This window comes from Sitophilus oryzae, unplaced genomic scaffold, assembly GCF_002938485.1.
Source record: "Sitophilus oryzae breed Bouriz unplaced genomic scaffold, Soryzae_2.0 scaffold_573_pilon_pilon, whole genome shotgun sequence".
Taxonomy (NCBI): Eukaryota; Metazoa; Arthropoda; class Insecta; order Coleoptera; family Curculionidae; genus Sitophilus; species Sitophilus oryzae.
In genome coordinates this window covers 467,238-539,326 of record NW_022147166.1, presented here as the reverse complement: position 1 = coordinate 539,326, position 72,089 = coordinate 467,238, and the positions used below count along the sequence as shown (strand labels likewise).

Genomic DNA, 72,089 nt, shown 5'->3' with positions numbered 1-72,089 from the left:
TGTGGATGTAAGCTAAATGTTTTAACACTTCAAACTCTCTTAAACGCCTTATAACTCTTTCGATATGAATTCTTACACTTTTGATATAGCTTTTACGATGCCTATCCTATAAAAGATTTCTTGTTTTATGGGTAAATCAGATTTTGAAGTACTGGCTTCACACAAAACATCTTAAATAATACTTTGTCTTGCCCCCTCATAGCACCCATCGTACAGTTAGAGGATAAGTCTGTTTTGTATTTTGGTGACAAGCAAAAAATTATGGGGAACTACATCTTTTTCATTCGTTTTTGAACATACACCATTTTCCATTCCATATAATTTGCCATATTTTGCTCCAACTAGAAAAAAAAGTGCTATTTATAAACTCCATAAATTGGTATTGACTCAGCTGAAGTGGATGCGGATCTTTCTGCCTTCAGGTCCTTCTTTTCAACGGAAAAACTTCAACAGCTTCAGAGAATTAGAGAAAGTCATATCAAGTATTTCTCCAATGGCTCTCCAAATAAAAATAAAGATTTTTAGACGAAATGACGCGAACAGAGGATCAAGCACCCTCTGAAAAACTAGACGATAGCAAGCTTAGTGTTTTTTAAATTAATACTCAGTCCTTAAGACATAAAACGGATGAATTATATCTTTTATTAGAAGAGCTCAATTTTCCAGAAATTGTTGCCATAACTGAACATTGGTTAAATATGGATGAGCCTGTATTTGTCAAAAATTACAGTACAAGTAACTCATCTCATGGAGGTACTATGATAATGTCTACTAACAACGACTTTTCGGCAGTAACTAAGTTCGATACTCTAATATCCGAAAAATTTTTTGAATTTTCCGTCGTTTATCATAATGCTTTTGATCTTTATATTATTTGTATTTACAGAACACCTGACGCTGACGTGCATATTTTCAGTCAAAAATTGCTAAGCTTGCTTGAATCCCTACCTACAAAAAGTAAATTAATTTTGTGTAGCGACCTAAATATTGACTTTTCCAGTGAGCGGCTTTTCAGTCACAGAAAAGCTCATGAAAGAAAACGCCTTGCGTGACCATCTTCTGATGCGTGTCAAATACTCGTCAGCGAGTAATGGCGGTATGTATGTATATGACTTTTCCAGTGTGTGAGCAGCTAGTGAAAAATATGGGTTGTCCTCTCGGCTGATGTCGATTCTGAATTTTCTAGATTTATAAATGCCTCGTCTAATCTGGCGTACAAGGAGTTTCCTCTTAGGCCTATCAAAATTAAACAAGGTATACCCTGGTCTGTAGGTAAACAAGGTATACCTTGGCCTACAGGCTTGCGTATATCTGCAAAGAACATACGCTCATTACTCACCTTAAGAAATTCACGGATAGCGTCTTCTTTCATAATTACGTGAAACTTTATAGAACGGTTTATCGTAAGACTATGAAAGCTGCCAAGGACATTTATTATAATGCGAGGCTAGCCAAAGCCGGTAATGTTGCTAAGGATACTTGGGCTATTGTAAATGACTTAAGGAATAAGACTTCTTCGTCTGGCACAGTCTTTAATTCACCTGAAGATTTAAACACTTACATTATAAATGTGGCTAAAAATTTAGTGAACACCATAACTCCTTCTCATGATTCACTTTCATATCTCTCTAAAACAAATGAGAATTTACACAGTTTCTTCTTCACGCCCGTAGCATTAGATGAGCTCCGTAGTACAATTAATAGTGTTAAAAACAAATCCTCATCTGGGATTGATGGGCTTACTCTCAAAATGTTCTCTGAACTTCCTGAATGCACATTAATCCATCTTACTACTTTAATTAACGAGTCATTCCAAAAGGAGTTTTTCCAAACTGCCTTAAGACAGCAATAATTATTCCGCTGCATAAAGGAGGAGATAAAGATGAAGCTTCGAACTTCGCCCAATTGCACTCCTGCCCACTATCTAAGATCATTGAAAGATTGGTTAAAAATAGGTTTCTATCTTTTCTCCTTAAATTTAAAATACTTACTACCCATCAATTTGGAATTTCTAAGTAACAGTTGCACAAATGATGCTATGTTCGACCTTTTTAATAATGTATACTCTAGCCTGAATAACCATCACTCTACAGCTACAATTTTCTGTGATTTCTCTAAGGCTTTCGACTGTGTAAATCATAATATCTTAATTAACAAATTGCAATACTATGGATTCAGGGGAGTGCCGCTCGAATGGCTCAAGTCATATCTTGGCAACAGAAGGCAGCTTGTGAGGATTGATACGTCTATGTCTTCTTGTAAGTCTATAGAATGTGGTGTCCCTCAGGGTTCAGGCTTGGCCCTATTTTCTTTCTGGTGTTTATCAACGACATTGCAAATCTAGACATTAGCGGTAAAATCTGCCTCTTCGCGGACGATATTAGTTTCACTTGGAGCGGCCCAGATGTTGCGGCACTATATGATACTATATCCAGTGACTTACGCACCGTTAAATCTTGGTGCGATTCTAATCTCCTATGCCTCAACCTATCAAAAACTAAAGTTTTGTCATATAAAAGTACTATACAATCTTTTGTAGTTAATAACACCACTATTGACGTCGTGGACTCTGTGAAATTCTTAGGACTTGTTGTAGACAACTCGTTAAAATGGGACTTTCACATCGAAGCTCTATCAAAGAAACTAAGCGCTGCCTGTTTTGCGCTAAGATCAATTTCTAAGGAATTTAACTTCTCAACCTCTAGAATAGCCTATTATGCCCTTTTTGAGTCACATCTTCATTATGTCCTTCCGTTCTGGGGTACTTGCTGCGCAACAAAATTTGATCGTATTTTCAGACTTCAAAAGAGAGCAGTTCGATATTTATTGGGACTGAACAGTAGAATTCAGTGCCAGAATTTCTTTAAAAATTTCAAAATACTGACTCTTCCTTCTTTTTTCATTTTTGAATCCGTTTGCTTAATCCGCAAGCACATATCTGCTATTCCCGAAAGGCCATCTCATAACTATCCACTTAAGAATGCGGAGCACGATCTTTATCTGTCAACCCCGAGCTCAGAACTAGTTAAAGGTTCAATACTGTACAATGCCAAAATAATGTACAATCATCTGCCTTTGAATATCAAGCCGCTTTCATACTTTCCCGCATTTCGCAAAGCTCCGAAATCATACTTACTGGAGAGAGTCCTATATGCGGTAAACGACTTTTTTGTTGATGTTTAATCATGACCAATTTTGAGGTTTAAAATTTTGATCATCTCACACACTGGTCAAAGGTCAAGTATTTAAAAAATTTAAAATTTTATAACTCTTAAAATTATATCTATTTACTGCTTACTATTCTGCAATTGTCCATGTATGTACTTTTTGTAATTATGACTTAAATTTTTTTGAATTGTATGATTTGTATAGTGTATTTTTTGTTGTTTGTATATATTTTTTTGTACTTTTGTTTGTTTTGTGATGGCTTTGTCGATGAAGCTGTTTTGGCTTTTTGCACAATAAAGCGTTGTTTGTTTGTTGTTGTTGTTAAAAATAAAAGTGAGGTTAGTTCAACACTTATTCCTTATTTTCCTATTGTTTTATATTTGTATTTCTCAACTAACTTAAAAAATAAATTTGCAATTTAACTATGCTTTTCAAATTTAAATAAATACTTACATTAAATGGTTTTCAAAGGTAGATATGGATTTTTGAAGAACTTAAGGCTACTATTACTGGAGAGACTGGAGAGGATTCTTATTTTCTAGAGCCAGATTTTTCTTTTTTTGTTTCTTTTCGATATGCTAATGTTAAATGTTTTTCCCGGAGTGGAAAGTGTGGTACTTTTGCAACCTGGTACCATACACTATCGATAAATCATTTTGCATTCGAAAATTAGTAAAAAAACCTCGTCGAAAATCATAACCCTTGTTTATATATTAATAGTTAGTCAATGTGCCTGTATAAGTCGATGCTGCCAACTGGTGGCAGAAATTAAAACGTAAAAAGGGGCGGAGACTATTGAATTTGGCAAAGAAGTAGGGACTAGGAATTCTTCGAATTTAATTCTCGGTAAAGAATAAAATATCTTATCTGATTCGAAACTATACCTACCTACGTCTTAACTTTGTAAAAAGTGTGGCGAATTTAACATAATGTTTTTTTTACATGTAACATCCTATTTTATTTTAGATTCTGCGTAAAATTCTATTACTTTTTTTACGTATATTTCTTGAATAATGGTGTAACCTAAAACTAGTTTTGTAATATTTCAATTTGTTGATGAAGAAAAAATATTAGATATTTATATGTAGATATTTAAGGTAGAGCTACAGGGTGTTTAATATATGTTTTTGAAATTCGACTACGTATTTAAAATAGAAAAATATCTGCAGATTCTTTCAATGACGCAGCCTATACTGAGTGTTTTTTCAAAAGCGATTCACCTCCTATAACTTTTTATTTTTTCAGATAAAAAAATTAAATTCAGGGTTTACCAAATTCGGAATGTTAGTAGGTAAGTATATGACATAAATCGAGATTGATTCGTATTCCGTTAGTTTCGGTCACTTCCTGTTTCACCGGAAATGTATACGAGTACAACATTTGATTTTTAAATGGTACCCTCGGTATTTTTTATACTTTATTTGATAGAAAATGACATTCTGAATAGAATGACATATATCATATGTCAACTTTTGACATTTTCAATTAAAAAAAATAGCATTTTAAAATTCAATCTAGTGTCATGGCTGTGTTAAAACCATTAATTTTTAATCAAGGAGCTTCGGAAAAATTGATTTGATCGTCTAATATTTTTTGTCTTTTCCTTTTTGGTACCTGGTAAATAGGTAATTTGGTACCACACACTTCGTATATCGAGTCAAACTGTCGTTACCTTTACGACCGGTTACATGTTGTTTTTTATCATGGCACTCTAGATTGTAATTTAAAATACAATTTTTTAAGTAAATATGTCAAAAGTTGACATTAAATTATTCTATTCACAATGCCATATTCTGTCAAATAAAGTAAAAAAATACCGACGGTACCATTTAAAAACCAAGTTGTAGTCATTTCCGGTGAAACAAGAAATAACCGAAACTAATTGAATACGTCAATCAAGCCACTTTTGAAAAACACCCGGTATATTATATTTTTTTCTGATAGATTTTACAAAATTCTTCAATTTCTATTAATAATGTCATATAACTATATAAATTACTTTAATGCTTAATAATAAATAATTTTTGTTTTGTCATGGCAAAACTTGTTATAGTGTAAATGAAGTAAAAGAAGGATAAAAATTGAAAAATTCAGAACAGATTGCAAGCTGTATAGAGTATAGATGTACTTAATATACTTTCTTAACAAATGTTGAAAGGTTTTGTAAAATCACTAGAAAAAATAATAATATATAGGATCAGCCAAAAAAAAACTGTTTGAACACAGTGTAGCATCTAACTCCAAGTATTTTTACATATATCTTTTTCTTCACCTCTGTAAAACACTCCTACCAAATTTGTGTAGCCCAACTTTTAGCCAGAATCGAAAATAAGTTATAAATAAGAGTTTTGCATTAAAAAACATGTTACATTATATCCGCCACATTTTTTGAAGCACCCATTATACTCAAAAATAATATTTGAACTGTGTCTCTTAAGATTCTCTATACCCTTTTTTTTGAATTCCCAAAACAAACGAGATAATTAACTTTATTTATTTCCTGATATCTCATTTTATAATATTTCGGAAGAATCAATCATGTATCTTATTTTTATAATTATTAGAAATAAATCGGATTTAAAGGATAAGGGATATATGTAAGTGTATACCATACGACAAAAAAAACGGCGTCAGAGGTGGCTTGGAAATGAATATCGATATCATATATTTGTACGTAAACAAATAGACGCCGTTTTTTTTCGCTCATACCGTATAAGAAAACAAATTTAATAAAACAAACGCATTTATTAATATATGTATATAGATTTACATAGTATGAAAAATTCGCATATAATCTCTGAAGGTCCTACCATGGTCCCACCAATGGTTGGTTAAAGTGGCGAGTACGACCACTTAGCAGTCACACCTATAATAATTTAATAAAATATGAATATAATAAACAAACTTATTTCTTTTAGATTTTTTAAAAGCGAGTTATATGTGTTAAGTGGTTTTTGATTATTTTAGACTAAATTTTTTAGACATATGATTATTTTAGACCAAATTGTCTGCCCACTCAAACGTCTTTCAAAATTATAATGTAGGAAATTCTTAATATGTTTTAATTGGGAATACTTTTAGAAAGTTTCATTTTCACCAAACAAAACTACGTATGTATAATAAATTGCAGTATAATGAACTATAATGCATGATATATACTGGTGGCGTCAAAACTAGATGTTGGGTTTTTCTCGATTATTTCAAAGAGAACTCCACATTTTATGACATAAACGTAGTTTTTTCCAACTTTGTTTTGAAAAATAATTTTTAAATCCAAATAATCGATATTTATACAGTAATGTCCTGTTTTGAATACATAATTATTTTCAGCTGCAGCGATAAAATAAATAATATTTACTGATACGCTAAGTAAAAAAATAATTAGGAAATTATTTTAGACATCTAATTCTTAATTTTTGTCGCTGATAAATATGTAGATACATCACTTTTAACGACAAACCTACTAATAAAAATTGCGAAAAACAAATCATGTTTATTCTCAAAGAGACAATTATTGAGAACAATCCAATAACTATTAATCTGGGATATAGATCTTAACAAAACAAAAGTTGGATAAAAGATTTGTTGATTTATGATATAAAATACAGTGTTCCATTTGAAATAGCAAAGAAAAATATAATATATAGTTTTGACTCATCCTGTATATAATACAAAAAAAATAATATAAAGAAAATTTAATCATATAAATAATTTAGGAATTTAGCATATTTTTATATAATTATATGAAGAGAACATTACCTTAAATTAGTTCCAGTAAAAAACTTCCATATTACTTATTTTTAACTTAGAAAGGGCTTTAAATATATATTTTATTATATAAACAAAAAAATTTAATCCAAAAATGGTCAAAATGAACTCTATACGATTACGACATTATAGTATTTTCTGGAATGACAATTTTTTGACAAATTCACCAAGAAAAAATAAAAAATATAGCCTTTCTTTTGACAAACTATACAACTCTAAAGTAAATATGTATTTAAATCTATGAATCATCCTGTATATCTATAAAAATACCTCCCTGTCAAATTTACGCTACTTTTGCATGCAAGCATACCTATTTTACAAAAATATGATTTGAGTGAAAATATAAAATAGAAAATCTGATATGAAGCTTTATCTAAACACAGGGTTGACTGTAGATAAACAATATTTTACGTTATTAATTAAGAAAAATTATAAAATACACAATATATCTGACAGTTCCAAAAAAGCAAAGTAAGAAATGATTATATATCATAATTTATAGCATAAAATCAGTATTTTTTATATAGAGTAACTAATATATAATAACAGAGATTGAGGAAGATGTAAATAGAAAAATCGAAATTTTAAGAGAAGAAATAGCGAAGTCAAATTCACCAAAATGTCAAGAAACATCGGAGGGGCCGAAACTAGTCGAAAATAAGTATATCTCAAAGTCAGTTTTATTAAGCCTCCACAGTTTGACGGAAAAACCGATTGGGCCAATTATTTTTGCCAGTTTGAGGCCGCTGCGAGAGCGAACGGGTGGACAATCGCTGAAAAGGCTACCGCTTTGACTGTCGCACTGCGAGGAGATGCGACTGACATCCTGCAGACACTGTCACCATCGGAACAGGGAGATTATCAGCAATTGGTACGACATTTAGAAATGAGGTACGGCCAGGCTCATTTGGAACATGTCTATCATTCCCAGCTAAAAAATCGCATTCAAAGTCAAATGAGTCTCTGCAGGAGTTTGAAGCCGACGTAGCCCGCCTCGTTCGCCTTGCGTACCCTGCTATGCCCGAAAATGTTATGGAGCGCTTAAAAGTACAGGCTTTTATTGATGGTTTACGTGACAACGAGACAAGGCAAACACTTCTTTTAGCTCATCCAACGCATTTGGGAGATGCCCTAGCACGTGCCCTGGAATTTGAGGCCGCGAAAGAATGCTCTAGGTCTCTAGGATTTGTACGGGCTGTTGAGGAGTGTTCCGACGATTCCAAAGTGGAAAGGATTGTGCGGAAAGTACTGGATCAGTATATGAGCAAGAAGGGGGGACCGATTCGCTGTTGGAATTGCGGACAGATGGGAAATCGTTGCAAAGAAGAGAAAGAAGTGAAAGTCTTAAGGACGACCGTGGTTGGTGATACTTGGCAAACCGAAGATCTTGCAAATGACCAAATCAGCGATCCAGAGTTGGGCTTGGTGATTAACTGGAAAAACGCGGACCAGAGACCAACGTGGGGGGAAGTTTGCAGATATTCGCCGAACGTGAAGTCGTACTGGGCCCAGTGGAATTCCTTGGTAATAGATAACGGACTACTTCGCCGTGTGATCGAGAGACCGGAGGGACAAGAAGAGAGAGGCAGATCGTCATTCCAAGAAGAGGGTCCCAGAAGTCTTGGAGGAAGTTCACAATGGAACCAGCGGAGACATCTTGGTGTTACCAAGACACTTGGCAAGCTGCGTGAACGGTTCTACTGGGTGAACTGCAAAGAAGATGTGAGGGCCTGGTGTAAGAAATGTGACATTTGCGCAGCCATTAATGGGCCACAAAAGCGTGGTAAAGCCCCTATGCGCCAGTACAATGTTGGTAGTCCCTTCGAACGAATAGCGATCGACGTGGCTGGTCCTTTCCCGGAGACGAACGATGGCAACAAATACATTGTGGTAGTAATGGATTACTTCAGCAAATGGGTCGAGGCCTACGCGTTGCCAAATCAAGAAGCGTCCACGATTGCTGATGCCCTTGTTAAAGAATGGATCTGCAGGTTTGGTGTTCCCATGGAGCTTCATTCAGATCAGGGAAGAAACTTTGAGTCCAATCTGTTCCAAGGCGTCTGTGAAGTCCTGAACATCCGCAAGACCAGGACGACTGCTCTACATCCACAATCCGATGGGATGGTTGAACGCATGAACAGAACTATCAACCGTTATCTGGCCAAAGTAGTCTCTGACCACCAAAGAGACTGGGACAAATTTCTTCACCTGTTCCTGTTGGCCTACCGTTCATCCGTCCAAGAATCTACAGGGCAAACTCCAGCCAGCATCGTTATGGGACGGGAAGTGCGCCTACCCTGTGATCTGAAATTTGGTTGCCGACCGGGAGAAGAAGTCGCCGGAGAAGATTATGTCCACACACTACGTCAAAGGATGGACGACATTCATCAGAGAGTCCGCCTAAATATTCAAAGTGCTAGTGACCGAATGAAGGAACACTACGACATTCAAGCTGAGCATGGAGGATACCAACCAGGGAAGTTGGTGTGGCTATATAACCCGCAGAGACGTCGTGGGTTATCTCCGAAGCTACAATCCTCGTGGGAAGGGCCATACGAAGTCATGGATAGAATTAATGACGTCGTATACCGTATCAGAAAATTGCCAAAAGGAAAACCGAGGGTAGTCCATTTCAACCGTTTGAGCCCCTACCAAGGCGAAATAGAAGATCGTGCTGGGACCGTGAGAACCTGCAGCTTTGATCCCCCTGATTCGGAGATGTCCTTTGACGATTTCATGGCCCGATACAACAGCAGTGAGAAGGCTCGCTATGGTGTAACCAAAGAAGATCAACGAGACCTCTTTTCCGTGCCTCCTGATTATTCGCTCGCTCATTGTGTGGCTCGAGATTTGCGGATGTCCAGAGGAATCGCTGCGACGTTCAATGAGAAGTTTGGGCGTGTCGGAGAACTACGCCGACAGGATCCAGAGGTTGGAAGCGTCTTGAGGCTAACCGACAATGCACATGGTCAAGCAAGGCACATCTTCTACCTGGTCACCAAGGAATGGTCCCCGAGTAAGCCGACTTATCTCAATCTATGGAAGACCCTGATTGAACTGAGAGAAGCCCTGCTAAACAACAACATTGCACGATTAGCCATTCCGAAGCTGGCGTGTGGACTCGATGGTTTGAGTTGGCGTACAATCCGGAACATGATTGAAGTCTTGTTCAGATTTACGGGAATCGAGATCCTCGTTTGCTGCTACAACCCAAAGCTGAGATCGGGAGAGAAAACTGTAGACTGCTATTTCTACCAGACTTCGCAATGTACCAGGGGCCAGCTTTGCAAATACCTTCATTCACCGTGTACATCTCGGGACGAGCATGTACCTAAGAAGGGGGCAGTGTTGCGGACCCGTGTGGACTCGACCTAACCTAACTATATGTCCCGCCCTCAGATGACCTTAACATCGCATTAAAGAATAGACACAGTAATGATTCATTCGTTCGAGAAAAATCGAGTCCCACTCCCACTGGAATGGACTAGTACATACGAGAACATTCGAAAACCTTCTCTACGCACCTAACGATCTATGGACTATTCTAGAGTTCTTTACCTGTCGGTATAAAAGCCGGCGGCTGTGGCCTACAGGGGGCAGTTATAAATATACCAGTGCAGTTGACGCGCAAAAATTCAAAATAAATTCTTAGTTATAAATCGTTTGTAAATAGTTCTATAAGTCTTTTATCGTTATTGTTTTTCTTAATTAGTATTAAATAAATAGTGTTTAAATAAATTGTGACTTTCTATCCACACGGAACCGACGAAAAACGTAACAATACAATAAAGAAATTATCTACTAATAGTAAAATAAATTATCTACCCTTATCTACTGATAGTTCCGTTTTGGTTCCGTCAACTAATTTTGTCTAAATAAGTGCATAAAACACATCACTACTGCAAAGTATTTTGTCTGGGGAACTGCCCTTTGCCAATGCTGTAGCAAGTTAGGATGTCTTTCTTCTTTGTCGATGTTAGGATCCTAGTCATCCTAGTAAAAGAGATATACCTAATTATTAAATAAATTAAAAAAAATATTTTTTCACTATTCGAGGTAGCTGTTATTTTGAAAATACATTTTTGAAGTGTAAATAATGTTTAATATTCATTTTCTATAATATTCAAATAATATTTAATAGCAATGGTTGTTAATATATATTATTAATACCTACTTATTTAATAACAGGTAATTTAAACACCTAGTAGCACATATACAGGGTTGTTCACCACATACGACACGGAGTATTGTAACTAAACGATTAGATTTTTATAAATTGTACGTTTTGGGTTCGTTGAAGGACTATTAGAGCTACAATTTAAAAATATTTTTACAAGATACAGAGTGTCTCAAATGTGTAAAAAATATTATAGTTGTATTTTTTTAAATGGAACTCCCTGTATATTATTCTATTTTTAGATTCTACAATTAAAATAAAGGTAAACTTGATTAAGGTTTATCACACTTAAACCTTACCGTTTTTGAAATATTTTCAATTTTATAAAATTGCAGTAAAAATGTTAAGGCTTCATTTCTCCAAGGGTATCAAAGTTTTTAATCTAAATATTTACTGAAGATAATTTATTGATCAGATATTGTGTTGCAATAATACAAATTTTACTACCTTATACAGAGTGTCCAAAAATTTATATTAAATAATTACTAGCTTTAAACGGCAACAACTTGTTTAATTTAAATGGAACACCCTATATATTTTACGTGAATCAGATGCACAATGTAATTGTCTATCAAATTGTATTGTTCCATTTTTTACCCATCTACTCAAGTTTTCATAGAAAATGCATTTTCTTATAATTTAGACTTCATTTATCACTATACCCATGGAATATTGACATTTTAGCTTATTTTTAAAGATGTAACAAATTTTCAAAGGGTACAGATACTAATATTGTCGATATAGTTCGCTTATTTAATTAAAAAAAAATAAAAAAACTGTTTAAATATTTTTTGTTACAGAGGACCAATTAATATGACCCCAGTATTTAAACTACATTAATTGACTGTTTACGTTGTAGTAATAATTGCTCCAAATACTAAAAAACTGAATTTTGTGTGTGTATTAGACAGTGTGGTAAAAAGTAACACCTTATAAATTTTATTTCATTTATTGACGAATGCTTATTTATAAAAAAAGACCCATTCATTTTCATAACTTATTATTATATTGATTTCTGAGTCAAATCCACATTTATTTAGAATAATTTATTAATTAAAACAATTTAAGTTTTGGTGTTTTTGGTAGGAAATAATGGTGGGATATTTAATTGGTATACTCTTTTACAAAGATTTAAATAGTTTTTTTTATGCCAATGGGCTTGCAATATTTTCCACCTGTACATTTTGTACATATTATGGTGCTATAAAAAAATCTGAAATGTCAATATTCCATGGGTATAGTGATAAATGAGGTCTAAATTATAAGAAAATGCATTTTCTACGAAAACTTGAAGAGATGGGCAAATAATGGTATAATACAATTTGATAGACAATTACATTGTGCATCTGATTCACGTAAAATATATAGGGTGTTCCATTTAAATTAAACAAGTTATTGCCGTTTAAAGCTAGTAATTATTTAATATAAATTTTTGGACACTCTGTATAAGGTAGTAAAATTTGTATTATTGCAACACAATATCTGATCAATAAATTATCTTCAGTAAATATTTAGATTAAAAACTTTGATACCCTTGGAGAAATGAAGCCTTAACATTTTTACTGCAATTTTATAAAATTGAAAATATTTCAAAAACGGTAAGGTTTAAGTGTGATAAACCTTAATCAAGTTTACCTTTATTTTAATTGTAGAATCTAAAAATAGAATAATATACAGGGTGTTCCATTTAAAAAAATACAACTATAATATTTTTTACTTATTTGGGACACTCTGTATCTTGTAAAAATATTTTTAAATTGTAGCTCTAATAGACCTTCAACGCACCCAAAACTTACAATTTGTAAAAAGCTAATCGTTTAGTTACAATACTCCGTGTCGTATGTGGTGAACAACCCTGTATAATAACATGTTAGTAGGTATAAAGTATTAAAAATTATTATTGTTTTAGGCTCTCTAGGTTATGTCATGCAGATGTTCGATTTTGGGCTATATTCTCTATTAATATGATTTTTAAATAAATCTGTGCACTGATTATATATAATTTTAATGTTTTTCTTAACATCTATCATAATTTTTTTAAAATAAATAATCATATTACTTACATTAGGAGCTTTGAAAAGTTTTGGGTTACTTTTCTTTCTTCGCTTTTTTTTCATTGAAATATCCACGTCTACAGCCAGATACCGAGCTATTTCTACTGTATAGTTTTTTTTTCACAATGCTCATTGTTATACTGCTAAAAATTCAACAAATTAACTATAATTTTAGCAAAAACAAACTTAAACCATATAATAACAATGAAAATATAGTATCCCTATCGATCGCAGTGCCTCTACTGTCAAACCGAGGAACCTGCTTAAAAGTGGGGACAGATATTTCAAATATGCCCATTGCCGATAAACCTCCTTTTTTAAGCCCTCCATACTATTCATACATAATCAAGGTCATAACTGAATAGAATGTCAAAACAAAATAGTACCTCGTGACGTCACTATCGTAAGCGAGGTCAAAGCCGACGTTTTAGCGGGCTTCTCATCTATTTGAATTTTAACCATTTATTACGGCATTAATACACCAGATATTTTAAAAATATTTTACAGAGGTGCTTTTGGGGTCTAAATGATCATTTTAAGACAAAAAAATACACGCAAGGGGCCTATTGTACTTTATATGATTACGAGCTTGATTTGGATCCATTATCCAAAGATGCAAAAGTTGGGTTGAATAAAATTAAAGACTTCTCTAGAAATTTAGGATTCAGTCAGTCCAGTAAGCTCAAAACCGGCATTACTTTAAAAATACCTGTACCACTACCAGTTTCAATGAATTTGAAGAGGAAACGGAATTCACTTTAAATATACCTTTTTTAATTACCTTACCTATTTGCTGTTATATATTATGTGTATATGTTGGAGGCAGATGCCGAATTCGGCCTATGTCCGAAATAATTAGACATATGGCGATTTGTCCATACTAAACTTGAAAGATGCGTGCAACTTCGTGGTTATAAATAGTCTTTATATAACTTCTTTGCGGAGGGGGTTAATCTTTTTTTGGTACAATATAACAACAAAAGATTAACACCCTCCGCATAGAAGTTGAAACCAATGCAATCAAAACTCATCCGCGTAACTTTGTGGTTATAGGTAGGTATATTTAATTATTTCGAACATAGGCCGAATTCGGCATCTGCCTCCAACATATATACTATATTATACTGTTATTATATTATGTGTTATACATACGTAAAAATAAAAATCTTCTTTTGTAGTTTGTTTTGATGACATCTTAAATAATAATTCAGTTATGTAAGATTTAGTTTATTTAACAAATAAAATAATTGCACCGTTATGAAAGACACCTTTGAGGCACCTATATACAACATTAATAACAAACTAAGACTAGATTTTAATCTTTCTCTGAAATTAATTATGTTAACAGAATATAAAGGCGCATTCTCACGACTCGTCTACTTGGCAAGTACCTACTTTTTTATTAGCATACAGGATCTGGCGAGAATGCGGCGTAGTTCCTATAACTTAGAAATTCTATATAGATGCCCGACGCACCATGTATACCCTGTATACCAATTACAAATGTTTGTCAAGTACACGAGTCGTGAGAATGCGCCATAATAGAAAAACTATGTATTAAAACAAAGTAATGCTATAAGTACATTTAAAAAATATCAGTTTTATACAGCGGTAATACTAAAATAAGATTGTCACAGACTAATTTACGCAGATGCGGCAACCAATGCAAATGTGAAAATTGTAGAAATTATATTTTGACGAATTCGCCGGGCTCAATTTTTCAGTTAATATGTTACGGTTAAGGTCCGATGTCCGGTTAATGTTGACATTACCCGGTTAATCTCGAGAATAACACACAACAAAACAACCAAAAACATAAGCTAACCCAAACATTAACCTGTTAATGTCGACATTAACTGGACATCGGACTTTAACAGTAACAAATACATATTATAGGCGAATTTTGAAGGGACCAGAAAAATATCCTGCCTTCGATTGCTATCTACCTACAGTCACAAATTACCTATAACAGATGCGAAAGAAAGCGACTGCATCGGAAACCGCTCGGCAAGCCCGACACGCCTATTGAGTGGTGTAAATACACCAGTCGTTTAGTCCGGAAACCTATGCTGTGTCGTATTCGCTTGCTGGAATGACATAGTGCGTGGTTATATGTTTCTTTTTAAAAACGCGTGTAGGATTTTTGTTGAACTTTTGAACTGTTATTTCTAAGTTTTGGTAATTTGTATATCTTATTTAAAATGGGATGCAAATGTGTTTATTTATAAGGAAAAAAAAGATATTTATAGTATAAAAAATTAATTTATTTAACAAAATTTAATTAAAAATGTTACAAAATAGTTACCTTTCTATTGGTTCTATCGGACTTTTTTCGACTATATAAATCTTTATTTGTAAACTTTAATACATCAAATATTTTCAATCTAATTAATCATTTAATGATGTAAATAAGAGGAAATTTCTCACATGGGTGGTCAAATTTTATAGTTTTCATTATATCAAACAGCCTCTGAGAAATGTTTTCAACTCAAAATGCCTTTAATTATGTTTGACTACATCATTAAAAAGGGTGTTCAAATACATCAATGTGATATTTGTCTAAAATTTGCAAAAAAATCCGAATCTCTGGATAACTCGAAATTATTTACCCATTTAAAAGCCTTTGATCATGAAAGTGGAAAAATTTGTTCATTTTATTTACAGGCTGGAAAAATTATTTAAATTAAATTTTGATGAGTTTTGCACTGAAGAAAACGTTCAGAGGCTGTTTGATATAATGAAAACTATAGAATTTGACCACCCATGTGAGAAATTTCCTCTTATTTACATCATTAAATTATTTATTAGATTGAAAATATTTTATTCATTAAAGTTTACAAAAAATAAAGATTTATATAGTTGAAAAAAGTCCGATAGAACCAATAGAAATGTAACTATTTTGTCACATCTTTAATTAAATTTTGTTAAATAAATTAATTTTTTATACTATAAATATCTTTTTTTTCCTAATCACCTACGAGCTGATATAATATGACGAACAATCTATTAAATTACTGCGAGATTATACAGAAAAGTCCACAGACTTCGAGACATAGGAAAATCAAGTCCATTTAGCGTGTGTCCAAATTTTGACAAGTTTTCAAAAATGACAGTTTTGTTTAGACTGACGTTTAATTTCACCTGACTTCTCGGTGAATGATTTTTTTTATGGGGGTACATAAAATCTAAAATTTACGGCCATGAAGAAATTCAAAACTTGGAGCAGTTAAGGCAGAAAATATTTAATGCCTTTGACACTGTCACCCCTGATATGTTATCCAATGTGAGGAGGGGATTTTATGATCGTTTGGGTTATTGTTTAATGCAAGAGGGAGGCACTTTTGAACAATTTTTGTAATTTTTTAAATTTCATTATCCTGTTTTTTTTACCGCTTACCCATTACCTACCTTGACGAACATGGGAAAACGAAGGTCCTTTTCAGGACCACAAATATTTTGATTGAGAAAATTGGTAACTTTTTTTGGATTAAAAAACAAAAGTTGTTAATATAATACCAATTTAAAAGTGTTTTAGTAGTTTTAATACACGCTATGATATAAAATTTATTATTATTATAATGTACATTATTAATACTATTGTTCATTCGAAATGGCATTAAGGCCCAATTGCAACAATGATTTAAATTTTTCTTAAAGATAAGTAGAGCTTCGAATGAGCTGTATTTATATTTACTTTAATATTCACCTTAAATGAGGGAATTTGACTGATACAATTTTTGAATTTGAATTGTTTTTAATGATACTAACAATTTTAGTTCAATTTTTAATAAAAGTTATTTAATATTAATAGAAATCCAAGAGATTTGAAACCTTTTTTAGCGATTTATAACATTCTCAAATGAATTACAGGTGCCCTTTTTTCTATGAAAATCACACAGCTTTTTTCATAGTCGCTGCAGTTGCTATAGCTATAAAAAACTAATTTTTTAAGGTGTGAAAATTGCGACACACGCTAAATGGACTTGATTTTTCGTATGTCTCGAAGTCTGTGGACCTTTTTGTATGCCTCGATAACATATTGGTGCAGATTATTTTCACCCAAACAAATAATAACCCAAACTATACATTGATGCGGATTGTCTGTGAACTCTTTCTGAAGGTCACAGAAACCTGAACGCGTAATTCGGTGTTCTTTCGCATCTGTTGTAGTTAATTTGTGCTACAGTAGCCACGCCTCTCCTTTGTTAAGAAATTAAAAAGAGAAGATTTCAGAATCAAATAATTATTTTAATTTTATTTGTTTTTTTTAAGTTTTTAACATTAACAATAATTAATGACAAATAATAATTAGAAAAACATACTAATACCATTTTTAAAATGTATAATTATTTATTTATTTGATATTTTTTGTAATTTTTTAATGAGCATTACAAATAATTTCTTCAGAAACATTTTCTGGGTATTTCGCCATTAGAAGAAAATCTGCGAAATAAAATAGTTATTTTTGGTAAATAGCGCTGCGTTGGTCCAACGGACACCAATTTGTCAGCGGTTATATTACTAATAACAAATTTGTCTAGCGGACAAAAAAATGCTTAACATTTCAGGAGGTATCTTTTCGTGGTTTAAGCGTCGATATAGATCACTAAGACGTAATTTTTGGAAATTTACCACCTGACGGGATAAAATTAGCGGTAAAATTTGTATAGGAGTATAAAATTTTGCATATATAAAGGTTTCTTAAGTGACGTAATTAAGCACTAGCCATTTTTGGAAATTCATACCCTAAGGGCGCATAAAGTTACCTGTGTTAAGGGATTTTAGTTAGGTGTGAAAATTTGTATAAAAGTCGTTATTATCTGGTCTAAAAATATGAAATTTTTCACAAAAAGTTTTTTAAATGACGAAATGAGCAGTAAAAAGCGATTTTTGGAAATGCTCTCTTCGGGTGGTGATACAAAAAGTGAAAACATTACGAAAATATCTTACTATCTAGAAATATAAAAGTTTACCCTAAGTACCCTTAAGTGAAGTAACTGAACACTAAGAAGCTTTTTTGGAAATACATTTCCTAAGGGGTAATAATTAGGATTGAGAGTTTGCATTCTTCGTAACAAACTGTTATAACTAGTTTTAGAAGCACAGAAATTTGCACATAAATGTAACATAATTTGATATTGGGAGTGTCCACCGTCTTGGATTTTGTCTATTTTTTTCGAGATTTGCGCGGTCGTTTTGCATTTTAAAAATCTTTTTTAAAGGTCGCATTAGAAAAAATATTTTCGGAAAATAGTTTTCACATACCTACGTATTTATTTTTTAGCGGTGAATAATTTAGCAAGAGAGTTGTATTTCCAGAATTAAACATCCACACATTTTATTGGGGCTAGGGCGTGTAGCTAGTGACACTGTAGTTTAACCTAACCAAACCAAACTAGTCTGTTCATATTACATATATCATTATAAAGGTTCGTTTAAACCTTTGAATAAAATGTTCAGTGGTCTGGACTGAAATGTTCAATAGAACAAACCAATGAATATTTATTTCTATGGTATTTAAAGAGTGACTGTAGATATTTTATTCCAAATTTTTAAGCAACTGTTTACAGAATTGAGCATCCGCGCGTTTTATTGTTTTAACGAACATCCCATGATCCATAGAAATCTCGCGAACATTCGTCTAGTCGTTACACATGTCTCTATCGTCTGAGAGGAACTACGCAATTTTAGTGATGAGTTCGGCTCTTTGAACACTCCATTAATACACAATATTCAAAGAAAAACACAAACAAAGGGAATTTATTCAAAGAAAACACACAGTCAGTGATAAATACACGCGGAATGCGCGCGGTATCTTCACCGGCCGTCCCCATTGAACAATGAACATAGAAAGCGGAGCGTCGAAAAACCGACTGGAGATGGTTCGCGGCAAGCGGTTTTTTGTACATATTTCACCACCTCGGTTTCACAGAATGCAGAATACAGTTGGCTCGTCCTTATAACTGTTTGTTAAACAAAAAATCGATATTTGGTATGTTAGTATATGACATAAATCAGGATTGACTTACGTATTCAATTACTTTCTGTCGCTTTCTCTTTCACCGGAAATGGCTACTTTTGGTTTTTAAATAGTCTCGGTATTTTTTACTTTATTTATTAGAAAATGACACTCTGAATAGAATGACATATTATATGTCAACTTTTGACATTACCAATTAAAAAAAATAGTATACAGTATGTCCCGGTACGTTTTTTATTTTCTTTAAAACGGTGTGAAATCATAAACGGGATTTTAGAACGAATTTTGATTTGAGAAGAATTTTGAGAAGAATTTTGTTTCCATATATTTGTTCGCGGTAGCTAGGGGGCGCTGTTTGAAATTATAACAAATATTGCGCTTTTGCATAAAAAATTAAATAGCAGGTTATGTCTCTTTTTGCACATTTATATAGAGCACACAATTTTCAAAATATCAGCGCAAACCTCGAACTGTCTTCTTTATAACTGGAGATATTAAGAGAACAAATTAATCATGTTAGACTGCCGCCTACGATTATAAGGTCTAAAACAATTAGGTAACAAAAAGAGGTAAATTGGTTATGTCAAAATATCAAAATGTATAAATTTAGTTTTCATGAATTCGAATTTCGGACGTTTTCTGAGAAAAAATGAGGTAATAATTTTTTTTACGAATTTCTTGGTTAATTTTATGTAGATAGTTGTCAGATTAAAATGTCCGAAAGTCAGACAATCAATCATTTTATTTAAATTTATACATTTTGTGCCGCCATATTGCTTTTAACAGGAAACGCCCGAATTTCTATGGTCGAAAACTACTGTTTATTTTCATGCTAACGTCATTTAGTTATTAATCCTAAGTTCTTTGATTGCATTTGTTTTCGTGTTTTACTTGTTGTTTGTGCTATTTATTATTTTAAGTTTATGTTGTTCGGATCACTTTTCATATAGGAACGAAGGTGCGAATCTTAATAATATGCACTCCTGGTCCAAATCTACATTTGATACAAGTAGCTCGAGACCGGTCGGTAAATGTTTGTTTGGACAGAAATTCTAAGTGGGATGATTGAATTGACTTTTTTAATTATCTGAATGGAATGAACTATCTACAATTTCTAAGAGAGGAGTTGCAGATTTTGTTAGAGGATCCGTCATGATGAAATTGTATTTGTTGCGATTTCAGCATAATTGTTCAATTGGTGCAGTTGTACTGCTTATTTTGCTATGTGTGGGCCATCTTGGATACCACTTACTAGTAGATAGAGACGCTGGAACGGCATATTTCCATGGCCAGTTAGGTCACTGGATTTAACATGCTTAGGTTTTTATTTTTATGAGGTCGAATCAAGAACGAACATGGATAAATAACTATTAAATGGTATTAAAATGAAACTAAAATATATGTCTTGATATTTTGACGTAACCATTTTACCTCTTCTTGTTTCCTAGCCTACTACTATAATTTTTAGACCTTATAATTCTAGGCGGCATTCCAACATGATAATACCTCCCGTTAGAGAGAAGATAGAACGTTGCGATTGCGCTGATATGTTTTGGAAATTTTGTGCTCTATTTAATTGTTCAAAAAGAAACATAATCTGCTATTTCATTTTTTTATTCAAAAGCGTAATATCTGTTATGATTTACGATGTCAAAGAGCGCCCTCTTGCTGCCGCGAAAAAATCTATGGAAACAAAATTTATACTGGAGAGAACTTATTAAGAAAGAAAAACTCTTTTAACGACCCTAAACGAGCCCTAGTTTGTTTAAATCGGTTAATCTAAATCAGAGTTATCCTTATTAAAAAAAAAACAAGTTTAACCTTCCCCCATCACTTTATTTTATGAGAGGGAGCAAAATACGCTTTATCAAAAAAATTACAAATTTTGCATAGATTGCAATAGCAATGTTTAAAATGTCTCTTCACCTGCATATTTTTGAGAAAAATCCTGTTTTCTGATTGCCCATCACACATGCGCCCCCTAGTCAGGAGAGCCGGGTGCAAAAACATGCAGAGTTTTTGAAGGTTCATATTTTCAGAATCGATTGCATTTTAGTGTTAAAAAGCAAAGGTACAGTCAGCAGTTCCAGTTAACTTTGAAAATAATTTCTAGCGATTTCCCTTGGCCGATTTACTTATTAGAATTTTTTTTCCAAAGTTATACGATAAGTAGTTTCTAAGATACAATCGGCGTCCATTCTTAGTTTGCCACCCGGTACAAGAGTACCATGGCTATAAATGTAACGATAATTTGACTCGAAATACAATTTATGAGGATCAAATCTATTTTTCCAAAGCTCCTTGATTAAAAACATACAGCCATGGCTCAAATTAACAGCAGTCACACACTCTGGATTGAAACTGAAAGTAACTGAATATGTCATTCATCCTCGATTCATATCATTGAGAACATACAACATTTCGTTTTGTTACCTGAAATACTAAAAAAAGTTATAGGGTGGAAAATAAACAGGGGGCGGGGGATAGAAACGTTCAGGGAGGAGTGCGGTGACGATTTGACGTCACCGCCCACTATTTAGTTGGTAAAAAGCTATTTCTAGTTCATCTATTATATAACCCTTAAGAATATAGGCCTTTTTAATAATAAAAATTCACATTGTCACACACAGGTGTCGTATCTGTATAAGTTAGCCTGTGATTTAGTACATTATTTTCGATTGTATGTAAATAAGAGCTCATATATACAGCGTGTCCCAGGCTGAGCGTGCATTAGAAGTTTCTAGAGAACTTATAAGATCTAGATCGGATATTTTTTGCACATCATTTTTTCACAATGAGCTCTATCAATTAAAAATATTTTCAATATGGCGGCATTTCCGGAAATACCGGAAGTTGACAGCAACTTTCTTATTTTAAATGGACACCCCCATTTTTTATTACATACTTAAGTTCTGTGTAAAATTTTATGAATTTAGATATCATTTTTTTTATTTATTTATTTTTTCAACGATTTACATTTTTATACCTTACCGTTATTAACATTAACCGTTTTTGAGAAAAAAAAAATATTTAAAATTTTTGGAAGAAAAAAACTGTCTGTCAAAAAAATATGTATAGCCTATACGTCAAATTTAGTGATTACCACAGCCACTGTGACATAAAGAAAGGGCCTGTGTCTATCTATTTCAAAAATTAAATTGTTTGAATGTCATATAATATTGCCCGTAGCTGTCATGAAATTGAGAGATAAAAATTGAGAGAAAAAAATAATTTATGATAATTTTTTTCAAAAGGTAACCCACTTTTTTTATTTCACTAGTGAAAAGGTTTTTCGATTCGTTACTTTTTGATTATACATATTCCTATACCTAAAATAAATAGTTTTTAAGTTATTTAAGATTTAGTTAGTAATTTTTTCTTGATTTCATCTAGCTTCCTTTGACATTAAGTGTCAGACCATCAGACAGTTTATTTCCTTCTGTCAAAAAATTAATTGTTTGAATTTCCTATATTATAAATAGTGCTGCTAAAACTTAAAGTGTATTTAAAAAAATATATCTCGTATTTTAGTGATATCTAGTGGCACTATGACATGGTTGATGAAGTTGCTGTCAACTTCCGGTATTTCCGGAAGTTCCGCCATATTGAAAATATTTTTAATTGATAGAGCTCATTGTGAAAAAATGATGTGCAAAAAATCTCCGATCTAGATATTGCAGTTCTCTAGAAACTTCTAATGCACGCTCAGCCTGGGACACCCTGTATATAAAATTATAATACATTTCATATCTATTATAAAGGAAGAACATCTTATAATAGTTTATATAATATTATAAAATGATCTCTACTGAATAAGTACCTAGGAATAATACAAATACTTAAATATTAAATAAAATGTTTAGCAGTCTTTTAGTACAATTAAAATTAATCTCATAATTAAATAACTTAATCAAAAATTAACGTAAAAACGGAATGTAATAGGTATACAGGGGGTCCAGAAATCAGTGCATGTATTTGAAGGGGTGGTAGATCTGGTCAAAAGAAACATATTTTCTCTTTACCATTTTTAAAATAAATTGAAAATAATCGAGTTATTTAACTTTGAAAATTTTAAAAAATAATGGCAACATTTTGAGAACGCTGGCGATAACCTAAGGCGATATTAAGGACTTTTCAACTGATTCGACACTTTGTGTTGCCAGATGGTCAAATGAAGTATATGTAGAAACAAATCGCAAGACTCCACAGAATCCGGAGGGTTGTTACTTTTCTAAATTTGTGTTTTCACACAAAAAGGAAATCGCAATACTAACACTTAACTAAAATACACTTTACTTCAATGCACTGCTTGACTGCATGTTATTATAATAACTGCTACAGCAACAGTCTCCATTTCTAACAAATTACCCTCATGAAGTTGCATCATATCGTTGCCTTCTACACAAAATTTCGTAACTAATATATTGAACATTTTTGCAGCAGAGCGAAAAAACATCTTTTATTGTGATCTAACAGTCCCCACGATGTCGTAACTCTAACAGCAAAGGCTCCCATTGTGGTGATTTAGTGTTTTTATATTGCTAAAATCTTAAGTCAAATCTAAGTCTTAATATTAGTTTTAGATCATAAAATATGTTATTATCATCAGTATACAAGAGAAAGTGACCAAGTCCAAACTGTTTTTAATCATTTTATAATCATCTGCTGATGATGCTAACATGGTTAGAGAAACGCGCGTCCAGTGTAAAAGTAAAAGTGTTTGGGTGTATTGTGGCGATTTAGTGTTTTTATTTTTTTTAGTAATAGACACTTATTAAAATATTAATATTCCTAATTTGTGTATAAGTAAAATTACACTGAATACAAATAATGTTGAATATGGATAATGTAGGAGGTGGCAACACTGTAAGGTTGAGATATACCGAAAAGAAATTTCAGGTGAATAAACACTAAACTAAAGTGGCACTAAATTTTTTTTAATTTTCCGAAAAATATAAAAATTTCAACAATTTTTTTTTGCAAAAAAACTCATAGACGTGTTTCTGGGGTTAACATATAATACCAGTTAAAATACTTGCACTTATTTCTGAGATACCCTGTATAATATTAGCTAGATACATAGCAAGAAAAGTAGGTAAACTTAAGCCCGCCATTGATTAGCGGACCGGCCCATCCTGATTCGTCCGCCAACCGATCTGTTAATGAATGGTAACAAGCAGGGGCAGATACAGGAATTCATTTTAGGGGAGGAAGGGGCCGAATAAAAAGTAATGTAGAATATGTCTTTTAGGGCGCTATTTTTAACCCAAAAGCCTAATATTTAACTCAATTTATAGATTTTAGGGGGGGGGTCTTGGCCCCATGCCCCCCTCTGTATCCACCACTGGTAACAAGCATGGAAAGAGCGACAGCGCACACACTGGTTGTGTCTGGGTCGTGATTGCGCCAGTCTGGCTACCTAACCTACGACACGACCGCGACTTGTCGTGTAATAGCGGGGTTGGAAAAAATCATGATTTAAAAAAAAATCAGATTTTTTTGATTTAATCAGATTTTTGAGATTTTAATAGAAAACATTATTTAAATCGGATTTCCAAATAATTAGGACTTAATTCCAATTAAAGTCCTATCCTAAATGGCTAAATCTTCATAGCTCTGCCCAATACTGACAACATTAACAATTCTACGTCGCGTGTCATTTTCCCTCATCGGTCAACAATATATTCCGCAAAAAAAGTGGCTCGCATCAGATCAAAAGGATTTTTTTTGAAATGCCACAAGAGTATTAATTTTTGTCATTTCAACGTCTAGGCTTAAAAGTAAAGCACTTTTAGGCCTAAGCACAAAAGTACAAAAATATATTATTAAACTGATATTAAGCGTCAATTTCAACGAGTGTACAAATTGTTACTCGATTACTTACAAGGCATTACTTTTTATATTATTTGCGACGTTTGAAATTGATCAAAAAATTATTTGTAATGTTTAATTTGTAAAAATAGAGTATATTCTACTCAGAGTAAAAATGTACTTTTGTGCCTCCCTGTTTACGCTGGTTCGTCAAACGTACAACCTCGTCAAAAAAAGTATAATTTTTACTCCTTACACAATACACTATTGTTCGGAAATAGTCTAAAGTCGAGAATGAAATTAGTATTATCTATTGTCAAAGTGAAAAATAAAGAGATATAAAACAGCATATTTTCTGACAACGGTTTGAAGATATAGTCTAACATCAAAAGAACCGTTTTCTGCACTAGAGGTTGCGAATGAAATGTATTCGAAGAGCATTTTTTTTGTCACTTGTACATATATTTCAAAATAAATCTCTGCCCTTTAGAAGTTAGAAGTCTAATGGATTCACACGAAATTACTTCAAAAAAACATTTTAATTGATGAATAGATATGTAGTAGGTATATGTGTTATACAAATCATTTTTTATATAGTTTTATAACATTTACAATTTTTTTTTCGATTTATTAAACGTATTTAAACGTTACAATAGCAAGTGTAACATTTTATTTAACGAATAGATATAGGGTATATGTTATAGAAATATTTTTTATAGTTTTCTAGGACACATTTTTATAACTTTTACAGTTATTTTTCGATTTATTGTAAAGTTTTAAAAAAGTTGATTTTTTTATTTAAATCACCTGATTAAAATTAAAAAAATCATTTGATTTAAATCATGCCAACCCTGTAATAGGTTGGAGACAGTTGGCACGGTTCGTGTAATGTGTGCGCGGCCTCGATCATATATACGTACGTGGATAAGTAAATCACTGTGGAAACTGTCACAAACATATCAACGACTTCCATTTATCTTCTTTTTTGTTGCACACGCGGTGCTTCTACTCTATATATCCTTGGCGAGTGTATATATTTGAACAATAAATTGAACGTTTACTGCCACAAAAATTAAATTATATAAAAATTAAATTATATAAAAATTAAATTTAGCCACTCCGTACGAATATCAATATTCTTAGGAAATCTAACCAGAAAGTATGCGTGTGGTTTAATATAAATAAAAGAACAACTTAATACTTTACTTGCCTATGAAAAGATCATTTGGGGACCTTTAAATTAGAACTTCCACACACCAAACACTTTCTAGTCATTTTTAAGAGTATTTAGAAAGTTCAACGAAAAAAAATACAAATATAATTGCACAAACTTAAAATTAACTTCTCACTGAACACACTTGGCATCTTTGGCTATATAAAAGCGGTCGATAAAAGAGAATACAATTTTTAATATAAAAAACGCAAAAAAACAAGTGGCGTTACACAATAGAAATAAGATTATGACCAAATTATGACAATATGATGATAATGAAAAGTTGGTTTCCATGTATAATTTGTACTTTCTAAACCGTATAAAATTGTGATTAGTATGGAAATAGGTGCAACTTTTAATGCGCATGGCGCAAAGTAAGGTCCTCGGAAAAGACAAATCTATTGAACGTTTCATAAGTGCAATAAAGAAGGTTTGAAAATGGCATGTCGTGATGGTGGAAACATATTTTTTAATGCTAAACTTATGGCGTTGATTTATCCACGTAAGTATATATGATCCAGGGTGCGCGGGTACGGATAGGGCACATATCAGGATAGTGAATGGCGGGCTTTATAGTTTGTATATTTGTGCAAACAAGTGAGTGATTTTAGTTTCAGTAATTGAGTTAGTGATTTTTATGAAACTATACATTCCCCGATAGAGCAAATAAAGATAATATATTTTGTTATATAATACATTTTTAAGAACATTGGTGAACAGTTTTCCTTGAAATTTGGTATTCTTACGCACATTTGCAAATGGATATAGTGTAAAAATCCGAGTTCTGAAACGGTACTTTCCATTAGGATATTGGGTAGTACTGGTGATACTTTTTTGTCCCAATGGATACAGAAATTTCAACAAATGGCATAAAAAGCTAGGACTTTTTTACGTAAGAGAGGTGCTCTTCGTTTAGTTGGAAACGATGAACGGTATTCAAGATATTTGCGTTTAAAGGTTATGATACGTCGATATTAGAATTAGCGATTAAAACAATTAACGATGTAGTTACCTACCAGATATGATCTAAAAAATTGCAAGATATGTTACAAGTTTCAAAATGAGGGAAGTAAAGACTTTCTACAGGGTGTCCCTATTGGGAATATTTTCCATGGACATAGAACTACTATGCATATTTAGAATTAAAATAAGTTTATTGGACATAATTTACCTCCATACAAAAGAGCTTCGTTCGTCCTTTAGAGAGCATCAACCTTTAAAAAAATCCCTTCCTGTAGTTTTTCTTGACTTTTGCGAAAGTCAATTGTTAAAGTACTTAATAAAACATAGGCACCCCAAATTTCATTCAAATCGAAATAGCGATTCTTAAAATATCTTAAAAAAATGTGTTTAAATTTTTAAAGTTTGATGCCCTCTAACGGACAAACGAAGTACTTTTGTATAGAGGTAAGTACGACTTCGAAAAATACGTAGCAGTTCTATTTCCACGGAATATTGGGACACCCTGTATAAAGGCTGTAAATAAAATATTATACCAAACTTCAGTGTGTGATACTACAGATAAAAATAAAAGGCAAAGTTCCTAAGAACATATGCCCTAAAATGTCTCCTCAAGAAGTTACAACCCTTGATATTATTTACAGCCCTTACAAAACATGTTACTTACTTGAAACATGTTATTTTAGATTCAAGTTTCTACTAACTACCTGTCAAATATTTCCTTACATCTCATGATTTCGCTAATACTCAAATACCTTTCACCGTTTCGAACTAAGCGAAGAGCACCTTTCTTACATAAAAAGTCCTACGGTTCATATCAAATAAAAAAAAGTGGAATTAAATTTCACGCTGGGGATTCAGGTGGCAGCTCTGCTGTAAAAAATGTCAAGTTGCCGCATTTAATTATTTATTTCCTGAAATTGTCATTCGTTGTGACATTTTAGTTTTTTTATTATCAGTTTTTAGTTTAAATAAATAGCGTTTTGCTTAAAAATGTTTACTAGCAGACATTGCAGTCGAACATTGTTCTTTTTAGAACCTCTTACCTCTTTTAGTGCGCAGTGTACAGGATATCTTAATAGCCATAAAAAAGTCATCGCAACTTTATTAGAATATTTTGAACGGCCCTTTATGTCCCTTAAGTGCTCTTAAGAAGGTGAGTTTTGTTAAGGTAAATAATAACTGTTTATATATTTAAATAATATAATTAATAATTAACTTATTTTTGTTTCCTAAAATATTTTCATTAAAAGAAAATATATAAAAGTGGGCAATTTTAAGTGGGCGGCCTGTCAAGCTTAATCACGTCAAGTTTATTTGGTATGAACTTTAGCTTTTTATGTCATTTGTTGAAATTACTGTATTCATTAGAATAAAAAAAAACTGTCCTATATGCTAATGGAAAGTACCCTTTCAGAATTGTTACAGATTTTTAAACTAACGCCATTTGTTTTGGCAATAAAATAAGTACCATAGAACCAATTAAGTAAGAATACCAAATTTCAAGGAAAAGGTTTTACCAAAGTTCTTAAAAATAAACAAACTACATCGTTTTTTACCCTTTCGAGGTAAACTTCCTCGGGAAGCATCTTAGGGTATAGCACCTTTCTGTTTTATTTTTATCTGACGAATCACCCACTGAAGTCTGGTACACTATTTTTTTGACACCCTGTATATCCTCGCTTTTTCGAATAATATAATCAGACCTACTTATTAAAGCTTTATTGTTCGTTTTCTTTCTTTTTACTGTGCTTCTACCTCAGCTTCCGTCGTTTTGTTGGATGTCTTATGTCATTCGTCCAACTCGTCCATCCTACATCTGACTGCCATCTCTACCACTTCCAGACTAGGATAATCCAGTTCTTTAACAAGGCACAACACGGCAGAAAGTATATTCGAATTCTGAAAGGAATCAAATAATACTGTAAAGAAATAAGGCCGATTAATGCGACGGCGACGTCACTTAATATGCAATAATATGTATATGCGGAATCCTAACGAATCTCAAAAATGTATGTATTCATCATGTAATTATCCCTTATGTATTCTTTATGGCAATGGGTTGGGTTGGTTTGGCGTTGTAATTGGTATTGTAATTGTTTTGGTATTTTAAACTACGCCGACGACACAAGTGTATTGGTGTCAGCTAAAACTTATCAGGAATTAACTGAGGCGAGCGAATTCTGTACAAAACTGGTTTGGAAAAACCAGATTAGTTTTGAACATGCAAAAGAACACGGAAAAAATACAAAAAAATATTAACCTGAAATATTAGAACTGAATAGGTTGGCTATACCTCTCGTATCGGGACTAAAATGTCTGGGCATTTTTGTAGATAACTTAAAATTGTATAAAGAACACTTAAACACAGTTTTTTAAAAAATAGTAATAATCTAAGATCCGGCGGCAGAATTACGTTTTATCATGCAGTTAATCAAAATCTAATTTTTACATATGTATATCTATGAATGGGGGAATACACTTTTAACCAGGTGCCAATCAAAAATTGTCCGCCAATATGTTTAAGAAATTATTTTACTAAGCAAACTTATTTAAATTATTGAATTTGTTTGTTAAATATTTTTATTTAACAAAAATAAGTTTATACAGGGTCCGGCAATAGTGCGTCGGGCATCTGTAGCTCCTAAAATAAAAAAAACTTGTGAATTTTGTTTAAGTGCAAACCTAAAGTATGTGAATGTATTACAGGAAAATATTTTAGCTTCTACAGGATGGTTAATTATTCTAAAATATAACTTTTTTATTTTTAGGTTATTTTTTAGGTTAGTTCTCCATATGAGTCGTACCATGCAGAACGGTTCTGGTCCAGTTAGTAGTGTTCGCTCCTTTTCTAGCTATAGATCGTTTGCTTTTTTATTCTCTTCTATCCCTTGGTGGGCTGGGACCCAAAGTAGGAGGACTTTATTTTCTTTAACTTATTTATTCAGCTTTTCTAGCCATTTTTTCACCAACTTCGAATTGATGGTTACTCAAGTTCATCGCTCTTAAGGCTGCTTGACTATCAAATATAATGGCTATTTCTTGTCTCCGATAGTTTCTATATAATAAGTTGTACGCATCTTTTGATAGCGTAGATATTAGCCTGAAGGATGCTGGGGTTATAGTTAGGAGAATTGAGTTTTTAGCTCATCCGATGCCTCCAAATAAGTTTTACCACAAAATATTTTTGGCTATGAATTTTCATATAAATTACTCCCCTTTCAATGATAAAAACTAATAATGATTTAGTTTCTACAGTGAGTGGATCGGGATTATTCTTTTTTAAATGAAACACCCTGAATACTGATTACATTACATAAACCTAATATATTAAATATGTTTTGATAGTTACAGAAATATTAATAAATCAACAAAAAATATAGTTTTTCGCCTTTAAAAAAAATATTAAAAATGGAAGAAAATATCCTGAAGTCCAAACTATACTAGGTATTTACTATAGTTGGTCTGTACCGGGTGTCCCACTAAGAATAGCTCTCGGCTGTATCTCGGAAAGTATTAGCCGTATAGCTTACGAAAGAAAATATTTATAACTAAACGGGCTAAGAGAAATTGCTGGAAATTATTGTCAAGTTTGTAAAACGGCCGCTAGGTGGCGCAGCTGCTATGGAAAATAAGAAAATAGATTTTTACAGAATTTTGCCTAGATAATGGGTACTATAAATAATAGCATCATAATCTTCAGTAAATTTTGGATTTTTTTTGTTAGAACCATTTTCCCCTATCTACTAAAATAAAGTGGTGGGGGAAGGTTAGATCTATCTTTATTTAAATGTTAATAACTCCAGATTGGATGATCAGAATCCAACAAACGAGGGTTCGTTTAAAAGAACGTTTCTTACTCTATATTATACTATAAAAATAATAATAATAAGGTTTTAAACGTCGACACTAGGAGGCGCTTTCTTACAATTTAACTAACAGCGCGTTTTTTCAAAAAAAATAAATACGATAGTATGTGTTATTTTAGCTGATAGTAAAGAGTAGTAAAAGCTTAAAAAGTCCGCGAAACCCGCATCTTGATATCTTCTTTCAAACCGAAGATATTAGCAAAATTATAATAAATACCAAAAAATAAGCCCTTAATTACCTTATTTTTACAATACAGTATCAGTAGCCCTCTTGATTAGGCCCATTCTAACAAAAAAATAAGATAGAAACAGTTAGTTTATTTTAAAATCGACGAAATACCAGAATACTATAATACCAGATGTATTAATATCTAATAATTAAGATATTAATAATAGTGAACAAGAAACGATGATTCGGTGAAGTCAAGGTAGGCTTTGGAAAAAAGTTGCTTTTCGCGTAATAGTATAAACGTCAAATTGTTATTAGATCAACATTTTGATAGTCTTAGCAGCGTTTTTTTATATTTCAAATGCTTTTTCAAAATGCCTTTATTATTTGAAGTAGTTGAAGTTGTTGGCATTTTGTAAAACCAATTAAAAGATAAAAAACGCTGCTAAGACTATCAAAATGTTGATCTAATGACGTCAAAAACAACTTTTTTCCAAAGTCTACCATGACTTCAGTGAATCATCGTTTCTTGTTCACTATTATTAATATCTTAATTATTAAACATTAATACATCTGATATTATGATATTCTGGTATATCGTCAATTTTAAAATAAACTAACTGTTTCTATCTTATTTTTAGGTTAGAATAAGCATAATCAAGAGGGCTACTGATACCGTGTTGTAAAAATAAGGTAATTAAGGGCTTATTTTTTGGTATTTATTATAATTTTGCTAATATCTTCGGTTTGAAAGAAGACATCAATATGCGGTTTTCGCTGACTTTTTAAGCTTTTACTACTCTTTACTATCAGCTAAAATTACATATACTATTGCATTTAATTTTTTTGAAAAAACGCGCAATGTTTGTTGAATTAAAGTCCCTAGATATATAAAGTACCGCAATTACCGCCATATTGGCGCCAAAACTAGCGGCAAATTTAAAAAGGAGGCCAACATTTCGCTGTTTCGGCTTTTTAAGCATGTTTTAAGCAGCTGGCAGCTGGTCGGTCCGGCGCCAATATGGCCGACCAACATTGACAGGCAAACCGTAAAATAAAATATTTATTAATTGTAATAGAATTACGTTTATTATCTACAGTTTACCTTCATTTTAACGTAATATCAGGTGGTATATTAATATTCAATTTCATAAATTTAATTTTTTAGGCCTATATATGTTAGAGGTTATAAACGAATGGTTTCCGTACAAGTGTTTTTCATTTGTATTAGCATTTATTTTATGTTACCTTTTAGCGCAAAGTACGCCAACAGAAGTAAGTTAATAGGTAAGAAGAAATAAAGTTGGAATAACATTTAGAATTTTAGTACTTAATTCAGTCGAAACAATTGGAAAAACTTTGTTTGTTGATGAGAACGGGATACCTATACCATAAGTAAACTTTTCTTATTATACCAGTTATGCTGCAGTTAGTTTTGACAAATCAGCATGATTTAACGAAAGTCTTTGGAACTATGAATAAGCTACAAACTTAAATTTGAATTGCTTTTATGCAAGAAAATTTTGAACCATGGTTGAAACAAATAAATGTAATAATTAAATTGATGATACATACCTGCTATTTTTGAAATATATTAATATATTGATAGAAAGATTGTTTCAATTAGTATTACTTCAGGTAGTTTCGGCATTTTAGGTATGTAATTGTGCACTTAATTTAAAAATAACTTAGAAAGAAGCTTGAAACGCATAGGAGCTTTTTATGTATGCTGTATAATTAAGGTTTGTATGTTATGGAGGGATTTTTATACAACAAATTTATTATTAGTTGAATAAAAGCAAGTTAATACCACATAATACAATTAAAATATATTTTACTCTGCAATTTAATGTTATATTTTTAAAACAACAAGTGTCATAATGTTTAAGTATCATTATAATAAAAAAGTTATACTGCTATAAATTTAACATTGAAATAACTGTAATTATTGTTATACATAAATTAAGTAGGAATAATTTTACCTCGACAATATGTAAAACTTCAAATGAATCTTAACAATTTTATGTCATGTATAAAAATCAAATTTAAATCACACACTTTTATTTATAACTGACAGTATAAGACCAAATTTTTAAATATAACTTTACATGCTTACATTATATTGTTTACTTTCTATTAGTAATTACAATATGAACCAAAAAATATTAATTACTATCAATAAATACATAAAAACTAATCTATTTAAGTCCATGAAAATAACTATATAGTTAGCATATGCATAAACAACATTCTTGTTATTAGGATCAAATTTATTTGAGCTTTTTTTCATTGTTTTGATTAATATCCCTGTTAGTCCTGACTGGTAAAACCACCTGAAGCGATGTCATCCAAATCTATATATGTATCATAACATAACTTATTCTTTTAAATAATTATCCTTCGTTTGGTCTGATGATAATATATTGTAGATTTATCTAAACTTCTTGCTGCAAAATGTTGAAAACTAAACTACACTAAACGTTTTAGGGAATGATTACGTAGAGATTTCACTTACACTTAGCATCCTTTTTAAAAGATATGTATGGTAGTTTGCAAGTAAGGTCTTTGTCTTGTTCTAGATTAGATTTCTAGAGGTTGATTTCGGCCTGACTCACTGCGACCTTCTCAGATCTATTGTGATCTTGTCTTGTTCTATAATGAAGTTTTATGTACCAGTAGGTTATACTACAAATAAGATTGTTAAAAATATTCACTGGAGCATAAATAAATTCAATCCACTACCTAACGTGTATTGAATATCGACGATGTTAGAAACCACATCAAATGGCGGCCTTTTCGTGTAATACAATTTCTTCACTAAAGATATCGACTCCTATACATTATTAACTAATAAATTTGTAGCATTTTAGTGGCTTTATAATTATTTTAAAATATGTGGATAAATATTTTTATCCTGAAATTGACAGCTTCTCAACATTTGACATGACAAATTCAGCCAAATGTGACATTTAAACAGTCCTACCACTACAGTTTTTCCAGAAATACCCCAAAAATCCGCCATTTTGGCGCCAATAACATTGAACAAACCAATTGCGGTACTTTATATATCTAGGGACTTTATGTTGAATTGTAAGACAACGCCCCCTAGCGTCTACGTTCAAAAGCTTATTATTATTGTTTATATGGTACAATATAGAGTAAGAAACGATCTTTTAAATGAGCCCTCGCTTGTTGAATTCCGATCATCCAGTCCAGAGTTATTAATATTCAAATAAAAACAGATCTAACCTTCCCTAAAATGGTTCTAACAAAAAATATTTAAAATTTACAGAAGATTATGAAGCTGTTACTTATAGTACACCTTATCTAGGCAAAATTGTGTAAAAACTTCATTTTCTTATTTTTTGTTGCAGTTGCGCCCCCTAGCGGTCGTTCTACAAACTTGAAAATAATTTCCAGCAATTTCCCATAGCCTCTTTAGTTATAAATATTTTTTTCCACAGCCGCTACGGCTAATACTTTCCGAGATACAGCCGACAGCTATTCTTGGTGGGACACCCTGTACTTTGCTATAAATATCGCTATCTTAAACCATATACGGTGTTCCAAATCCTATGCCAAACTTTCTAAAATATAAAATAGTTTTTCTTCGTTTTTTAATGGAACCGCTAAAAATTGTGTAATGCTTTAAATAAAAAATGTTTATTTTGTAATTCTCCATCTAACAAAGAAATAATATATAGGGTGTCAAGATTAACACCGGTGACGTAGATCAACACCGGTGTTTGGGGGCCACGTTATAGATCAACACGGGTGTCAACAACGACTGAAAAACCAGTTGTCATTCCTAAAACAGTCATTCAAATCTCAACTCCGAAAAAGTCTATTTTGGAATCTTCTGAGTGATGTTCAAGGTTTGAGATAAACAAAATACTAATATCCCTGGGCAATTCAGCACTTACTGCTTCTTGAACTTTACCATTTTTGACATGTAGTACTCGACATTCATGTAATCCAAACTCCATCTTAGGATCTTTACCATTCTGGTGTATTTTTGCACTATTTCTAACTGTTTTTGGAGTTCATCAGAGTTTGAAGCATATAGTTTGATATCCGTAATTGGCAGATGTCAGCATACTCTACTCAGATGTTGTTTCTACTCAGTGAGTTTAAAGCCATATAAAACCAAAGAGGGTCTAAACTTTCTCCTTGGAACATTCCACTTCTTATGGGGATATTGCTGATAGTAAACGACAGATTATTTCCTGTAACCTTCAAGCCGCTTTTCCAGTACTTCATAGATTGAATTAAAATTTTTGTTAGGGCTCACCTTATTTATCTGCAATATTTTTGTTAGCCATGAGTGAGGCACTGTATCATACGCCTTCTTCTAATCAATTCGTGGTACTGATATGTTCCTCTTCAATAATAGATGTTAAAATTTTATAGATTGTAGGTAGACAAGTTATAGGTCCTTTGTTTTTTTGGATCTTCCAAATCAATAGACTTAGGTATCATATACGTAATGCCCGATGTACTTCTATTTTTGGGAGCTCCTCAGGGTTGTCCAATACTTTTTGAGGTAATGTAGCTTAGTTCATGTGGTAAGTTTTAAAATTTTGCTACTAATATCTCCGAATATCATCCGCCGCAGGTGCATTCCAGTTTTTAAAAGCGTTTTTTCAAGGTCTGCATTACCGATCTGAATGTTCACCATGTCTTCTGTGGTTGTAGGATCTTATTCTATTTTTTTGGGTCCACTCTGCGTTCCTGTTATGTTCCTTGGATCTGCTCCAGATCCAAGGATTGTTTGTAGTAGGTTTTCATGCGATCTTAAACGAATGGATTTCCTGGTGAATCGATGTTCTCTTCTAATTGTCGGTAGAATTTCTCTGCATCCGAGACAAACTGTTGGTTTTGCCGATACCTTTTCGTTCTAGTATTGTATCTCCGGATCTCTAGCATCTAACGCAGCTATTTTTTTGTTTAGCGTGCGGCCCCACACAGGCGTACAGCGGAGCGGAGAGTAGAGCGTAGAGGACCGGGGAAGCGTTCAAATGCATTAAAGTTAACTGATGCGGCCCTACATACAGCGCAGCGTAGGATATTGCGGATTGACGCGTACTTGCTTGCTGGTAGCGTATTTTCACGCATACTGCTTATTTCGTATTGAAACTGTTAAAATCCGCCTGTAAGAGCGCTTGCATAAACAGCGGAAAAATCGGTCGGAGTCGGCGTTGGCTTTGCACCTGCTCCAACAGTGTATTTAATTCAATTGTATTTGCTGGTCCTCGACTATTTTACCGGATCGCAGTATATGTGAATGTGAGTAATTTATTTATATTGTAATCGATTTAAGCTCCAGCACCGGCACCGATTTTGCCGGCGTGTGTGAAAGCGCTCTTAACCCGCTACATGTGGGTTCACTGTATGCATTCCGCTCCGCTATACATTACGCTACCAGCTTTATGTGTGGCCACCCACTTAGGGTCTCTTGAATTCGATGAATTGATTCCTTGTAGTAAAAAACCTACAGTACCTAAAAATTCCTACGAATTTTTCTCATGATACGAATTTCATCATGGTACGAATTCATCATGGTACGAATTTGTAGCACAACAACAAACATTTTTTTGGAAATAAATCGAAATGCGACAAAGTTGGGCGACGAAATGCGACCTTGACCTGTTTCGAAGAGTTCTCCGTACAGTGTAGAGGCTGTTTTATATTATTAGCAATATTACTATTGAACTGCAATGGTATCTCGGTAACCGTAAACCGTAATAGATACGAAGATGGTTAAATTGGGGCAAAGTTGCGCTTTGGAATGTCCACCAAGATGCTAACAAAAAAAGTATAAAGTGTCGCATATCATTGTACTCGGGAGACCAAGTTCTTTCAAAACCCGAAATAAAAAATGCAGGTCCGTATTTAAAAAAATTAAGTTGGCCTCTTATCTCACAAATTATCAGCTAATTTGAAAATCTAAAAATACTATCAGATAACCCTAATAAAGTGGTTATGGGAATGTACAATTAGTTTTTTGATTTTCCAAAAAGTAACTACAGGAAAAAATATAATCGATTCTCAAAAAAAATCCGTTTTTTTTTCAAAAAACTCAGCAATCCTTGAAATTTTTGAAACTTTTTTATGGCATCTTGGTGAACATCCCACGCGCAACTTTGCCCTAATTTAACCATCTTCGTATCTATTACGGTTTCCGAGATACCAATGCTCGTACCCCGAATTTGTAGCACCCTATAAATAGAGCCGATTGGGAACATTATTGATAATCCTATGTCAATAAAAGACAGTGGCGGACTAAGTCTATCGGAGGCCCGGGGCGGCAAAGCTAAATGTGGCCCCCGGTCTGCACATTTTGTAAAGATTGAATGACGTATGAATAATGGTTGACAAATTTCAAGTATTTATATACTGTACTAATTGTAATAAAAATCATATATATATATATATATATATATATATATATATATATATATATATATATATATATATATATATATATATATATATATATATATATATATATATATATATATATATATATATATATATATATACAGGGTGTCACAGAAATAAGTGCAAGTATTTTAAGGGGTGGTAGATAAAAGAAACATATTTTTTCATCGTTTTTCAAATAAGTCCAAAATAACGGAGTTATTTTACTTCGAAAATTTGCTAAAATTTTGAGAACCACTAAATCTTTTCTGGATTTTCTTTCTTGTAAATTTAATCTAATACCTATGTTGTCATATTAACAAGAAATCATGTTTTTTAACTAAAAACTAAAAAAACGAGTTTTCAATTTTTTTTTCGCGAAAAAAACCTCATATGCGTTTTTCTGGTGTTGAACTATACTACTAGTGAAAATACTAGCAGTTATTTCTGGAACACCCAGAGGAAACGACAGACACAGATTATAAGAGGAAAAACTTTTTAATTATTGACTTTTTGAAAAAAAAATGCGTTCTTCATAAGAATTTTTGCTTGTTGTAAAATATAATTTTCTAAATATCCATACCGTTTTAGAAAAAATTAAAAAAAAACATAAAAATGTAGTTTTTTAACGTAATTTTTCCCCAAAAAAAATCCTAAAAAAACTAAAAGTCCTAAAAATATAAAGGCTATGGTAATATAATGTCGATTTCATTTTTTGATAAATCGTTATATTTAATTTTGATTAACGACATATTTTTTGATGTTAAAGTATCACATTTTCCGATAACTATTATCACCCTTTCCGTAGCAATGAACTATATAAATGTTGTGCTTTAACATTTTAAAACAGCCAAAAATATAACTTTAATTAAAATTCTGTCAATAATAATCTATCAAAAAATGAGAACGACATTATATTACCATAGAAAGGCGTTTCATTTTTACTAGTTCAGAATGTGAACTACATTTTCATTTTTTTTTTATTTTTCTTTAAAACTCAAAGTCTAAAACGGTATGGAAATTTGGAAAAGTATAAACAGGAATTACCATTTTAGAACAAGCAAAAATTTTTATGAAGACAATCCGCGGACATACTGTAGATATAAATATGTTATTCATCGGCAGTGCCGTTTTTATGTAGGGACCCGACGGGCCCCGACCAGAAGATTAAGCCTCAAAAACGATAACATCAATTTTTGTAAAGCTTATAATATGTAATACATTTAAATTTAAAAATGAATGCAATTTGACGTAATAAAACAATCCCCGAGCGAATGTTTGCATATATTTAATGGCAATTTATGATGACATAGATAGTTCCACATATAAGACGCGTTACTTTCGCGACCGTTCCAGGTAAATACCGCGATTTTGTAAGGGGCTCCTTACAAAATCGCGGTATAATCCTATATAGGTCCAAGAATAAATAATAAATATTCGAATATAAAAAATAATAATTATTCCATATTCTAAGCAAAGAAAATTACCCCTTGATTTAATTTCGTAAATAGAAACATGCCATTGACAATTACTGGGGCCTAATAATTGATAATTAAGTAAATATCTGCTTCCCTTTATACTGTGTTTAGTTTGCGTATACTTATGGTTTGCATACTCTAACTACAAATTGCTTTATAACTACTGAACACATATTGGCCTGTTTGCCAGTTGAATAACAAATTACTTATTAAGATTTGGGGGCCCCCTAGAAGAAGGGGACCGGGGGGACCGCCCCTTCCGCCCCCCCTTAGTCCGCCACTGATAAAAGATACTTTTATACAGGGTTGTTCACCACATACGACACGGAGTATTGTAGCTAAACGATTAGATTTTCACAAATTGCAAGTTTTGGGTTCGTTGAAGGACTATTAGAGCTACAACTTAAACATATTTTTACAAGATACATAGTGTCCCGAATAAGTAAAAATTATTATAGTTGTATTTTTTTAAATGGAACATTTTTACAAGATACATAGTGTCCCGAATAAGTAAAAATTATTATAGTTGTATTTTTTTAAATGGAACACCCTGTATATTATTCTATTTTTAGATTCTACGATTGAAATAAAGGTAAATTTCATTATGGTTTATCACATTTAAACCTTACCGTTTTCAAAATATTTTCAATTTTATGAAATTGCAATAAAAATTTTAAGGCTTCATTCCTCCAAAGGTATCGGAGTTTTTAATACTAAATATTTACTGAAGTTTATTTATTGATCAGATATTGTTTTGCAATAATAACAATACTATTACTTAATATAAATACTATTATTTAATATAAATTTTTATTACTCTAAAAATTTATATTAAATAATTAATAGCTTTAAACGGCAATAAGTTGTTTAATTTAAATGGAACACCCTGTATATTTTACGAGAATCAGATGCACAATTTAATTTTCGTTTATGTTTATGTATTATGCAAAATTTGATATTGGCATATAATTGTCATGTCGTGTGAGCGATTTATTTGTGCAATTTTTTTGTCACTCGTCCCGCCACGTGAGCGCCAAGCTTGTTGCAAAAGAAATTGTTTACAAAGATTGCCAAGTATGCAAATATTGGTATACTTGCCAAGTATACACGAGTTGTCAGAGTCCCCCTATAGATAGGAATGCAGTATTATCTGATTAGCAGCATGGTTTCAGTTAGAAGGGAATGTCAACAATTCAGGCACTCTCTTTTGCCATTGACTCATTTAACAATAAGAATCAGACACTTGTAATGTGCCTGGACCTTTCCAGGGTTTTCCACAGTCTGGATCACAATATTTTGATGAATAGGTTGGATGGGTATGGTATTCTAGAAAGGGCTTTAAAACTAATAATGTCATACTTGTGTGGGCGAACACAGCAGATTATTGATGAACAGAAGGGAAACGGAACGGATAGTGTGCATTGTCCTATTCTTTGACATGATATCGTAGGTGAAACGTGATAAACTGCTAACTCCATTATTCCTAATTTTACAGGAGAGCAAAAAAACGGTACAAAAAAATATGTACACATGTAGGAAGTATTTTCGTGCGTTAATATGATAAAGAGATAAGAATTGTATTTGCTGGGGAACAATATAACTCAATATTTCGTGTTACATCATTTTTTTCACACACAATAGGGAGATAGCAGATATTCGTCTTGCGGAAATAAGAAATAAAAATATACTTCTGGAGATAGCAACCTTTTTGAGCAAACTGTTTGAAGTTTTGAAAATGGAATTGAATATTACCCAAACAGATTTAGAAGTAATCAATTAAATTCAAAAAATATGATATTTATAACCATATATTTATAATATCGTCGATCTAGAAGCAAAACATATACAAGTCCAAAAACGAATAAATTTTTAATGCATTTTTAAAGAACTGAAGTAGCAGCATTTTGGACTTAATGCATATAAAAATAATTTAAAAATCAAACTTATAATTCTTAGAAGATATGGTAGAATACTTCCATGCTTATCCTAATTTTTAGACAACGGTAGTAGACCGGGCTTGGAAAACAGAACATTAAATTTTTATTACTTTTCTCCTTATTTTTTTAATTTTTATAAAAATTATGTATCATTTACGTGGAAAAACGTTGAAAAAAAATAAAACTGATTGGGTATTATGGAAATTCTTGTACAAGTAAGTAATGGTTATTTAAACTATTTATAGCACGTCGATGAATTGCTCGTATATAGAGAATTTTGTTTTGCCCCTTACCCTTTACGGATACCCCGTATATACAGAACGGGTCGACGCAGGGTCGGACTGGTCATATTATATATTTATATAACTATTGGGGGCCCCAGCCGCCATTTATTCTTAACAATATTTGCTTTTGCATTGCATTATGGCATTTGCATTGCATTGGTTTACCTTGTATTAGGGTAGTTCCCTGATTTCTATACAGGGTGAGTCTTAAATAAGTGCAAATATTTTCAGGGCTAATTTTCTCTTTAGGGAATATTTTCTCTTTACCGTTTTTTTTCAAATAAATCCAAAACAACCGAGTTATTTCACTTTTAAAATTTCCAATTTTTTGCTATAATTTTGAAAATAATTGGATTTTCTTTTTTGTAAATTTAGTCTACTACCTGTGTTGCTATATTACAAACAAAGTATGTTTTTAAACTAAAAATTAAAAAAAAAATCCAATTTTTTTTAAATTCCAAATTGTCAAAAAAAATCGCGCTAAAACATCATAATAGTGTTTCTTGGGTCGAAATATACTACCCCTAAAAAATTTGCACTTATTTAAGACTCACCCTGTATATAATAAGGAAAAATTGACCAAAACGTAGGGCGAAAAAATACGTAAAAAATACACACCTCCTTACATTGCCACCTGGGTTCCTTTGGCATAGTGCGACCCTGGATCGACATATTGTACTAAAGAAACATACAAGTAAGAATCCGTGTGTTTGCTTTAGCGTGATCGTAACGGAAATTATGGAGATAGCAGCATTTCGGTGGCTATTTCACATCACTGGGAGTTAGCAGATTTTATTGAGTTTAAATAGCAAATTTTCTTTAATGGGGAAAAATGTATTTGCTTTCCCTATTTATAGAGTATTTTTTTCTCTTTCTAATGGTATAAAAAAACTTATTAACGTAAAAAATGGAGTTAGCAGGTTATCACGTTTCATTGACGATATAATATTTTACGTAAACGGAAGGGAGCTGATACGGAAGGTATAGTGAGAATCAACCTTTATTCTCCAACACGAGCAGGAGGAAATATGTTCATATGTTCCGTCAGTAGTGTTTCATTTCTTGGTTTAACGATCGATAGACGTTTAGATTGGCTTCACTATATTGAAGTACTGGCATCTAAAACTTTACAGTTCTGCTATGCGCTGAGAGTAATATCGGGGTCCGTTGGGATCGATGCTGCTATGTCAGCTACTATGCTTTTGTGTATTCCAGATTTAAGTATGGTATTATTTTTTGGGGCAACTCCACGGGGGTGGAAAGGATATTGCGAGTACAGAAAAAATACATACGTAGTATCTTCGGATTAGGTCAGCAGGAAAGTTGCAGGGAGATTTTTGCTGAGTATAACGTGCTTACAGTTGTTTCTATGTATATTTTGGATGCTGTGATGTTTGTCCTGGAAAACTGGAATTTATTTGGACACCGTAGCCTCGAACATGAGTATGAGACTAGACATAGATAGATTGCAACTTGTTTTGGATAAATATAACTTCAGCTATCTTCAAAAAAATATAGATTTTTCTCTAATAAAAATATATTATTATTATTAATATTACTATTTATTGTTATACTGTTTAAATTTTGATGAAATATGCAGTTATTTTTTTAATTCTTTTTCTGACATTGTTTTGACATGTCAATAAATCGGAAACGGTTGGTTTGAGGTACATTGTCTGTATCTCGATTTTTCCTTAGTATAGAAGGAAGAATTGACATATGCAATAATATACAGGGGTATTCATTCAAAAAAAAACTTTGAAGTGCCACGACTTTATGACCGACCCTGTATACTTAAATTTATTACTCGCTAATAGACATTTAAAATCCCTATAACTTTTATATTTAACTTTTTGCGGCACCTCGTATATTTTAACTAATAACAGCGCTTTCAGATGGAGCGGAGCGTCCGCGATGTTTTTGTGCTGCTTGTTTTTTCAAGATAGCCGTCAAACGAAATCAACGGGATGGAGTATACGCGACCCATGTGAAATTGTTCATGTAAACTCATCGAACTCGCGGACGCTCCGGTCACTCTGAAAGCGCTGTAATCGACCGTTCCCATATATATCAGCAAGCCTGTATAAGTACTAATATATATAAGTGCTAGTTATGATAACTTACCCTGGTAACTGGTCTCCTCGTAAACGGTGGCCTGTGAGAGGCTGCAGGACAAGTGTATCGTTTTTCAGGTCCTTGGACAGATGACACTTCGCTACCGTCATTCCTGTATTGTTGGCTCTGTATGTATCTATCGTCATTTGTGTATTCCTAAAGTATAATAAATATACTTAAGTTGAATATTCAACGTATATTTCAACAAATGCAAAGACTCAAAATGCAAAAATAAGTTCATGTTTACCCGTTTATTATGCAATATACAGGGCGAGTTTTATACATATAAGTGCAAATATTTTCAGGGCTAATAGATCTTGATAAAAGAAATATATTTTCTCTTTTAAGTCCAAAATAGCCTATTAAGTTTAAAAATTAAAAAAAAAATATTTTTTGCTTAGGTTTTGAGAACCACTATTTTTTTTTGCTCTTTTTAAATTGCCATATAGTAGTGGTAGGCAAAACCGTTATTTTTAAATAACAGTTAAAACTATTACTGTTATTTATATATAACATCTTAAAATATCAGGTTTTTGTTATTTTTTGACTTTAATCTTAAACATCTAAAAGAGGATACACATTGTCCAAATTGTAGTAAAATCATAAAAATCTTGATATTTATTTCTTAATAAAAAATAATGTACTTAAAATATAAAATTTATAAACAAATCAAACTCTGTTTTGATTTTTAGAATGTTTATTATATTATTAATAATTAACAAAAAAATATTAAAAAAAATCAATATTAATAATATTAAAAAAAATAACTAGCTTAGATAGTCTTTATTTATTTAAGTAGTAGAAGAGCACTTAATATTTCTGATCACCAAAATTCTAATTCATTTAATCACTAAATTTCTAATAACCGTTCACAATTTCTTGCTATCGTTATAGCTGATAGGCAAGTAAAATTGTTATTGAAGAGTTTTTAAGACGTAGCAAAAACAATGAAAGTACATATTTAAAAATAATAATAAAAATAACTAAGTAACTGAAACTTAACTTAAGTACCGAAACTTACAAAACAAAAACTTATGTAAATAAATATATGAAAATAAGTTTGCAAAAAGCAAAATAGTAAAATAAATTTGCTCAAAACGATTCTAATAACAGAAGCTTAATCAAGAAAATTTTCTTTAATACTGTTATAATTACTAAAAATTTTTATTTACCATGCATAATTGATGCCAAAAAATACCCAGAAATCCGACAAAATAAAATCATTTTCAAACTCCTGAAATAAATTGAGACTATCGATATGTTTTAGAAAACTAAAAATACCCTTTAGTTATGTTACGTTTTTCGTCGGTTCCGTGTGGATAGAAAGTCACAATTTATTTAAACACTATTTATTTAACACTAATTAACAAAAACAATAACGATAAAAGACTTATAGAACTATTTACAAACGATTTATAACTAAGAATTTATTTTGAATTTTAGCGCGTCAACTGCACTGGTATAATACTGCCCTCTGTAGGCCACAGCCGCCGGCTTTTATACCGACAGGTAAAGAACACTAGAATAGTCCATAGATCGTTAGGTGCATAGAGAAGGTTTTCGAATGTTCTCGTATGTACTAGTCCATTCCAGTGGGACTCGATTCTTCTCGAACGAATGAATCATTACCGTGTCTATTCTTTAATGCGATGTTAAGGTCATCTGAGGGCGGGACATATAGTTAGGTTAGGTCGAGTTCACACGGGTCCGCAACACTGCCCCCTTCTTAGGCACATGCTCGTCCCGAGATGTATACGGTGAATGAAGGTATTTGCAAAGCTGGCCCCTGGTACATTGCGAAGTCTGGTAGAAATAGCAGTCTACAGTTTTCTCTCCCGATCTCAGCTTTGGGTTGTAGCAGCAAACGAGGATCTCGATTCCCGTAAATCTGAACAAGACTTCAATCATGTTCCGGATTGTACGCCAACTCAAACCATCGAGTCCACACGCCAGCTTCGGAATGGCTAATCGTGCAATGTTGTTGTTTAGCAGGGCTTCTCTCAGTTCAATCAGGGTCTTCCATAGATTGAGATAAGTCGGCTTACTCGGGGACCATTCCTTGGTGACCAGGTAGAAGATGTGCCTTGCTTGACCATGTGCATTGTCGGTTAGCCTCAAGACGCTTCCAACCTCTGGATCCTGTCGGCGTAGTTCTCCGACACGCCCAAACTTCTCATTGAACGTCGCAGCGATTCCTCTGGACATCCGCAAATCTCGAGCCACACAATGAGCGAGCGAATAATCAGGAGGCACGGAAAAGAGGTCTCGTTGATCTTCTTTGGTTACACCATAGCGAGCCTTCTCACTGCTGTTGTATCGGGCCATGAAATCGTCAAAGGACATCTCCGAATCAGGGGGATCAAAGCTGCAGGTTCTCACGGTCCCAGCACGATCTTCTATTTCGCCTTGGTAGGGGCTCAAACGGTTGAAATGGACTACCCTCGGTTTTCCTTTTGGCAATTTTCTGATACGGTATACGACGTCATTAATTCTATCCATGACTTCGTATGGCCCTTCCCACGAGGATTGTAGCTTCGGAGATAACCCACGACGTCTCTGCGGGTTATATAGCCACACCAACTTCCCTGGTTGGTATCCTCCATGCTCAGCTTGAATGTCGTAGTGTTCCTTCATTCGGTCACTAGCACTTTGAATATTTAGGCGGACTCTCTGATGAATGTCGTCCATCCTTTGACGTAGTGTGTGGACATAATCTTCTCCGGCGACTTCTTCTCCCGGTCGGCAACCAAATTTCAGATCACAGGGTAGGCGCACTTCCCGTCCCATAACGATGCTGGCTGGAGTTTGCCCTGTAGATTCTTGGACGGATGAACGGTAGGCCAACAGGAACAGGTGAAGAAATTTGTCCCAGTCTCTTTGGTGGTCAGAGACTACTTTGGCCAGATAACGGTTGATAGTTCTGTTCATGCGTTCAACCATCCCATCGGATTGTGGATGTAGAGCAGTCGTCCTGGTCTTGCGGATGTTCAGGACTTCACAGACGCCTTGGAACAGATTGGACTCAAAGTTTCTTCCCTGATCTGAATGAAGCTCCATGGGAACACCAAACCTGCAGATCCATTCTTTAACAAGGGCATCAGCAATCGTGGACGCTTCTTGATTTGGCAACGCGTAGGCCTCGACCCATTTGCTGAAGTAATCCATTACTACCACAATGTATTTGTTGCCATCGTTCGTCTCCGGGAAAGGACCAGCCACGTCGATCGCTATTCGTTCGAAGGGACTACCAACATTGTACTGGCGCATAGGGGCTTTACCACGCTTTTGTGGCCCATTAATGGCTGCGCAAATGTCACATTTCTTACACCAGGCCCTCACATCTTCTTTGCAGTTCACCCAGTAGAACCGTTCACGCAGCTTGCCAAGTGTCTTGGTAACACCAAGATGTCCACCGCTGGTTCCATTGTGAACTTCCTCCAAGACTTCTGGGACCCTCTTCTTTGGAATGACGATCTGCCTTCTTTCTTCTTGTCCCTCCGGTCTCTCGATCGATCACACGGCGAAGTAGTCCGTTATCTATTACCAAGGAATTCCACTGAGCCCAGTACGACTTTACGTTCGGCGAATATCTGCAAACTTCTTCCCACGTACCTTTGGCCTGGTCTTTGGCCTGCGTTTTTCCAGTTAATTACTAAACCTAATTCTGGGTCACTGGTTTGGTCATTTGCAAAATCTTCGGGTTGCCAACTATCATTAACCACAGTTGTTCTTAGGAGTTTCACTTCTTTCTCTTCTGCTCGGGAACAATGCTTACAGTCCTTAGCGCAAGGTCTTCTGGAAAGTGCGTCGGCATTTCGATGGATTGCCCCAGCTCGATGTTCTGTGTCGAAGTCAAATTCTTGTAATCGTTCAATCCATCTAGCTACCTGCCCTTCAGGATTCTTAAACTGCAACAGCCATTTCAAAGCAGCATGGTCTGTTCTTAACAAGAACTTTCTTCCATAGAGATACTTGTAGAAGTGTTCCACTGCTTTAACTACTGCTAGTAATTCTCGTCTGGTTACACAGTAGTTCCTTTCCGGTTTTGACAAGGTCTTACTAAAATAACCAATGACTTTTTCTTGACCATCCTGGATCTGAGACAGAACAGCGCCTACCCAACATTGCTAGCGTCGGTATCCAATATAAAGTTTCCGTTGCCAAGAGGATAGCTAAGTATGGGCGCACTAGTCAGGGCCTTCAATCTTCGGAATGCCTCGTCAGAATCTGAGTCCCAAGAGAAACGCCTTTCGTCTTCGGTAAGTCTGGTCAATGGTTTTGCGATGGTGGCGTAACCTTGTACATAGCGGCGATAGTATGTGCATAGTCCCAAAAAGCTTCGTAGTTCATGTTTGTCTTTGGGTATCGGCCACTCTTCCACTGTCTTGGTCTTCTGTGGATCTACCGCAACTCCCTGGGAGGAGACTACATGGCCCAAGTAGTGTGTACCTTTTCTTGACACAGATGACATTTCTTGGGGCTAAGTTTCAAACCAGAGCTCCCTAGTCGCTTGAAAACTTCTTCCAAATTCTTCAGATGATCGTCAAAGGATTTCCCAACCACTATGATGTCATCCAGGTACACGAAACAGGTAGTCCAGGATAGTCCCTTTAACACAGACTCCATTAGTCTCTTAAAGGTAGCTGGCGCGTTGCACAATCCAAAAGGCATGACAGTAAATTGCCACAGTCCGGAGCCCACCGAGAACGCTGTTTCCTCTCTGTCTTGGCGCCATGTCGACTTGCCAATATCTTCAGATCCAAAGTAGAGAATATCGTCGACCCCGCCAGCGTGTCTAGAGTATCGTCTATCCTCGGCAGGGGATAGCTATCCTTCTTTGTAACATTATTGAGCTGCCGATAATCAACACAGAACGTGGTGGTACCGTCTTTCTTCTTTACTAGTACTACCGGCGATGTCCACGGGCTGTTAGATGGTTCGATGACACCCTCTTCTTTCATTTCTCGAAGGATTTTGTCAGCTTCTTCACGTTTGCGAGCGGAAGTCTTCTCGGATTTTGTTTGATTGGTCGTGCTTCTCCGGTATCAATTTTATGTTGTACTAAATTGGTACGACCTCTGTGTCCTGCTTCTCCTTTATCAAACACATCTTGATACTTGATTATCAGGTTTCCCAATTTTCTACTATTTTCGGGAGATAATCCCTTAACGTTTACTAACTCCTTCACCATTTTGTCCGGAATTTTTGAAGTCGAAACTTTGGAGGCTTCCACGCTTCGAATGACTGAGGAGACCGAACAACAGTACCCTAACAGGGTTCCCTTCTTCAAGGATACAGAATAATAATTCGTATTCATTACTCTCACCGGTACAGTTTTCTTCGCTCGTAGCAGGGCTTTTCCAACAGCGATCCCTCGTCCTATTTCGCTGTCATGGTTCCTTGGCTCCAACAGAATAATACTCCCATTATTCATTTTACCTTCCAGGCAACCATCCAAAAATACCTCACAGCGCTCAGGGATCGAAACATCTTCTGCTACTACCACGCGAAGCGTCTCCTCACATTTTCGATGTAGAACCACTTATTCCTCATTTATTTTCAAAATTCCCTCTTTGAAGTTTAGGTCAAAACCTTTAGTGGTCATGATGTTCATTCCGAGAATAAGTTCATCTTCGATATCTGCTACTAACACTGGATGTTCAAAACTGGTGCTCCCAATAACAAAATTAAGATTTACTTCTCCATGGACAGCAGCGGAGCCCCCCGTAGCAGTACGTAGTCGCCATTGTGTTGTTTTAACCTTCTTCGATGTTTAAGAATGTCCGGTCTGATGATAGTTTTCGTCGCACCTGTATCCAACAGCATGGTCCGGAACTCTCCATCAACAAAACCATCCACAAAAATGCTGTTGAATTTGTGTTGTAGCGAAGCGACTTGAGCAGTTTTCGTTGGGGCATGTTGGGTACAGGTCGATGTGTGCCCCTTCATTTCGACCCTTCGACGAATCGGTCCCTTCTTGCCCATGTACTGGTCCATTACCTTCCGAACAATCCCTTCCACGGATTCGTCGGAACATTCGTCGATGGCCCGTACTCTTCCTAAAGACCGAGAATTTTGTTTCGCGGCCTCAAATTCTAGGGCACGTGCTAAAGCATCCACCAAGTGCGTTGGGTGGGCTAGGAGAAGTGCTTGTCTCGTCTCGTTATCACGTAAGCCGTCGGAGAATGCCTGTACTGCCAACCGCTCCCTAACATTCTCTGGCGTAGCAGGGTACGCAAGGCGAACGAGGCGGGCTACGTCGGCTTCAAACTCCTGCAGAGACTCATTTGACTTTTGAATACGATTTTTTAGCTGGGAATGATAGACATTTTCCAAATGAGCTTGGCCGTACCTCATTTCTAAATGTCGTACCAATTGCTGATAATCTCCCTGTTCCGATGGTGACAATGTCTGCAGGATATCAGTCGCATCTCGCTGCGACAGTCAAAGCGGTAGCCTTTTTCAGCGATTGTCCATCCGTTCGCTCTCGCAGCGGCCTCAAACTGGCAAAAATAATTGGCCCAAGCGGTTTTTCCGTCAAACTGTGGAGGCTTAATAACTGACTTTGAGATATACTTATTTTCGACTAGTTTCGGTGCCTCCGATGTTTCTTGACATTTTGGTGAATTTGCCTTTGCTATTTCTTGTTTTAAAATTTCGATTTTTCTATTTACATCTTCCTCAATCTCTGTTATTTTGTCTTGTGTATCTGTTATCTTCTCTTCTAATTCCCTGGAATTTTCTGTTATCTTTTCTTCCAAATTAAGTATTTTATTATTAAAGCTGGCCTGTATGTCTTTAGAATTTTCTGCGATCTTATCTTCTAAAATATTAATTAAATCCTGGGAATTTTCCATAATTTTATCTTTCAAACTGTCTTCTAATTTTTGAGAATTCTCTGTAATTTTATCGTTCAAACTGTCTTCCAAGTTAATTATTTTACTATTCAAATTGCCGTTTAAATTGTCTTGCAATTCCCGGGAATTTTTCGTAATTTTATCTTCTAATTTTTGTAAGGACGAGTCAAGGTCACCTTCCAACTCAAAGCAAAATGTTTCAGGATCCTCACCTTCCTCCGCCAAAACGTCTCTCAGTCTGGCTTGCAAAATGCTTTTCTTTCCATCTGTCTCGCGCTCTCTCTCTTCCAGTATGCATTTTAATTCCGACACTTTCAGGTCTTTCAATAATTTTTTCGGAGCCATCGTCAGTCTTTTTATTTCTCTAGTCTATCACACACGCCACACTTGACACCAATTGTTACGTTTTTTCGTCGGTTCCGTGTGGATAGAAAGTCACAATTTATTTAAACACTATTTATTTAACACTAATTAACAAAAACAATAACGATAAAAGACTTATAGAACTATTTACAAACGATTTATAACTAAGAATTTATTTTGAATTTTAGCGCGTCAACTGCACTGGTATATTTATAACTGCCCTCTGTAGGCCACAGCCGCCGGCTTTTATACCGACAGGTAAAGAACACTAGAATAGTCCATAGATCGTTAGGTGCGTAGAGAAGGTTTTCGAATGTTCTCGTATGTAAGGCCATTCCAGTGGGACTCGATTCTTCTCGAACGAATGAATCATTACCGTGTCTATTCTTTAATGCGATGTTAAGGTCATCTGAGGGCGGGACATATAGTTAGGTTAGGTCGAGTTCACACGGGTCCGCAACAGTTACATTTTTTGCAAATATATGTATTAAAAATTAGATAATTACACGATTCATCATTGTGTTAAGTTTCTTAACGCCACCATACACCGCGATCGACCGATACAAGCCGAAAAGCTATTATTTTTCAACTCCAATTATCTCGATCTCCGCCCGTTATGCTCGTAACAGGTTAAAACATGAAGTATTTAAAATAACTACTTATTTTCTATACATTATTCTCCAACACGGTGCGAGCCCAACATCGACAACAGACCGATGCAGCAGCGTTTCTTTCCCACTGCCGTTACCTCGACCGCCACATGTTATGCTCGCAAACTGGTTAAAAAAGCTGCATATTTTATATATGTATGTTATTTTTAAGCTGTTAACGAGCACAACACGACCATCGACCGATGCAGCAACGTTCACCGTAGCGCATCCCCTCTCTGGTGTATCTCGACTGTCTGGCGCGCCGCCGCGCCGCGCCGTCCCTTAAGGTTGTCGCCCACTAGACCGCTGTGCGGCGCGGCGCTGGGAAGAGAATTTTTTCCGGCTGCGAAGGGACTGCGCCCACTATAGCGCGCTTTTGAAACGCGACAACGCTATTTAGTTATAGTCGAAGTGTTTTTTACTTACTGTAGTTTAGTTTTTAAAGCAATGAGTTCAAGTACGGACGAAAGCGTATTTTTTGTGCTCTTCTAACAGAGGAAGAGGAAGAGGGGGTGAGGAAAAGTTTGGACTCATACGATTAACAAAAAAAGAAAGAAGTTTGGAGAATTTTACCATCTTTTTCCAGATTTAATAAAAGACAAAATCATTTTTTTCAGTATTACAAAATATAAAGGAAACATTTTACGCACTCCTCAATTGAGGGTTTTAGAAGAAAAAACACCGGGTATATCTACTCATCATATTTTTTCAGAAGAGACAAATTACTAATATTTTTGATAATTCTTATTTATTCTGATGTGTATATTAGTTATGTGGTCAAAAAAACCCTGATCTTTTTTATATATTTAGGTAATTAGAATTTAAAAATTGGAGATTGTCACTTTTGTTAAAAAGTGGAGATTGCCAGTTTTGCCTCTACACCCCTCAATTATATTAAATCTTTGATAGAAAGGCATTTCGTCCATCTGTCTCTAGTGAGGGAAGACTAAAAAAAATATCATATTCCTTTATGAAAATCGATTTGCCTAATTTACCTTTAAAAATACAATTCTGCCATTGATACATATCACTAGTTCCTAGTCAAAAAGCCAACTGAAAAGACTCGAATGCAAAATTATTTCCCTTGTGAGTACGCGCACACTGCAACGCGCCGAAACGCGGGAGACGGAAAAAAGTTGCTAGAGAAGTCTTCCGACTTCTTGACGGAAATCCCGCGGCGCGCTTCTGCGCTGCGCGCTCTAATGTGCGTTGGTCCATTTAAATACATGGCAAGCAGACAAAAGAAATTTCCACATGGCGCCGCGCCGCGTCGCGCCGCGGTCTAGTGGGCGACAACCTTTAAGCTTGTCGCTCACTTGCCGAAAACGTTGTAATGAAGTCCGTATATTTTTTTTAACCTGTTAAATGCTAGGCGTGAACATCAATCTAACACGGCACGATAGCTCGGCGTGAAAGTACTTCGCTGGTACACCGAAGAGCCAGGGTTCGATCCTGCCTTGGGACATAACTTTTTTATTTTTTTTATCGTTAATATTCTGATTGTAAATGTTTAAATATTTGTTTTTTTTATCACCAGGACGGATAGCGTTTGTGGATTTATGAACCATACTGTATATAAGTAGAATTTGATATGTTCATTTGTTTTGAAGGATTATGGTAACAAATAATTCTTAGATAAGCTTAGTATGGTTTATTTGTATTTTTAGAACTGTTTTGATAGTCTAAAACCGAAAAACATTTTTAATACTAAAAATTATTTGCTGATAAAATTGTGTTAAATATTTCGTCGATTTGCATGGATACGTTGAAGTTTTTCTTTGGTACAAACAGCAAATGGTTTTTTGTAGAATCGACGGGTAAAAACCGTTTTTTTTTACTGTAAGGAATCTTGATGGGACGTAGGACGATGGTAACCGAACGTGGTTCGTGGTTCCCGACGGGAAAGATTATTTAAGCGACGGAAGCGTAAAAACGGGGTTCTTCCTGTTGAGACTAAGTACCGGTAATCTTTACTAAGTAAACCTCGTGAGTTTAAGTCAATTCTGATCCGTTATTTTTTTATCAGCGCTGCTGTAAAAAAAACGAATTCTTTAGTTTTAAAGTAAAAGTACCGTATCTCCGTTTTTGATTTTAAATAAGTATAAATCGTGGTCCCAGATATTTGATTTAAAATAAGTATAAACCGTATTTCTGATTTATGAGTATAGATAGTTAAAAACCGAGCATTTACGTTTTCTTTATACCTGACCGTGAATAATTAGTGTAACCGGATTCCGGGCTGCTATGGGCGATTCAGACAACCAGACCGTTTCGTTTTGATCCGACGCAGCGACGCCGATTTTCTTAAGTTTTCTTTATACCTGACCGTGAATAATTAGTGTGACTGGATTCCGGGCTGCTGTAGGCGATCCAGACAACCAGACCGTTTCGTTTGATCCGACGCCGATTTCCTTCAGAAAAAAAAGGTAATCGCATTCTTTCTTTTTTTTAACCGCCAGATACCCCATCAGAGTTTTAGTAATCACAATTTTTAGTTTCAGCACAGTAGAGTTTTTATTTTATTTTTATGGTATAAAATTTCTTTACAGATGAGGAGTTAATTAAAGTTCCTTTTTTATTTTACCATAATATTTCTTACGTATTTGATTTATTTAAAGATGCATGTGAATATGTATTGCTAGTATTTTCTATTATAATATTTCTTTACAGGTTTGAATTTAAATAATAGGAACTTAATTATTTGCTATTGTAATTAACTGATTTAATTTCTCTGTGTTAGATTTTGCGATATTTCATGTTTTAATATTTTCTTCATATTAGATTTATTTGAAGATATTGGATTCATATTTGATTTATTTAAAGATGCATGTGAATATGTATTGTTAGTATTTTCTATTCTAATATTTCTTTACAGGTTTGAATTTAAATAATACGAACTAAATTATTTGCTAATGTAATTAACTGATTTAATTTCTCTGTGTTAGATTTTGCGATATTTCATGTATGTGAATATGTATTGTTAGTATTTTCTATTCTAATATTTCTTTACAGGTTTGAATTTAAATAATATGAACTAAATTATTTGCTAATGTAATTAACTGATTTAATTTCTCTGTGTTAGATTTTGCGATATTTCATGTTTTAATATTTTCTTCATATTTGACTTGGTTGAAGATATTGGATTCATATTTAATTTAGTTAAATAAACCTCGTTATGAAATATATTCGACTTTAACTGGCTTTTACCCCATTTCCCTGGATTCTCCACTGTAGAAAAGCTACCCGTACTGCCCGAAGTGATCTCTCAAACACTATAAATTTTGGGGGTGGCGCCCGAGAGAAAAAAAACCGACTGTTAGGCGTTAGTAATAGCTCTCTAGAAAAAAAAGACTGTTACAACGTAACGAAACGAACAGAACGGTAGAAATTCCGGTCGATATAAAAGCATACAAATCAAGGAGCGCACACTATGCCGAACAGATTCCGTTCGGCGTAGTGGGAATTTCGACCGGAATTTTTTATTTCGGTCGAAATAAAAGCATACGTTCCGTTTTCGACAAGTGAGCGCCAAGCGTTATCGATGGTTGTCGAAATAACTGAGATTTTTCACAGTGGTTATATTTTGAAATTGCTTCAAGCCGCATTGAATTTTGTGGCAGAGCGCCGACTTCGTATCACGAGCGGTCGATCTCTACGTGTCGTTATTTTATATCTGTTATTTTTTAGAAGTAAATACATACATACATACTGCCATTACTTGCTGACGAGTATTTGACACGCATCAGAAGATGGTCACGCAAGGCGTTTTCGTTCATGAGCTTTTCTGTGACTGAAAAGCCCGATACGTGATGTTATCTGTCTTCCGCACTCCGGACATTCAAAAATCTCATTGCTTTGTGGCCTCTTTACTTTTTGGTTGTCGCTATTAACTGACTTTACTATTCTTCTCCATTCCGTTCTATTGTGAGCTGCTTCTTCCCACTCATTCTGCTTGTTAATTCCCTTTAAGTTTTCGTGGAAAATATCCTTGTACCTTTTGAGTTGTCCACCCGGCCTCCTCTTACAGTCTACAAGCTCACCGTAAAGCAGAGATTTTGGTATGCGGTTTTCTTGCATTCTGCATACGTGACCAGCCCATCTTAAGCGGGACTTTGTAATCATGAGTTCAATACTAGTGATGGGTTGTTATTTAACTATCTGTTATTTTATAACAATTATTTAAAAATAACATAACGCAACCGTTACTACTTCTAAAAAATAACAGATATAAAATAACGACACGTAGAGATCGGCCGCTCGTGAAACGAAAAACGAAGTCGGCGCTCTGCACCGCCCCGAAATTCTATGCTGCTCGAAGCAATTCCAAAAAACAACTAGTATGGATGGAAAACATATTATTTCGTCAACCATCGATACAGGTGGCGAGACAACGGACAACGGAGTGGGGAATGCGCTACGGCGAACGTAGCTGCTTCGGTCGATCCCGTCGACGGTCGTATTGGGCTTACAACAGCTTAAAAATAATAGGATATAAAAGAAGCAGGTTTTATAAAACAGTTGCGGGCATAACGCCTGGCGGTCGAGATAACAGGAGTGGGAAAGGAACGCTGCTGCATCGGTCGATTGTCGATGGAGACTCGCAATGGGTTGGAGAATAACGCATCAGTTGTTTTAGCTACGTTGTTTTTTTACCTGTTACGAGCATAACAGAGCAGCGTTCGAGATAATCGGAGTGGGAAAGTAACGCTACTGCATCGGTCGATTGTCGATGGAGGTTTGAAACAGGTTGGAGAATAACGCATCAGTTGTTTTAGATACATATTGTTTTTCAACCTGTTACGAGCATAACGGGCGGAGGTCGAGATATTATGGCGCTGTATGTTTCAGTACTTTGTTATTAAGTTTCAATATTTAGGTATTTATTTATTCTGAAAAATTTTCAGAACAATATTTTAAGATTTTTTAAAAATGTATACAGTGTGTTTTGAAAAATCTGGTCATTGATTAATCACGATCCTGCTTAAAGCCCTTGACGTAAAAAGCTGATTTTTGGAAAACGGATTGACTTTAGGGTGTAGAGGTTCGATAAGAAGGGATTTTTCGAAACTCAAATTCTAAGGGGGTGAAACCACCCTCAAATATTAGAATATTTTTTATTTAAAAACTGGAGAGTTTTTCGAAAAAAACTCTTAAACACGTATATTTTATTTTGTTGTATTACATATTTTAATTAATTTTTTTTACTGAGTAATCATGATTCTGCTTAAACTGCTTGACGTTTAAAGCTGATTTTTGGCAAACGGATTGACTGTGGGGTGTAGAGTTTCGATAAGGAGGGGTTTCTCGAATCTCAAATTCCAAGAGGGTGAAAACACCCCTCAAATATTACAATATTTGGTTTGGGTTAGTCTTTCGGAAAAAAAAACGGTTAGTCTTTCGGGAAAACGATTGGACACGCATAATTTATTTTGTTTTCTTACATATTTTGAATTTTTTAAAAAAATAATACAGGGTGCTCCAAAAAGTTGAGTAATTGATTAACGTAGCAGTTTACAAGGTGCATCTCACTCAACGGGCGAGAAGCTCTTAGTTATGATTTTACCATTTGCGGTCAAAAAATAGCAATATAAGGAAATGTGTAGTACATTCTTTATAAGTAAACCAACTACACTCTAGAGTTCGAATTAATTTTACACTTAAATTTGCAAAGGAGAATTTCTACTTAGGTATTTATTCTGAAAATTTTTCAGTCGACATCAGTCGACAATCGACCGATGCAGCAGCGTTACTTTCTCACTCCGATCATCTCGACCGCCGCCTGTTATGCTCGTAACAGGTTAAAAAACAACGTATCTAAAATGACTGCTTATTTTCTATACGTTATTCTCCAACCCGTTGCGAGCCTCCATCGACAATCGACCGATGCAGCAGCGTTCCTTTCCTACTCCTGTTATCTCGACCGAAAGGCGTTATGCCCGCAACTGTTTTAAAAAAGCTGCTTCTTTTATATCTTATTATTTTTAAGCTGTTGCAAACCCAACACGACCATCGACCGATGCAGCTACGTTCGCCGCGCCGTAGCGCATTCCCCACTCCGTTGTCCGTTGTATCTCGCCGACTGTATCGATGGTTGTCGAAATAACATGTTTTCCATCCATGCTAGTGATGTGTCGGTATTTGAGTAACGCGATTTTGGAGCGGTATTTTTTTGTAACGCCGTGTCGCGCTCCACAACGAATGAGGAACCTGTTACTGAAGAACGACGATCATAATGACGACAAAATTATAAATTATTTATAATTTGCAAATAAATTATTTATAATCGCTCTTGAAGTTAGCTTGAACCGTAGTAACCGCATAGCGACGTGTTTAGCTCCAGCCGTCGCGATTTCGTCGGTCGCCTACAATAGTTACTGGAACTGTACGTAGCGTCGGGCGATCTCGATGGCGACGTGTTCGCTCCAGCCGTCGCGCTCCTAGAGTTGTAGTTTCCTGTCGCGAACAGACGTAACTGCTGTAACTGAGCATCGACGCTCGACCTCGGCGGTGGCCTACTTCGCTCCAGCCGTCGCGCTCCTAGAGTTTTAGTTCCCTGTCGCAAACAGAAAACAAGTAACCGCTGTAACAGGCTATCGACGCTCGACCTCGGAGGCGGCTTACTTCGTTCCAGCATCGCTGGAGCGCTTCTAGGATTTCGTTTTCGCTTGTAGCGATTTGGTCGGTTACTATTGGCGTTGGTGCTCCCGTCGAAGCAAATAAAATAAATATAAAATAAATATTTGCTTTTATACATTTATATAAGTTTTATTGTTTATATCTATTTTTAAGGTCTGATGGCTGGAATTGCCGAAACCGGTCACCAATAAAGATTTTTTTTGACAGTGGTTGGGACTTTGTTCTTGATTTAAACATTAAATATATTATATTGCAATTTGCAATACATATAAATATGAGCCGTTGTTTTTATTTAAATGAAGCTTGAAGAAAAATAACAAGGAATGTCATCATTTTTCTAAAAATGAGATAGATTGGCTTGGCTACACACAAGTATAAACTCAATATTTGGAAAATGAGTGGCGGGATAAAAGTTACATTAATCTACAAATATAGATATGTTTCTACTAATATAGATATATTATTTAATATACAAGTACGATGGTTAAAAACATAAAATGCATTTAAAATTATCTGAAATAAAAACAATACGTCATTCCTTGATATTTGTTTAAAAATTAAAATTTTAAATATTTGTTAAATACGATTTAGGACGTATTGATGTAGATATATGAGTCATTTACTGAAAAAATCAAGTATGCTGGGCATTCACTGTTTTAACAAAAAGCGAGATAAAGGTAAAGTTTTTGATTTACGGTCACGGGCATAGAGATGGTACACGGCAGGGTTAGGAGCAGTGTTGCCAGAACTTCTATCATTCTGTATAATAAATTTAAAAATACAATTTATATCATTACGAAAGTTTTATTTTTAAAATTTGTAGTTCGTGAAAAAGGTGGTGGAAAAGTCAATAAATCTCAGCAAAATGTTAACAGAGCTGGTAGACTGGGGGGGGGTTATCACTTCGACTTTACCGATCTATTGTGTCCCCCCCTTTCTTGAGTTATAACTCATCATACAGTCCTTGGGCTTTGATAAAAGCCAGTATCTGGGACGGTTTTATCTGAGACTGTTTTCAGTTGCACCTAAATTATGGCACGAACGGTTGTAACACCTGGTACAATTGTGAGAACCTGACAACACTGGTTGGGAGTAGGTAGGTAATATAAAATAAAAGTAGGTACCAATGCCAGAAATACTACATAAGTGAGGACCGCGACACTTAGGAAGTCGGAACCTCGATTACAAAAAAGCGGTATTTTTCTGGAACGGTCGCTATTGTAACGCGACTCATGCGGAACCGGTATTCCCATCACTAATCCATAATAGTTGTTTTTTGGAATTGCTTCGAGAAGCATCGAATTTTGTGGCGCTACAGAGCGCCGACTTCGTTTCACGAACGGTCGATCTCTACGTGTCGTTATTTTATATCTGTTATTTTTTTAGAAGTAGTAACGGTTGCGTTATGTTATTTCTGAATAATTGTTATAAAATAACAGATAGTTAAATAACAACCCATCACTAGTTGCAATTCCAAATAAAATATATTCGAAAATGTCAAAAGTTGACAAATGATATCATGACAGTCATTCTATTCAGAGTGTCATTTTCTATCGAATAAAGTAAAAAAATTCCGAGAGTGCCATTTAAAAATCAAAAGTTGTAGTCATTTCCGGTGAAACCGGAAGCGACCGAAAACAATTAAAAAGGGCCGCCCTGTATGATGGTATCATAGTATAAGGAAACTAGTAGCTTTACTCCTTGTCAAATCCTTTGTTCTTTTTCTGCCACTTTATATGACCTCGCGTCCCGTAACCACTACTAACCACTGACGTAGCTGTATAGTCGTGGTCTAGAACTAGGCAAAGTATAGTCATGGCACTCGCCATAGTTTTATAGAGATGTATTTAGGAATATATGAGTTCACAATAAAATATAATAAAATAAATTGATCATCGAGTAAAAATTTGCTTGAACACAGAATATTTTCACATTTCGTCTAAGTAACAATTCTTCTGTATTTGAAAATCTCCTGATGGGAAGAAATGCGGAAAAAATATATAATTACATATTTTTATATTATTATCTATTTCAAAGATTTTCTACAACTTTTTTTTAATTTAAAACAAGTTTAATTTTAACATGAATGTGTTATTTGTTTTGTAGTAATATATTGTTTAGGTGATTTTCATTGGATAACTAACACATTGGGTCTTATGAATAAAAGTTAAGCAAATGCTTTTACTTAAATTTCTTGAAATAGACTTATACAATTTGTAAACAACCAACAAAGATAGTTCTATAGAAAAAGCAATTGCTTCTCTTTATTCATCAGACCCATTGTACTAAATAATAAAATAACATATTTAAACTTCAATAATTGCTAATAAACCTTACAGAAATTTCAAAACATACATACATACATACAGCCGTTACTCGCTGACGAGTATTCGACACACATAAAGAAGATGGTCAGGCCTCTTTACTTTTTGGTTGCCGCTGTTAACTGAGTTTACAACCCTTCTCCATTGAGTTCTATTGTGAGCTGCTTTTGCCCACTCATTCTGCATGTTAATTCCCTTAAAGTTTTCGTGGAAAATGTCCTTGTACCTTTTCAGTTGTCCACCTGGCCTCCTCTTACCGTCTACAAGCTCACCGTAAAGCAGAGATTTTGGTATGCGATTTTCTTGCATTCTGCGTACGTGACCAGCCCATCTCAAGCGGGATTTTGTGACCATGACTTCAATACTCTCGCAGTTAGCTTTTTCAAGGACCGATACGTTAGAGACATGATGGAACCACAGGACTCTTAAGAGTTGTCTAAGGTGTCTCTGTTGCAACTTGTTTAATGCGTTCATATGTCGGCTGTACGGCGCGGCACCCAGGTTTCGCTCCCATATAACATGGTGGGGTTTATAATTGCTCGGTACACTGCAAGTTTTGTTTTTGTACTCAAGTCATGTTTGTAGAAAACCCTATCTTTTAATTTCCAGAATGCTCTTGAGGCGCTACTAATCCTGTGCTGAATTTCAGAGTCAATATTGGCCTTTTCCGAAATCAAACTGCCAAGGTAATTGAATTCCGCCACATATTCCAATAGTTCTTCTCCGATTTTTATAGCCTTGTTGTGATCTTCCGGGGGAGTGCACATGATTTTAGTTTTGTCGATGTTTACCTTAATGCCCAAAGCCTCGTATGGCAAGGTATATGTGATCAACATTTCTTGTAATTGTTGTACCGTGTTTGCAACTAGAGCGCAGTCGTCAGCGTAAGTTCTGTGATAAATTTTGTACGTGTTTTTGCCCTGGCTTTATAGAGGCTTTTACACACTGTAAGAAATTTGTTGGGTACTCTAAACTTTTTCATAATTGCCCAAAGCGCATCTCTGTTCACAGAGTCGAAGGCTGTTGTTAGATCGATAAATGCAACATAAAGTTTAGACTGCTGCTCTTTTACTTTTTCCTGTAGTTGACGGATGGAAAATATGGAATAGACGGTGCCGCGGTTGGTACGAAAACCCGTTTGCGATTCTGGAAGGATTTTTTCTATATATGGGTGCAGGCGGTTTGACATTATTTTTGCAAGAATTTTTCCGCCGATAGCCAATAGCGAAATTCCCCGGTAATTTCCGCAGTTTGATGCACTTCCTTTGTCCTTAAATATATTCACTATATTCGCGTTGCGAAAGTCCTGAGGTACCTCTCCGCTTTCCCATATGACATCGAAGAGAGCCTTAAGATGACCAATAAGTTCTTTACTTGCACACTTATAGATTTCCACCGGAATCGCGTCACAGTCAGCTTATTTGTTATTTTTAAGCTGTTTTATGGAGGTATTTATTTCCTGTTCTGTTATTGGGATGTCTAATATATCGAGGCTGTTATACTGAGGTATTGTGTTTAGTGCTTCCATATTGGGGTTGTTTTCCTGGTATGGCTGTAATGCTCTTTCCAGCGGTTTCTGATTTGCTCTTCCACTTTTAGAAGTTCGCCATCTTGTGCCATGATTGGGCATCTTGCCTTCTTAGATGGACCGTATACTTCTTTTACAGCCTCGAAAAATTTACGATAGTCGTGGTGCGTGGCATACTCCTGAATCTGTCTAGCTTTCTGCGACCACCAGTTATCCTTTACTTGGCGCAGTTCTCTTCGAAGCGTGTTGCCTGCTTTAAAGTTGTCTACCAATCTTGGATTATGTGGATTTGCAGTGACTGCTTGATGTGCTCTATGCTTTTGTTCCAACAAAGCCTGTGTATGGGGTTGATTTTCGTTAAACCAGTCTGGTTGTTTTTTTTGTTCGACTTTCCCAGTACTGCTTCGCTGGTTTTATGAATCGCATCCCTTAATTGTGTCCAGCCTTGTTCAGCTTCCAATATTGAGATTGAAGTTATCGGTGGAAGTGATTCTTTGATGGCTTCCCGGAGGGCGTCGGCGGTATTGTTATTCTCGAGACCCCGTACGTTCAATCTGGTCATGTTGTTTTGCTTTTTACAGTGTGGATGTTGGGTTTTAAATGGATTTTCATTTTTGAAATTAAAAGTCGGTGGTCAGTGCCGCATTCGGCATCTATTCTGGCTTTTGTGAGCCTAATATCTTTTAGATGCGTCCTTCGAACGATTATGTAGTCCAATTGATGCCAGTGGCCTGATCTAGGATGTTTCCAGGTACCTTTAAACTTGTCCTTCAACATGAACCACGTATTGGTGATGCAAAGATTATACTCTGCGCATGTTGTTAATAAGCGTTCACCATTGCTATTTACGTTTCCTATTCCATGTTTTCCCAATACGTCAGGCCATATTTCCTGTTGTTTGCCAACACGGGCATTAAAGTCACCTAGCAAGATGATTCGTTCATGCTTTGGAATTCGTTGGAGGGCATTTTGTAAAGCTTGGTAAAATTTATCCTTATCCTCAATTTTAGCGTCAAGGGTGGGAGCGTAGGCACTAATGATGTTGACGTAAGTTTTGTCTGATATGGGGTACCTTAGGGTAATAAGACGTTCGGAGACACCAATACCTCTGTTAACTTGGTGGCGATTTCGTTTTTGATCGCAATGCCTACGCCATGAATTCTCCTGTGTGTTGCGGGGTGACCTTTCCAAAAGAAGGTGTAATGCTCCTCAGTGAGACTACCTTCATCCGCAAAGCGTGTTTCGCTCAGAGCGGCAACATCTATATTTAATCGGTGGAGTTCCTGTGAGACCAGTGCTGTTTTTCTCTCTGGACAATTTGAATTTATCTTGTCCAGTAGAGTGCGGACGTTCCACGCCGCAAACGTGAAACATTGATGTTTTTTGTTTCTCCGATGATACGCTCGAGTAGGCACCCCCTCCCGGAGATCCGAATGAGGGGGTATTTTACCTCCAGACGATAATTTTGTCCCACTCGAATGTTCCATCATTGCTGTGTGTAAACTGCGTGAAAAGGTTTAACTGTGGCGGTTACGCTGCCGCACAGTTTTGGCTGCAACTGTAGCACGGGATGGCTATGGCACAGTGAGGACCGCGACAATAGTTCCCTTGTGCTACGTTCTCGGCCAGCTAGGTGTATTTTACTACTCCTTTTCCCCAGAAGATGGTAGGTCTGAGGGTTGTATAAGGTTATACCGCCTATACTCGGACGTCAGAGCCTCGTTTGTGTAAACAGGGTGCACCACGTGAAGGTGAGGGTGATTTTTGGGAAAACTAGGCTATATGCATCGCTTCAATACCCCTTGCACACCAGAAATTTGCAGAGAGAAAAATCTACAAGAGAAAAGAAGCAAGAGCAATGAGAAATAGCATCACTACTTTCTCACGTAATAAAAGAATAATTTTTAGTTATTGTTACCGAGTCCCGAATGTATCGAAAGGTTCTGAACCCTAGTTACCATATTATCAAGAAATTATGTTTTTTAACTAAAAACTAAAAAAATTTAGATATTTTTTCAAAAAAAAAATTGCGCAAAAAAATCGTCATATTTCTGGGGTCAAAATATACTACCCCTAATAATATTTGCACTTATTTAAGACTCACCCTGTATAGGGCGATTCATGGTTATGGTACGTTATAACGTTTCCGAAACCGGAGCTGTTTTTCGGAACCGGTAATTTCGGTACCATGCCTCTAAGGAACCGGGATTTCCAGTTTTTTTCAGTACTTTCGTTACTAGCAAATTTTTGTTCAATGATGGTGCAGTTCGTTAAATAACAAGCAAGGGATGGTTGTCAAAAGTAAAATCGCTAAAAAATTGAGGCTTAAATAAAAAAAATATCAAATTATTAAGTAGTAATCAGTCATGAGAAAATTAACCTGAACACAGACGTGAATTAACCTGATCACAAATGACTCTCAAAAAAAAACTCAAAGCACAATTTTTTTAATTATTACTACAACCAATAGCAGCACACAGTAAGGCACTTATTTTTTGTCAATCCGTCTCTGTGCTGGGACGCAACGCTCGAACCTTGCAGGTCGACGGACGGAACTCAACTGAAACGCTCTGCAATCTGCCGATATTCGACAGATTGTAAAATCTGGCAGAAAATATTTGGGAGAGTGCAACTACTCTTTTCTTCTACTATGATGGTATATTGCAAGCACGATTTTTGACGGTGGACAATATTTGAGTTGAATTGACTCACAGCAAAAAGCGGCGATATTTTAACGCCACCATATTTAATGTTACTTTACAATAATATTGACGGTCAAAGCGGCCGTACTACTTGTCGGCAAAAACGGCCGCTCTTTAGCTAACCTATGCTATGTAAAAAACCGAGGCTTAATACACAGACTGCATTGTTGAGCAGTCGTTCGCCGCAGTCGCCAGCCGAGTCGTTTAGTCGCACCAGCAAAATCACAACTTTAGAATAGAATACGTCAGTTTCGGGTTTAAATGCTACTCACTAACTACTTCGTAGTAGGCCAACATGTCAGACTATGGTGAAAATTAATGTGCTCTCCATAGATGTTGCATTTTTTTAATGTCACTTAGTATTATTTTTATCTACGTATCTAAATATCTCTAAATTCAAATTAAAAGAGAGTTTCATGCATATATCTTAAATATAATATTTTCTTATCTTAAACATGCTCACTTGTGAAATGAGGGTGTATTGAAAATTTTTCTAGTTCAATATATACAATGTCACAGATAAAGTTATCAAGTATACAGGGTGGTCCGAACTGTATTCCGGAAACTTCGGCAGCATATTCTGTAGATAAAAATAAGTAAAAAAGTTTGTATAAATGTATGTCCTAAAATGCTTAGTTTCGGAGATACAGGGTGTAGAAGTTTCATTTTTATTTCGATTATTTACAAATAATTTTTGCAGTAACGTCATTATTTGGATGAAAATTGGTATCTGGGTGTTTTGTGACATGAGAAATTTGATTTTGAAGTCAATATGACTCCTATTTGTAGAGGGCGCCACCTACATATATTTTAACTGGTTTGAAGAGTAATAACTTTTCGTCCGTACCTGTATAAAACTACTGAGTAAAAAAATATACATTTCCGATGATTTTTACGTAAGAAATGTCTCTTGGTAAAAATCGCTACGAGTATTGGTTTTTGAGATATTTGGAATCGAAATTATTAATACCTGTCATCATTTGACATAAATTAAATATGATGACTTAATAGTTACTAGACTGAGATCATAATTTTGAAAGTTTTTGTGCCAAAAGTACAGCTGGTTCCAAAAAAAATGAATACGACTCTTCTCGACACATTTTTTTTCGAATATTTGGGCAGTGTATATTTATGTGTTAAGTATTCTGACATGTTAAGGTTATTGTGACATTGTATAAAACAAGTTTGCTTTTGACAAAGTGGCAAATAAATTTTTCAGAACGTCAGTATGACATAAGTAGAGAAATGGAGGACTGGTATCATAGAATATACTGCCCGAAATAATAAAATTATGTTTTAAATTGTATTCAATTTTATTGGAACCAGCTGTACAACAGAAACTGTTTTATTATCATTTTTTTGCAGAAAAATTTATGATTAATTTAAAACAATAAATATTTCCCAAATTTATTATTTCAGTGAAATAACTATCTACTCAACGTGTTTATTTTTCGTCAATAATGACATGTATTGACTATTTCCATTCTAAATATCTTGAGAACGGTTGTTCGTAGCGATTTTTAGAAAGAGGTATTTTTTACGTAAAAAGTCACAGAGATGTGTATTTTTTCCTTCGTTAGTTTTATACAGGTACGGACAAAAAGTTATTGCGCTTCAAAACAGCTAAAACATATGTAGGTGGCGCCCTCTATCAGTAGGAGTCATATTAACATCAAAATCAAATTTCTCTTGTCAAAAAACTCATAGACACCAATTTTCATCCAAAGATTGACGTTACTTCAGAAATTATTTGGAAAAAATCGAAATAAAAATGAAACTTCTACACCCTGTATCTCTGAAACTAAGCATTTTAGGACATACATTTACACGAACTTTTTTACTTATTTTTATCTGCAGAATATGTTGCCGAAGTTTCCGGAATACAGTTCGGACCACCCTGTATATTTCTTATTAACGGCTTTAGGAACAATTTGTTGTCAGTTGATGTTTTAAATTTAATTAACTACTTGGCACTATGTTCAAATAATATTTCAACATAGTGCCAAGTAGTAATGTCTCAAAATTTAATTTAATGTCAATTTGATTTCATGTCGTGATTGAAAATACATATAATATTTTTGGGCAGTTTTTATCCAATAGTGGTTGTTTGTGAAGTAGGAGCAACCAGAACTGATTGTAGAATTTGCATTTTAAAATAATTATCTAGTGGCGATATACATATTTAAATTAACCGAACCTGTAAGTAAAAATGTTTAAGAAACGTATAATTTAATTGTGAAAAAAGAGACTTCGGTGATGAGTAAAAACTGATATACTTTTTATATAAAAATAAATATTCTTTGGCTTATTTTTAAAAATATTAATTATGCATCCTAACTAGAAAGATGCAATTTTGTCCTCTCTAAAATAGTATAATTGATGAATTAGCCAATAAGCCATCTCATATACAAAGACTTATCAGTGATTTATTTATTAAAAACAATAAAACATAGCAAACTTTTCGTTGAGATTTCAACGGCTTAAGCGTAAATTACGGGTTATTTCTGCTCTAAGTGGTATGCTGTCCTAAATAATTAAATAGAAAACAAATTTCTGGCAGTATAGGTTCTTATAAGGATTCTTGCCACTTAACTGCTGATATAGAAATTTAATTCTACGCTGTGTTTGTCATAATGTGGATCAACCTGCTCTCACTACCGGTTTCGGAGCCCTACTCCATCATCAGGTGAGCTTGGGCAGATCCACAAAATGACAACCACAGCGCAGAGATAGTTAATTCCGACTTGTCGGAAAGTGTCGGTTAGATATTAAGTCCCGAACGGGAGATAGCGGCCTGCGTGCAATGGTAGTACTTTCGTAGCACCGAGGCGCAACTATCGGTAGTAAGAGGATGGTAAAAGCTAAATATCTCTGTCCACATTATGACAAACACAGCGTAGAATTAAATTTCTAAATCAGCAGTTAAGTGGCAAGAATCCTTATATAATTTTATTATATACCTATACTGCAAGAAATTTGTTTTCTATTTTATAATTTGGCTTGCCTGAAAAAAAGCCTTTTACCATCCTTTTACTATCGATAGTTGAGCCTCGGTGGTACGAAAGTACTACCATTGCACGCAGGCCGCTATCTCCCGTTCGGGACTTAATATCTAACCGACACTTTCCGACAAGTCGGAATTAACTATCTCTGCGCTGCGGTTGTCATTTTGTGGATCTGCCCAAGCTCACCTGATGATGGAGTAGGGCTCCGAAACCGGTAGTGAGAGCAGGTTGATCCACATTATGACAAACACAGCATAGAATTAAATTTCTATATCAGCAGTTAAGTGGCAAGAATTCTTATATAATTTTACTAAATAATTAAGTATTATTTGAACACTATATAAAAAATTAACCAAAATTTTAAGTACATTTTGTAATTTTTTTTTCTAGTTCGGATATTTTCATGTTTCATGTGCCTAGTCAATAAAGACAACTTTTTAACTTATTGCATTTATTATAAATTATTTTTGTAAAAATAAATAAAATTTAAATCGATATTTAAATTTACCAAATGAATTCCTTTAGTTTATCTATGCGATGTTTTTTTGTTACATATTTTGAAATATAAAAAACATTTACAGAGTGTCTCAAAAAATATGTGCCTTCTCTCGAGGTTCCTCACATAAAAATAAGATTTATTTTTGATACCAACATAGGTCCGATTCTGCTTTGTTTCGTAGCTATAGGGAGTTAAAATCTTCATTTTTTTATTTATTATAATTTTCTTCCAAGTGCTTTTATTAATTCGAATTTTGAGTTTTGAGGGGAAAAGTTACTATAAGTGCTACATATTTTAATCCAAAAAAAAAGTTCCAACATATTTACCAGGAAGATGCATATCTGTATCACTGGAATATTTATCTAAAAATTAACACGTGTTTATCTCATCGATGAGACCGAAATCGATAAAATATCAAGAACGACTTTTAATCGGCATTAAACGTTCTCTACAATTTTGCTAACCTTTGAGAAAGTCAGTGTCGCCACATGCTTTTTCTACCGAAATATTCCAGTCCCTGGTTAATACGCCGACGCTTTTTATCTTTAGAATATGTCGAATTTAAAAAAATTATAAATGAAAAAATTGAAGAGTAACCCTCTGCAGCTACGAGATAAAGGGGACCTATGTTGATATAAAAAATAAATCTTATTTTTACGTGAAGAATCTCCCCACGAGAGATGGCACATGTTCTTCCGCACTCTGGGCCCGGTGATTCACGGAACACAGGCCCGTAACTGTATAGATACCCCACCGCCACGTTGTATAAAAAGCGGTGGGCATTGCTATAACAGTGAATTGCTTCTTTAGGTTAGAGAATTTTCAAATTACCCCCATATTCATTAAAGACAATACATGCAGGCGTCACCAATGAACGTAACTTTCCTACCTTGATACAACTGGCCGACTGGCTAGTGACTATTTTGGACTCCTTATAGGTGCATGTGCTGTCACACGATTGACGTTCTTCGAATGAGTTAGTAATGGATGATGATTTCTATTTATTATATTAATTATGCATTATATTTATATTGTTTTGTAGGTCTAATGTTTAAGCAAATGCTTAAAATAATATTGTTTAAAAATTAATCAATTATAAACGCAATTTGATGTTAATAAATATTGACATTAATTTGCACCAGAAGTTCATATTAAAAGAAAAAACTTAATAAATGTGCACGATGTGGTTCATAAATTAATTCGTACCTCGTAATATTGGGATAACCGTTGTCTAGGTGATCCTCTATCGTAACTATTACTTCTCCTTTCAACGTATTGCGTTTCTTCTGGACTGTGACTTCGTCTTGCTATCTGTTCTTGGTGTCTTGGTGGACTCCTCTAAAATAAAATTATGATTATAACTTACTTACCTATATCCAAGGTAATCTAGGGTTTTCTAACAAACTTAAAAGTTTATAAAAAAAACATATAAGAAAATTTTGTCAACATAAATACATGTGTATGTAGAACATACACTATTAAAAAATGTTTGCATGCAATGGAATGAAACGCCTATAAAAAGTTTAAGGTTACACAGAGATGAACAACGCTTTCCCCTTTTCCACTTCGAGTATGGCTGACCAGTTAGTGAAACTCCAATAAGATAAAAAATATCCCCCCTCCTTTACTGCGATCCTTACTATTCCTATCGAGTCAGTCCATCACTCGTAGCTAAATATGTAACACATGATTCGAATAGGACATAATCCCAGATGCAGTGCTAAACGTTACTTTCCGCCGTTCTTAAAACCGTTCATAAAATAAGGCGACAGCAAACGGCAACATTGTTGGGTATGCGAGCTGACTCGTATGGAACGTAGAAACCTCTAAAGTTTAATAGACAGTTAAAGCACGGCCAAAGACGTAGACGTAAACGTATCGTTTGACATGTACGCTTGCGCAGTGAGAAATTCACTTGCGTTTACGGATACGTGATACGTATCTTCACGTGCCTTTACGTACAGGGACATCATTTTAAGTGTCTCACTCGATTTATAATTTTCCTGTTTCGTATTTAAAGATAGTAGAAAGATTTCCTAATGTAATTTTTCGCGAGGATGCCGATTCTCTACATCAAAATTTTTTAAAACGTCAATTTTGACAGGATACATTAAAATACGCAACCAACCGTCTAATCAGATCAAAGAAGTAATCGTCGTAGATCGTGCGGTATCGATGATGTTCGTAATTGTTTATTATTTTTGACTTTTTAGTTTCTTTAATTTAATAATTACTAAAATCAGCAGTTCGAGAAACATATTTAAAAATAAAAGATAAAAATCCAAAAAATTAATTATCTATTAACATGGATTTTGAAAACAAGTGTGCGATGTTTATGGTTATCTTTTTCATGTTCATCGTCTTTGAATTGACATGAGGATATCTATGGAAAAGTAACTAATCTGAAAGCAAGCCAACATATCATTTGTCCATTGTGTGCTAACGAAAAGATTTTCTTTTCGCATCATGAGGAAGTATTACATCAATTGAAAATTTTAGGAAGTTGATCATTTGTCATGGAAAAGTATACCAATGGAAATTGCTTGCAATAGAAGTAATTCTAAGGGCAAATTTTATTATAATTAGTGACCTGTCTACTGCTACCTTTTATACGTAGATGTTTCAGGTTTTGAGAATAAATCGGTTGAACCCAAAATCTGGAGGAAGTACCTATTTACATACACAGAATATGCCCATCAAGAATACTAGTTCAAATTTGCTTTAATGGTAGATAATTATTCAATACAAATTAACTTTTTAAGTGACTGAAATATTAAATAGTTTAGAATATGGTATAACAATGTAAAAAAATACTATTTTCAGGAACGATTAGGGCCCGATATATTTGAAACTCATGTTGGACGTAATATTGAGTTGGGTAGAATATTATGTTATAGTATGGATAGTACTATGTTAAGTGAGGATATCAGATACCTACTATTGTACTGTATTTTAATACATTAGAATTGTTGAGCTCAGTCACGTTGGAACCTGCTTTCAAGTAAAGTTTTCGATTTTTGGCTTATTACTAACTACAACCGATGCAATTGATTGTAGTAAATTCAATTTTTTTGTAGTAATAATAATTAGCCAGAAAAAGTAAACAATTGTGCGCAATGTAATAAAGAGAAAAAATATTGTTTTAACAAATGTCTAAAAACTTTCAAAATCGTTTGTAGTTTTATATAGCAGCAAAAAAATTCAACAAAAGATTCTTGGAATTAGTGAATTATAGTAAAATTTGAAAATTAACATAGTTTGACATAATGTCTTTAGTTGTACCCAAACTACAAACGATTTGAAGGTTTTTAGACCTTTGTTAAAACAATATTTTTTCTCTTTATTACATTGCGCACAATTGTTTACTTTTTATTGCTAATTATTAGTACTACAAAAAAATTGAATTTACTGCAATCAATTGCATCGTTTGTAGTTTGGGTACAACTAAAGACATGCCAAACTATGTTAATTTTCATATTTTACTATAATTCACTAATTCCAAGGATCTTTTATTGATTTTTTTGCTACTACATAAAACTACAAACGATTTTGAAGGTTTTTAGACCTTTGTTAAAACAATATTTTTTCTCTTTATTACATTGCGCACAATTGTTTACTTTTTCTGGCTAATTATTAGTACTACAAAAAATTGAATTTACTACAATTAATTGCATCGTTTGTAGTTTGGGTACAACTAAAGACATTATGTCAAACTATGTTAATTTTCATATTTTACTATAATTCACTAATTCCAAGGATCTTTTATTGAATTTTTTTGCTACTACATAAAACTACAAACGATTTTGAAGGTTTTTAGACCATTGTTAAAACAATATTTTTTCTCTTTATTACATTGCGCACAATTGCTAACTTTTTCTGGCTAATTATTAGTACTACAAAAAAATTGAATTTACTACAATCAATTGCATCGTTTGTAGTTAATAATAAGCCAAAAATCGAAAACTTTACTTGAAAGCGGGTTCCAACGTGACTGAGCTGAATTGTTGGTTATTTCATATTTTTTGTTTTATTTATTATATTACTTACAAGTAATATATAAGTTAACACTAAAAGCTCCTCTTTGACTAAGTTATATAAGTTAGTCTGTGGTTTAATGCGTGA

The 72,089-nt window shown here is 34.3% G+C and overlaps 1 protein-coding gene and 1 long non-coding RNA gene across 3 annotated transcripts; both read right to left on the bottom strand.

Moving 5' to 3' along the window:
* Positions 1–13,229: 13,229 nt before the first annotated feature.
* On the bottom strand, positions 13,230–70,478 carry LOC115887384. Its single transcript, XM_030906798.1, has 5 exons — positions 70,449–70,478; positions 69,174–69,305; positions 43,413–43,559; positions 28,842–29,033; positions 13,230–13,310 (listed from the first exon to the last, which is right to left on the bottom strand). Exons 1-4 carry the CDS (start codon positions 70,476–70,478, stop codon positions 28,923–28,925), a joined length of 420 nt encoding a protein of 139 aa, XP_030762658.1. The 3' UTR covers positions 13,230–13,310; positions 28,842–28,922.
* LOC115887391 lies at positions 33,363–34,097 on the bottom strand. Of its 2 annotated transcripts, none has more exons than XR_004051071.1 (3): positions 33,912–34,097; positions 33,685–33,854; positions 33,363–33,638 (listed from the first exon to the last, which is right to left on the bottom strand). It is a non-coding gene; the product is annotated as an uncharacterized LOC115887391 (long non-coding RNA). The 2 variants fall into 2 exon arrangements; XR_004051070.1 differs by having other exon boundaries at positions 33,363–33,616; positions 33,912–34,094.
* Positions 70,479–72,089: the final 1,611 nt, after the last annotated feature.

Coding starts and splice junctions, on each gene's coding strand:
- LOC115887384 (XM_030906798.1), bottom strand. CDS start 70,478: ATGATCAACTTCCTAAAATTTTCAATTGAT. Junction 69,306..70,448: donor TCCTAAAATTTTCAATTGAT/GTAATACTTCCT, acceptor ATTTTATTTTAG/AGGAGTCCACCAAGACACCA. Junction 43,560..69,173: donor GGTTATCCCAATATTACGAG/GTACGAATTAAT, acceptor ATTATACTTTAG/GAATACACAAATGACGATAG.